General features: G+C 36.6%; 1 protein-coding gene across 1 annotated transcript; it reads right to left on the bottom strand.

The window, feature by feature from the left end:
• Window positions 1-24,088: 24,088 nt before the first annotated feature.
• LOC131047461 (GDSL esterase/lipase WDL1) lies at window positions 24,089-55,343 on the bottom strand. The gene is made up of 6 exons (XM_057981361.2): window positions 54,958-55,343; window positions 50,120-50,197; window positions 48,202-48,342; window positions 47,999-48,075; window positions 47,762-47,911; window positions 24,089-24,536 (listed from the first exon to the last, which is right to left on the bottom strand). The coding sequence occupies exons 1-6, from the start codon at window positions 55,066-55,068 to the stop codon at window positions 24,323-24,325; spliced, it is 771 nt and encodes a 256-aa protein (XP_057837344.1). The 5' UTR covers window positions 55,069-55,343; the 3' UTR covers window positions 24,089-24,322.
• Window positions 55,344-72,089: the final 16,746 nt, after the last annotated feature.

The following is a 72,089-nucleotide window of genomic DNA, read 5'->3' on the forward strand; positions in this document are numbered from 1 at the left end:
GATCAAATACCGAAGAACAAGACCCAACGTGTAAAACAACAAGGTCGGCCTCTGCCAAAGAAATTCCTCCAGAAAATCCAAAGGATGAAGTATAGATCAAAGGAAAAGTCGGCCACACACCAAGGAACGTCGGAATCAACGCTCAGGGCTCTGCAAGCTACAGAAGAAGATCTGATAGATCCCGATAGATTACAACCAAGCAACCTATACCAGAAAACTCTCGCAAACTAGTAGCGATAACTTGCCGAAAAATGATCCAAATGCTCCACAGTTTGGGAATGAGGTAGGTGATCAAGTCCTCAAGCAAAATCCAAATCCTTGAGATCTGGTGAGCCAATGCCAAAAAATGCAGAATGAAATGTTGAAACTGTAAAATAGAAAGCAAAACAGAACGAAATTATTTTTGGTTGATGCAAGATTGCCAAGAACCGGAGATTCTCCTGCATCATAATATAAAAGGAATTTAAACAAGTAGGACAAAACTCCATCCCAACTAAGGTGAGATTAGGAGGATAAGCTAACCACCTAGAAGTGATATGATCCAAATTTCCCTACAAAACGAGGATCGTGTAAATAGTTGAAGGAAAGTGTTGTAGTAGCATCAACGAACTTTCGTCCATAAATTTAATAAAATTACATTGAAAATAAAGAAACGTTATTAAAACACAAAATTTAATATGAATAAAAAGATAATATTTTAGCATTCTAATACATGGATTACATTATGTGTAAATGAGGTAAAATATATAGCCTTATAATGTCCCTCTACAATGAGGATGAGAAGGAGATAAACATTCAAAAAAGGAGAGGATGACATTAAGTTTCCAAATCCTAGTATTTAAATTCCATTAGATGTGTAAATAGAAAAAAGAGCTACAAATATAGCCTCATAGTTTCCAAATCTAATAAATATGATGATGAGACAAAAAATCAAAAAACAAAGATATGACCTCTAAGTTTCTAAATCAAAGATTACAATGAAAAAAATATAATATCATAAAAGAAGAGTATATGAACTCATTGTCATATTTTATTTTAATAATAAAAATAAATTACCTAATTAAAATTATATAATGGGTATAAGGACCTTTGCTTACTCACAACACAATGTGTGAATCGTGACCCAGCCAAACTACAACTCACCTTGAGCCACATTGTCCCACGCAAGCCATATGCCATGAGGTTCTCCATGAAAATCTAATCTGGAAATATTCTCAATATGCCATGAAGTTCTCCATGAAAACCTAATCTCGTTGTCATATTCTATCTTAATAATAAATAATAAATAATAAATTACCTTTATAAAAAAACACTATTTGTTGAAAAACGGATTTTTATTGTTTCATTTCATTATAAAAAAACACTATTTGTTGAAAAATGGATTTTTTATGTCTTTTGCTCATCCTGACATTTAAAAAAAAAGACAAGGCAAATTTTTATTTTAGTTGTTTTTGATAAATAAAGCAACGTTAACTAGGGCGCTGACCCTTTACACAGCCAATAGGCTATCAAAATTAAACAGACCAAGCAGGGGTGCAAACCCCAAACAAACAAAGTTAGACACGCCAAACAAACCCACCTATCAAACCATGAACAACCCAACCCAACTCAAGAGTGGGGAGAATCCACAACTTGACGAATGGGGGATGGGGAAGGGGGGTAGATTTTCCCTTCCACCTGCAACAAACAACCGTTCAGGCAACACTATCATTAGGAATATTCAAAGAAAAATTAGGTTGGGGAGACCCCGTAGAGTCATTGTCAGACTGCTGCAGCAGAACACCAGCAAACTGTTGTTGCAAAACAACAGCAGACTGTTGCTGCAAAAGAATAGAATCACCAGGAGAAGAGTGAAGCTGAGGATCAGGAGCAACAGATCTAGGAGCCAAGGGGACGGAAGAGTCTACAACAGTAGTAACCTCAGCAAAGGCATCATCAGCAATAAGGGGCACCTCATCTCGAGAGGATTCAACCAAGATAGAGTCAGAAGCATTAATTGTCAAGTGATCTTCAATAGCATCCTTCCACCAAGTAGCAGCGCCACTACAGCGAGAGAGGGAGCAGTTTGAAGCTAAGTGGCCCATTGAGAAGCACCTTCGACAGCGAAAGGGTAGGCCCTCATAATCCAGCGGTTGAGCCCATGACCTATCCCCAACCATAAGAACCACATCCCTGGGGAGGGCCAGAGATATGTCAACATCAATTAATAGGTGAGCAAAGGTAGAATGACCCATGGAGATCGTGGCATCGTCAACCTTCAAGAAGTTGCCAATGGAGTTACCGATGGCCTCAAAGCAAGAAGGCTCCCAAAAATGGAGGGGGAGATTGGGGGAGCGGACCCAAACCAGATGAATAGATAGAGATTCAGTAAGGGGGTTGAAAGAAGAAGACCAGGGCTTAATAGAAAGAGAGAGAGAGAATGATCCCCCCAAGACCACAACTTTCCCAGAACCAAATCATGGTCAAGAGTAGAGGTAAAAGAAGCAATGAAAAAACCTTTAGCACAAGGGAAAATCTCAATGCCATAAGCAACTAAAGGCTTCCAAGAATCACTCACCCAATGATGAAGGTCTGGAAAAGAAGGCCAAAACCCAGCAAATCTAAAGACCAAAGCACTGTGTTGGTAGAAATAAATATTCTCCACAGCCTCCTGGCCAAAGACCACAACAGGGGAAGTCTTGGCACAAGGAAGAGGACAAACCCCCTTGGAAAGATGGGTAGCAAATATGGCCACACGAGCAATGCTACAGTTCCCAGCAAAAGAAGGTTTGGGCAAAGCATTAGCACCCGCAGGAGGGTCTTCAAGAGCACCACCAATTTGAGGAAAGTCCCTATTAACCTGAGCATCAGCAGCAGCAGCAAGGGCATCCAAATCCAAAACCGGATCAGAGACACCAGTCGTGGGGGAACCAGCACAACCCACCACCAGGGGAGCATCGCACACATAACGCTCAACAGAAAGGAGAGGGGAGGCAACGGTAAAGGGTGCAGAGCAGCCCCCACCACTACCCACAACATCAACGACATCCCTAGCAGTTGCACCATTCGCAACGGCAGGACCACGGGAGTCGTTTGAAAATGCCTGGGTGGGAGACATGATTTGTAGGAAAATGCAAGTGGGTGGAGAATAAAGGTGATTTAAATAAATGTTAATTTATTTAAATGTGAGAGATGGGACTTTGGGGGTTTTAAATAAATATTAATTTATTTAAATGTGAGAGAAGATTTAATTAAACAAATATGATTTATTTATTTAATTAATGGTCGGAATTTGGGTAAATGAATTAAATCAAATAAATTGAATAGTTTATTTAATTAATAGGAGAAGAGGGTTAAGATGAATTAATTAAATATTAATTTAATTAATTATTGATTGATGGTTAAATAATCAAATAAATACTAAATATTCATTTAATTAAGTGGACAGATTTATGTGACTACATTTGCCCCTCTTTGAGACAGTGCGGTTTTATTGCGTCGTTTCAAAGAAAGAAAAATAGGTGTGAAGAAATGCCCCATAAATGTTAATTTAGTGGGTGGTATGCCCCCTCGAGAGATGGGCCGATTTTTTGATTTTTTTTTGAAGAATAGGGTGATCTCTCAAAAAAGAATGAGAAGTGGAGGGGAGGTAGAAGAAAAGAAATTAGCAATAACGGTGAAAGAATGGAAGAAAACAGAGTGAATACAGAGAAATGGCAAGCCAGTGAGTACCTGTAGGTTATGCAGGAGATACAGTGCAAATGTGGCGTTGTGATTTTGATTGATACTGTACAATTGATCAAAATTGGTTGGAAAATCTGGTGCAATCAATTTAATTGCCCCGGTCGAGTCAAAGCATGACAGTTGATGTCAGTTGTTTGCTTGGACAAGATAAAGTCTGAGTAAGTGAATCAAAGTGACCTGATGGTGACTTAGACAATTGATGTAATTGCCTGATGAAATCAAGGTATTTGAAGCAAAATACTCATTGAGACTTAGACAATTGATGTAATTGTCTGCTATGATTGTGTTTGATCGGTTGATCAATTGATAGTGTGTGCGTGTGATGGATAGTTGTGGTGAATCATAGCAGCCCCGTTGAGACTAGGTCATTATGATAAATGTCTGTTGTAGTCTAGGTTTTCCATAATCGATTACCTGTTGAGACCCGAAGATACTTGATCAGAGTATTTGTTGATAGTCTAGGTGTGTGTGAGTCGATGTGCCTGTGTAGACAGAGTAATTGGCTTGATTGGGTTGATGGGAGATGATGTAGGGTATGTGATGTTGATTATCAAAATGTGGAGGGTGAGGGGGGGTTCGATGTTAGATAGAAGAAATGGAGGACCTATGACACATTCCTATGGAAGAAGAGGAAAATAGAGTATCTATTGTCATTACTATGTATGAATGATATGCAGCTATTATGAATGTATGGATGGATGGAATGCAACGGAATGCAATATATATAGATGAGATGGAATGACGATCCATAGTGCTTTATTTTTCATCATTGATCTTTTGAATTGTTGTAACAAAATACAAGCAACTTGACATAATGATTCAAGATGACCTGAGTATTCCTTTCATGGATTTTGATATAGCAAGTTAATACAAGCAACTTGATATAATGGATCAAGTTGACCTGAGTATTGCTTGTAGAACAGACAAGGATTATCTCCTTTCATGCATGACTTGGAATGTCCTCCTTGATCTTTTCCTGATCATATCCTAAGATAAGTTCATACCGTAGTAAGAGATAAATCATTATCGAGCTTGGATGAGGCAGTAGGAACCAAAGATGGAGTATTGTACCTGTAAGCAAACAGCATATATAAAAAATAAAGAATATGAACCCTCGATAATGGTTCATGCTCATATGGTCGAGGTATACGTTGTAGTTAGCTATTCGTAGTGATCTATGACTGTATTTTGCCTATGATCACGTAGCTTAGTGAACTTCCCACATAGACACCATTAGTACATGCCCCAGTACTTCATCGGAATAATTCGCAGAAGATACACAAACAATGTTGTAGGAACCTGATATATATAAACGAATGAATAACCTACAAATCCAATCAAGTATTTTGATAGCTTAAACAAAATTTTCTTGTCAAAGAAAATGTCATCTTGTCTTTATTTTGGTAAGGAAGGATGCATCCTTGTTTAGATAGTTTGCGTGTTTGATGTTGATTGTTTGGTTGATTGGATAAGTGGTCATTGTTTGATTATTTCACAATGTTTGTTTGGTATCTGCTTTGAAAAAAGTATGTACAAGAGTTGCCATGTTTTTTATTGATTTTTTATGTTTCTGTTGTTTTTGGATTTTGTGAGATAGTTTTTCAATGTTTTTGGTATTTTGATGATTGTTTTGAATGTTTTTGGTATTTTGTGAGATAATTTTCCAATGTTTTTGGTATTTGGAGAGACAGTTTTGAATGTTTTTGGATTTTGTGAGATAGTTTTGAATGAAGAATCAACGAATCACAAGTAATGCAGAATCCACTTCCATCAAATAGGTTAAGGGTATTGCCCCCAGTTTTAGGCATGACTTTGAAAAAGCGGGATTCAAGACACGTGAAGTACTATCCTTAATTGCAGATCAATAACAAGCCATGGTTTGGATGGATGGATGAGTGAATGTAGTGGATGTGATCACAACAAGTCTAAAAGACAATGGAGCCATAGCCATTACGAGTGGCGCCTGTTTGCCAAGTTTTCACCATCGCACTTACCCAAGGTACCACCGGAGTGGTTTGTTCACCGTTTGGATGCATGATTTTTCTCTTTACTATTTTGATTTTTTTTGCTTTTGTTTTTTTTTGTATTTTCTTCAGGACATTTATCTGAATGTTTTTTTATGTTTTTGCCGGTATGTATGGGAGCCTGATGCTCTGTGCAGCTTATGTATAAAACCGTTTGAGGTGCATTTTGTTGATCGGATCTGCTAGCGGTTCTCCTTCTAAAGTAGCCAACTGATATGCCCCGGACCCAAAGATAGCAGTGATAACATATGGACCCAGATAGTTTGATTCAAACTTTCCCTGATGTTCTCGGTTGGGTTCGTTATGAGGATTCTCTCGAAGAACAAGATCACCTACCTCAAATGTACAAGGTCTAACTCGGTGATTGTAGCTTATGTTCATGTGTTGTTGATAGGCTTTGAGGTGATTGTATGCAGCTTGTCGTTTCTCATCAAGTAGCTCTAAGTCTTGGAGACGGGATACTCTATATGCTTCATCATCAATGAGATTGTGCAAGGAAACCCGTAGAGATGGTATCTCAACCTCGATAGGTAAGATAGCTTTTGCACCATAGACTAGTGAGTAGGGAGTTGCGCCTGTAGGGGTTCGAATGCTAGTTTGATACGCCCATAGTGCTGGATTCAATTGAACGTGCCAATCATGACCGGCATCATTGAATGTTTTCTTGAGGATTCTTAATATGTTCTTGTTTGATGCTTCGACCTGACTATTGCCTTGTGGGTAATAGGGAGTGGAAAAGCAGTGTTGGATGTGAAATTTCTCACAGAGTTCACGGACATCCTGATTTTTGAAAGGAAGCTCGTTATCTATGATGATAGATATGGGTACACCATACCGGCAAATCATGTAATTAAGGATGAATGAGACGATCTGTGTGCTGGTGACTTGGGTAAGTGGAATAGCTTCGATCCACTTTGTGAAGTATTCAGTGGCAGTAATAATGAATTTGTGGTCATTCGATGAAGATGGATGGATTTTACCCACAAGGTCAAGTCCCCATTGACAAAAAGGCCATGGTGTTGTGATTGGTTGCAATTCCTGTGCTGGTGCATGTATCAGGTTGCCATGAACTTGGCATTTTTTGCACTTTCTGACAAAGTAGTATGAGTCTTTTTCCATAGATGGCCAATAGTATCCAGCTCGTATGATCTTCTTGGCTAGTGACGGGCCACTTGCATGAGTTCCACAAATTCCTTCATGTACCTCTTCCAAGGCCTTTGTTATATCATCCTGTTCCAAACATCAAAGGAGAGTACCATCAAGACTGCGTTGGTATAGGGTTTCAGCAATAATGGTATATCGAGCGGTTTGGTGAATGAAGGTTTTACGTTGGTTATTTGATTGGTTAGGAGGAAGGGTGTGATTGTGGAGGTAGGTGTAGAACTCATCGTACCATGGGGATTCAGAACCGACAAGGCGACATATCATCTCGGATTTGGGGATATCATAAGCGGGAATCCAAAGTTGTTCGACCAAAAACTCATAGCGTGTTGAATTTTTCGAAAGATCTAGGAGAGATGCAATAGTAGCCATAACATCAGCAGCTCGATTCTAATCTCTTGGTATTTTCTCAAAGGTGATACTAGTAAATGATGCCTTTAGACTATCCACCATTTGCTTGTACGGCATGAGTTTGTCATCCTTGGTTTGATATTCATCTATTGCTTGTCGAATGACCAGTTGGGAGTCGCCATATACTTGTAGTTCTTGTAACTTCCATTGTATGGCTAGCCTGAGTCTTGTGATCAAGGCCTCATATTCAGCTATTTTGTTTGTGCATGGAAATGTAAGCCTGTAAGACTTTGGGATGTTGTCACCTTGAGGTGTGATAAACAGAATGCCTGCCCCCGAGCCATGCCTAGTGTATGAACCATCAAAGTACAGTTTCCATGGTTGTGTTGTCGTGATCATGAATATCTCTTCATCTGGAAAATTGGAAATGAGGGGATGATCGCCTATGAGTGGTGCATCGGCCAACTGATCTGCAATAACTTGTCCTTTGATAGCTTTACGGTCCACATACTCGATGTCAAATTCACTTAGAATCATCACCCATTTGGCCAAGCGGCCTATCAATGCTACTTTACTGAGTAAGTATTTGAGTGGATCGATATTTGCAATTAACTGTACTTTATGTGTCAATAGGTAGTGCCCCAGTTTTGTGGCTGCCAGGATTACTGCTAGGCAAGCTCGCTCAATAGGTGTGTAATTGAGTTCATAGCCAACCAGTGTGCGAGAGATGTAGTAAACAGCACACTCTTTCCCTTATGCATTGTGTTGTGCCAATAGTACACCCAATGTTGTATTTGTTGCTGATATATAGAGTAGTAGAGGCCTACTAGGATCTGGTGGGATCAACAATGGTGTATTCATGAGATAGTCTTTAAGCATCTGGAATGCTTGCTGGCATCTGGTATCCCATTGAAAGCGGATGTTTTTGTGTAGCAGGTGTGTAAATGGGTGACACTTATCTGCCAGTTGTGCAATGAATCTTCGGATGGATTGTAGCCGTCCTTGTAATGTCCTTAGCTGACTGATATTCTTGGGAGGTGGCATGTCCATGATTGCTTTGACCTTTGCAGGATCAACCTCAATGCCTTTGCTTGAGACAATGTACCCTAGAAGCTTCCCTGAGGTTAATCCAAAGACATATTTCTTTGGGTTGAGTCGAACATGATATTGTTCCAGTCTATCAAAGATTTTCTCTAATATTTCCAAATGACCTTCTCTTGTTAATGATTTTACCAATAAGTCATCAACATAATCTTCCATTATGGTATGCATCATATCATGGAAGATAGTGGTCATTTCTCATTGATAGGTCGCTCCTGCATTCTTTAGGCCAAAAGGCATTACATTCCAGCAGTATGTGCCCCATGGACATGTGAAGGCTATCTTATGTTGATCCTCTGGTGTGATCTCTATCTGATTGTATCCTGAAAAGCCATCCATGAGAGAAAGAATGGCATGTTCTACTATTAGCTCTACTATTATGTTGATGTTTGGTAGGGGGAAGTCATCTTTAGGACATACCTTGCTCAGATCTCTAAAGTCAGTACAAATACGGATGCCCCCATTTGGCTTGCCGACAGGCACAATATTGGATATCCAATCTGCATAATCAATTGGTCTAATGAAACCAACATCCAGGAGTTTCTTAAGTTCTGCTTTGACTAGTACTGCAATCTGAGGATGCATCTTGTGAAGCTTCTGCTTGATAGGTTTGGCTCCTTCTGCTATGGTGAGGTGATGCATGACTAAATCAGGATCAAGCCCAGGCATGTCTGCATATGACCATGCAAAGTTGACCTGACGCTTCTGGAAGAACTTTACAAACTTAGGTTGTTCCTCTGGAGTTAAAAGAGATGCCAGATGTATGTGGTGAGGCATTTCAAGAGTCCCCACATTGTATTATTTTGTTTCCTCAATGAGAATTGTTGATCGTTCCTGTTGTGTACTAGAAGGGAGAATGTCAAACCTTTCATCCTCTGGCGCCTCAGAGAGGTTTTCACCATTGGATACGTTCTTTCTTTTTACTTTTGCGAGATCAAACAGTGCCACATTGTGGTTTTCACTGGAAGATCCATGTTTTATTGTTATATTTTTGTAGCTGAAAGGTTTGGCATCTACCCCAAAGTATGTTGCACTATTAAGTTCAATGGTGAATCCAGCTTTGTGATCCCCGCTTGCTATGTTATCCCGTAGTTCCAAAAAGTCAATGATCGCCTCATCGTTTTGGAAATGGTCAAGACATGGGGGATTAGGTTGGTTCCATTCAATGAGTTCAGGATGGATAATGGGCATTACCTCATCGATTAGGTTAAGTTCGTGAGATGTGTCAGTGAGGGTTAAGACATTGTGGTGAAGGTCGTTGATGGTACTCTCCCTGTCAGAATCAGGTGTAGGATGTGACGTAGGGTCTGGGGAAAAAGTTTCCAGCTTAGGAACCCAAGAGGTCTTTATTTGTGCTTCTCCATAAACAAGGATGTCTTTGCGGGGTGGAGGTAGTGATGTGTCTTCCTCATCTGAAGTATTAAGATGGATGGAATCAAATTCCCATTCATGTGAGTCAGTCTCTGAGTCGCTTTCTAGTATCCAATTACTATACCATACTAGGATGTCCTTGGAGTTAAACACTACAGGTGTGATCGGTTTTGTAGATGGAATGATTGGTGTTGCAGGAAGGATTATGGGGATCAATGAATCCGATACGGGGAGTATTGGTAGTGTTGACTCTGTTGCTTCTACTGGAATTGTTGGTGTCGTAGATACTGCTATGGGTTTGGATACAGTTGTTGTTGCTAATGGTGCTATTGATGTTATTTCTGCTATTGATGGGATCGTTGGTTTCATTGGTGGGATGAAGGGTGTTGTAGATGGTTTTGTTGGGATGGTATTTGATGCTGCTTTTATAATCAAAGGTGACCTCTTTGTAATAGGTTGATATAGAGGTTGGCTGATTTTTCCTTTGAATCTGAGCTTAGGAAAGATCTCCTTTTGAAAGCCTAGTCCTGTATTATCCTTGGGTTTTGATTCCAGTTGCAGCAGTTCATGTCTTCCTTGCTTGCAAGGTCCCAAAGCACTCTAACCATCATAACCCATTCTTTACATAATGAGAAGGCCTTTGCCATACTGATCTGTGGGAAGCTTAGCTTGCGGAATATTAGTGGTGATGGGATCTTTATAGATCCCTTCTGCTAAGTCCTCATCTCTTGTTTCTTCTTCTTGACTCTTTCCCAGGATAAAAGGCGTCAAAGTACATGCTGGATTGATCAGTGGTTTTTGAAGTAACCATTGAGGTTTACCGTGAGTTCTAGGAGAAGTAGGCATTTGTCCCACACAAAAGAGTTCACTCAAATTGTATTCCCGAGGACCTTCCTCTGCTATTTTCATCTTGAGCTTCTCTTGCTTGGGTATAGTGGTGTTTGAACTGGCAAAAGAGGCTAGACTTATGTATGACGTGGAGGAGATGGCTTCTCTATTGTTGGGAACGGTAATCTCTAGTTGATGACTTATGTTATGACAGTATGCAAAGGGGTTTGCATCTCCTAGGATTGTGATCTCTACACCATTATGTGGGAACTTGATACACTGATGGTAGGTGGATAGAACGGCTTGCATGGCGTGTATCCAAGGTCTCCCCAACAACAAATTGTATGGCAGAGGAAGGTCCAAAGCCTGACGTATGATGTGTTTCACCACGGGGCCCACTCGGATTGGTAGTACAACAGCTCCTTTGGATGAACGCTCTGCATCATCATAAGCTTTGATTGTGATCTTCTTGTGGGGATCCACTGATTCAATTGCATATCCCAATGCAGTGACTAATTGTAGTGTACAAATATTCAGGCCTGCTCCATTGTCGATCAAGACTCACTTGATCCTATGCTAGTTGATAAACCCTTCAATGTGGAGTGAGGCGTTATGAGGTTGTTGGAAGGATGTGTTGTCACTTTCAAAAAAAGTGAGACAAGGTGATGACCTTAGATTTCCGACCATAGCTTGGAACTGATCTGTATTTAGGTTTGCAGGGACTGACGCCTCTTGGAGAGCTTGATCCAAGATGGATTTATGAGATGGGGATAGGCGTAATAGCTCTAACATAGATATCAATGCGGGCGTTTTGTCTAATTGGTCCACAAGGTTATACTACTTTGGGATAGATGGGGTGCCTTGTGGAGCTGCTTTTATGGTAATCTTGTCGCGACGTGTAACAACATTGCAAGTGGAACTGGGATTTTTAATGGTAATAGTTGGAATTTGTTCATCGGCATCGTATAGGTGATTCACAGTGTAATTATATGCAGCTTGCATATAATCGGTAGTATCTGTGTTTCTCGCTGAAGTGGAAGGACCCCTTTGATCTTGTGATGGAATGGATTTTTGAACATCAGATGATCATTGTTTGTTGTCTTTGGGTCATATCCTTGAATTTCGATTTCACCTCGGTCAATAAGATTCTAAATAAGATCTTTCAATCTGTGACAATTGCTTGTCTTATGTCCTTTCCCTAGATGGAAGTCGCAATGCTCAGTATCCCTCCACCATGAAGGTTTGACTTGAGGTTCATAATTTGATGTTTTGGGTAAGGTTACCATATTTTGAGAAACCAACTGTCGTAACACTGTTTCGATGGGTTCCCCTAAGGGAGTGTATGTTCGCTTTTGTTTTTGTTGACGTTGTTTGGGTTCGTCTTGAGATGTGATGCGACCTTGATTTGGAGGAGCTATTGTGTTATTCTTGGGTGGGGGGTTCTGTCCTGTAAATCGAACCATAGGTTGTGCACTTTTGATAGTTCTTGCATCCACAACCCCGTCGTTGATGACATTTTTGTTTTTGTTCCAGAAGTTTGGTTTGTCACTATTGAAGCGTGCACGAGGGCCATCCTTTGGTTCATTGCAGATCTTGATAAGCCCTTTTTTGATGAGAGCTTGCTCGCATTTTAAGCCTTTGGTGATCATGTCATTGAAAGAGTATGTGTCTTTTACGTTGAGGTGAAATTAAATTTTGTCATTTAAGTTGGAAATAAATATTTCCACTAGTTCTTGTTCAGGTAACTGAAGAGAACGTATGCTAGACATTTGACGCCATTGTTGCGGAAAGACTGAAAATAGCTCACTCGGTTTTTGTTTAGTGTTACATAGATTAGCCATGGTGATATCACGTTCAATGTTGTGTGAGTAATGTGCCAAGAATTTCTGGACGAGTTCTTCAAATGTCCTAATGCCACCGGGTAATCGGGAAAACCATGATGTGGTTGTTCCTCCCAAGCTTTGGGGAAAAATTTGCATTAGGTACGTATCCTCGTATGCTACTTCAAGGCAAGCTGAATGGAATTCTCTGACATGATCACGAGGATCTCCTTTTCCTCTATACTTTTCAAACTTGGGTGTGTCGAACCCTCGTGGAAAAGGTGGCATATGAAGATTCCTATCAAAGGGATATGGACAAATGTCATTAAGTGAAAACTGATTAGTTTTCACACCACTATGAAGTTTTTGGGCGAGATTCTCAACTTGTTGCCGCAACATTTCTATTTCATTTGGAGGAGGAGGAGGTGGGGGATTACCTTGATGAAGGTTGTATCTGATATGTTCTTGACCTCTTTCATCCTCATTACAACTTTGGTGTTCTAATGCTTGTCTTAGTTGTGCAACATCAAAGTCAGAGGGTAGTTTAGCCCCCTCTTGAGCAAGTCTTAAAAAGTGAGCATCGGCGTTGCTCCTGAGTATTTCATCAAAAATTCTATTAAAGAGAGGGTTGTGTTGTGCCCTTTCTATTGCCGCAGGAGTAGGAGTACTTGGATTTTCATCATTTACGTTTCCTCCCAGGGCTTCTTGGAATTCATTGATATTGTCTTCCTCTTCTTCTTCAATTTCTATTTGTCTTGTTCTAGATCTGGTTTGAGCCATTTTGTTTACAAGTTTTTGTTGAAGTTGGGTGAAAATGATGATGAGTTATTGATGAAATGAGAGATTTATGTTTGGTGGAGTGTTTTGCATATGGATCTCTAGCTCTAAAGGTAGATGTTACCAAAGTTCTTTCTTGAATTGCTTGTTGTTTTTGACAAAGTTTGATGTGATAAGGTTTAGAGAAATCTAAGATGTGTTACAAACTTAACTACCTAGTAATGAGAGGATACGCTCATAGACTAGTTTTAACCTGCATAGAAATGCCTCTTAGGATGAATTTATTTTAGATGTAGTGACACTCTAAAAAGTGATGTGTTTATGTTTGATTCAAGCAATATCGAAATAGAACTTAGGACAAAAACCTTTGATGTTTTGAGAGTTGGAATGGAGTGTGATGAGATGTGAATGTGATAATGGATGAGATGTTTAACTTCAATAGAAACTTTGTGTTACAAAAGGAACAAACTCTTCCTCTTCTTATTCAGGGGTTGGTGGTTCTTCCCTAGCTGAGTTATATGTGATACAAATATCTGGAAAGAAGGCAAGATTGATCTTGCCTCCCTTATTTTGATGATAACTCAAAGCTTGATATTGAGTAAAAGCTCTGCGGTTTAATGACTCTTGATCAAAATCGTTTGATTTCCCTTGAAGGTAAAGATGCATGCGATGTAGGAAGGTTCTATGAGAGACAAAGATTTGTCTATTAAGATTGAATAATTTCCTCCTTTTGATAAGAGTCTTTGAGCTCAATGGTCTTTTCTTCAAGTTGATGTGTTGATGAAGATTCTTCCTTCTCAAGATGTGAAGAATGGTCATATAGTTTGATATTTTTGCTGTTTGATTTTGATCCTTTGTTGGTTTTTGAAAAATGTTTGTATTGGATGAATACTTGTTTTGGAATTGATTTTTTATTTTTCTTTGACAAGAAAACAAAGCAAGCACACAAACACAAGAATGACGCTTAAAAAAGGTACAAATAAGTGTGGGTCTAGATCAACCCAATCCTTGGACTTTTATGACCCTTTCCTTCAAATGTATTTTAGGTGTTTTCCAAAGCCTAAAGTCGGCTCAATTTGCATTGGTCTTGACTCAAAACGAAAACACTTCAAACACTCTTTATCCCTAAGGTCAAATGGCCAGTTGTGATAAGTTCAGCCCACATCTTGATATTTCTTCGACTTTGGTACTACATACCTTATGAATCCCGTCGTGGCAGGTAAGGATGTGATATACTAAGTCTTGTACGAGCATAACAAATAGATGATCCCTATGATGGGGGAGTCACCACTTTTATCGGGCTACAAGTAACCTTTCAAAAAGCTATGTTTCTACTCAAGGAAATATGTATGGTGAGTATCTTGGGAGCAAAACCATCTATGCTCTTGCACTGAATTTATCACAAATATCCTCAATCAATAGAACGGGTGGGCTACTACATAAAGGTGTTTACTAATTTTTGATGTTTTTGGACATAAGTTCATTCTGCAGTGACTCACTTAAGAGCCTTGTAACTTGTGGTGGGGCTCATTTGTCCTTTCAGCAAGTTACACTGTAGGAACAGCTATACCCAAGGCTATAGCTTTCGCTCACACCTGATTTCTATAGCGGCTCGAAGGATTTACCGCGTGAGGTCGTTCCCAAGAGTGATGTCTCTTGGCAAGCCTCTCTTAAAAATATAAAATATGAGTGTTACTAACACTTTTCTCTTGCACCTAGGACCACGAAAGCCAAGGGAGAGGATAGTGTGTGTTAGAAGTAGGACCACTCCACAAACTTTGCACAAATGTGTCAATCACGAAAAGCACTTATTCTTTTTAACTGATTTTCATTGCAATGTGATCTAACTATTCGGAGATGTTGCTCCAACAATCATGATGTTCTTAACTTTCAAAGGCAAAATGTGTTGTAAACTAGGAACTTGAAATCCTGGCCAACTGAATTGAAAAACACGTTTTTGCTTGAAGTAAAATCGCTTTTGAACTTTGAAGAAAAAAAATGGCTTGTTCTTTTTAGTTGGCCCCAAAATGAAATGTTGATTGTGAATTTCCTTAAGTTGATGCAAGAAATGAAATTTGTGTTGTTGATTTTAAGCACCAAAATAAAGATTGTTCCTAACTTGCAAATAAACTTTGAAGTTTGTGGTTCTTTCTAATTTGCAAGTGGGGTTCTTTTTACAAACCAAAAGTAAAGATGTGATTCTTTTTATGATCCAAAATGAAAATGTGAGGTTCAATTTTTAAGCCAAAAGAGACAATGAATTTGTTTTAATCCAACTTTGAAAACAAAGTGAAAGAAAGAATTCAATGCTTTCTAATCTAACTCCTCCAATCCTGCATAAACAAACAAACAGTTAGTCCAAAAAATAAAATAAAATGAGGTATTGGTGGGCTTCTACAAGCCTAGGTTTTGATTTTCGATTACAATAAAAAAAAAATTACAACTCTCTGTTACAATAGCACCACTCTGTGTAAACAAAGAAGAGCTATTTAACACGAAAGTGCTAAAGTGCAACCTGTGTGGCAATTTAAACAAAAAAAGTTAGTAGTTTTGTAGAGAAATCTTGTGTTGGATTCACGTCGGGTTCACCAAATGATGCTCTACAAAAAGGATTAGAAAATCTGTTTGATGGCAACACACACAAGAGCACAAGAAACAAACGTTAGTGTTAGCAACAAAAGATTATCCTAAACAGGCATATCAAGAGAGATATTAAGCATGAAATAGAAAACATACAAACATAGAATAGATAAACTATACTCCTCCAAATGCTAATCAAGATGCTCATAGTTGCTCCTCCCTTGTTCCTCTCCTCTCCAAGTTCCACATGAGTGTAGCTCTCAGCTTTTAGCACTAGCCATGGATGCCATATGGAGATTCAAGATGGTTGAATATGATAAACAAATGCTATGCAAGTGTAGATAGTGATGCTATGAAAAAACTCTATGCTAATACCAGTATAACAACAATACTCTAATGCTTCCTTCTTTGTTTGAGGAGAAGGGTTCTATTTATAGAAGAAATGGGCAAATGAAGGGTTAAGATTGAGCAATCTTAGCAAGGGTTAGGATTGAAAGATATTCAATCCATGTGAGACTTTCAACCCAATCCCATGTTAACAAGTGTCACCATGAGGAGGCTTGAGAGGAGAGATAAGGAGCATTAAATGCTTGAGGGGACATGATGGTTACCCTAGGGGGTTGGGTTAGGGTTAGGTTAATGGATATTCTTTTTATCCAAGGGATAAATGAATGTGCAAGGGTTAAATGGTTACCTTAGTCAAAGAAATAAATGCTTTGAAGAGACCCATGAGTCAAAAGGATGGTTAAGTTAGAGGAAAGTCTCTAACCAAAGGTAAAAGGTGAGTTAACCACAAATGGTTATGTAAGAGCCTTTAATGGTTTGGAAGACTTTAGAGGTTAACCATTTGAAGACTTAAAGCCTTAAATGTCTTTCAAAGACTTTGAGGGCTTTGAGAAGTGACTCCAAGTTGCTCAGGAATGTGACAATATTTAGGGGGTGAATTAGGCTAATTAGGAGTTAGAAGAATCTAGAAGGGATTTAGGCATGCAAGTGGATTTTGTAGGAGAATGCAAGTGGGAGGAATTTTGGGATTTTCAATTAAAATAAAATCATTTATTTCAATTAAATGGTGTAATTTGCATTTCAAATAAATATTAATTTATTTAAATGAGAAAAAGGAAGATAAAGCATTAAATGCTTGAAGACTTTAAGGGAAACCTTTAAAGGCTTCGGAAGACTCTAGAAGGAAGCAATTAAGTTTGAAGACTTTAAGGGAAACCATTAAAGGCTTGAAAAGACTCTAGAAGGAAGCCATTAAGTTTGAAGACTTTAAGGGAAACCATTAAAGGTTTCAAGTGGGTGAGGATAAATAGGATTTTAAATAAATTATTTATTTATTTAATAATTGTACAACTTGCATTTGTAGGAAAATGCAAGTGGGTGGAGGATAAAGGTGATTTAAATAAATGTTAATTTATTTAAATGTGAGAGATGGGACTTTGGGGGTTTTAAGATTTAATTAAACAAATATGGTTTATTTATTTAATTAATGGTCTGAATTTGGTTAAGTGAATTAAATCAAATAAATTGAATAATTTATTTAATTAATAGGAGAAGAGGGTTAAGATGAATTAATTAAATATTAATTTAATTAATTATTGATTAATGGTTAAATAATCAAATAAATATTAAATATTCATTTAATTAAGTGGACAGATTTATGTTACTACAGATATTATTACACCTTATTTAAGTTTACTTAGGTACATGCATTTCATAGTAGTTTGGGTATGAGACACTTGGGTGTTTGTTCCACATTGGGATAGTGTGTGTAGGAGAAGATCTTGTTGTTACACTCCACCTTTGGTGGGTGATCCACCTCATGTGGAATATTATATTATTTTTCCTACCTACCCACACCTATTTCCTACCTACCCTTGTTTCTTATTGAGCCACATGTCATGTTTGTGTGCTCACATATCCATATAGCCTTGCCTATATAAGAAGGCCCATATTCATTGTATGTAACAACAACAACGATTGATGATCCAATTGATCACATTTTGCATCTTGATAGAATACAGTTTATTCCTATCATCTATTTTGTTCTCTCTTATTTGTGCTTTCCATTGCCTCTAGATCTTGGCAAATTCTCACAATCGTCATCACCCTTAGTAGTTATGCTCACCAATATGCCCTCTTGTCAAGAACACTCTTATTCTAATTTTGAATTTTAGACTTCTTGTCTTTTAGTGTTAACACAACTTTCTCTAGTGGTTTCCTTTCTAGGAATTGTCCCTTCACTCTATCCATCATCACTTTGTGCATCTAATCTTTAGAAATGTCAACTATAATAGCCTAATCACTTCGTGAAAAAAACTATTGAGTATAACTTTGCTTGGACAAAGCAAGGAGAAAAAATATTGTCAACCAAATCTATTCAATCTGGAGGTACAAGCATTGAAGTGAATGATCTCAAATGCTTTGATCATGTGACTATGCTTCCTTCTCTAAGATACAAAATCATTAGCACAATTTACCCAAAATTTCTCAAGGCATGTGAACATATTTTAATGATTTACCCAAAATTTCTCAAGGTATGTGAACATATTTTTATACAAATTTCTCTACCATAATTCCTTTTGAATTATAATCTCTACTTTTCTAGTGAAACTGTAGATAAAATTAGAAACTTTTGCTTCCATAGTTTTAACATCCTACAAATAGCTGCTACTTGTACTGACTAATTAGTACAAAAAATAATCTCTTATCTTAGACTACTTCCCAGAAGACACTGTTGGCTACATCCAATGCTCCATTAATATAACTTGGTTGCTCGAGCACTCGAGCAGCTTATATGGCTATGATTTAAAACTACAAATCTTGATGTGAGTGAGTAAAAAATAGAATAAACCAATCAACCCATTCTGATATGATCTTCCTAGCCTACTCCAAGATGTAAACATGGTTCTCATTCCCCAAATCTCTCACCATCAACATCAAGATAATATCATTGAACATTTTGAAGCGCTTGTGCCTTATACAAAAATTTTGAATATTCATTAAAATGTGTTACTATATCTTGTCTAGTCCTATGAAAACTTTTTTTCTAAACTAATGTGTGGACTAAATAGGACGTGATATGAAAAAAATTGATTGTAAGAAATTAACTAACTATTTGTGAATGTTATTGTTGGTGTGATAATCCCAATCAAAATAATTCTTTGCCCTAGAAATGATCTTTGATGATATAAAATACCTAATTTTTAAATGGTCAAGCTATCACATTACTTTAGTCAAAAGAGTATTAATTAATCTAAGTTCCATAGTGTACTCACTCCACTATAAGATTTTGGTACTCATTTAGTGATTTCGTAGACTTTAATAAAATGGATACCCTTCAATACTTAACTCTTTATCGTAAAAATTTCAACCTAGACTTATGCTTTTGTATGTGATCTTGTGATTGATACATAATAATAATAAGGATAAAGAAAAGGTGTAACAAACTAGATGATAACTATACGGCTATTTTGTTTACACTATTGCTAATTGTCTCTTGCCAAACTTACTACTCAACTTGGCTTTGCCTCCAATTTTCAGATTGAGAATATTAATCTGATATCCATCAAGATATTCTCAATGAATTGTAACTCGTTGAGTACCAACTCGGGCTCGATCACATTCTCCTAAAGCTTCATCTCTCAACACAAAACAAAAACAAAAACAAAATTAAAAAAATCTCTGTTGTCCTTGAACCATCCTGGTGATGAAAATGGTGAAAACAAAGCAAAATAATCAACTCTTCTGGGTAAAAACGATTTTTAAAACCTACAAACAAAAGGAAAAAAGTTCAAAGGTAGCAATCATCAACTAGTCTCTTGTTGAAAAGTTTTACATAATGTTAATGGTGGCTTTCAATACTGCGGTGATTACAATGATGACTTGCTGAGAGCCTTCAGCACCACCAAAAGTAGAGCTAAGTTCTGCTGGAGTATAACACAGGTGAATTGCTTGTGTGGGATCGCAACTTTAGTTACATATATAGCAACGAAATTGAGCTTTACATTTTAAAACTGTCTTTTGCTTTAAATCGAGTGGACATCTCATGCTGATCGCGATGTTTGAAAATGGATCGTCTTCGCTTGTCATACCTTATCATCCTCCTTGCCTAGCATGATTTGCCTTTCAAACCCAATCACTAAAAGCATTTCCTCCAAATTTAAGTTCATTTGAATCAATTATAATTTTTTAGATTCTAAATATTGGTTCTTTGAGTAATTTGTTTGAAGAAAAAGGGATTACAGAAGTTATAGATTATTTGATCAAGATACACAACAGAAGATCTAAGGTACGAAAAAATGGAGAAATGGAGATCAAATAGACTTGGTGTTGACGGTCTATTTGTTTTGAACTTCCATGCTTATTCATATTAATTCATTCCACCAAATTTGCCTGGGACATGATCCCGACCTCATCCTTAATGATGTTGGAGCCTTGCACTCAGCAAAATTTGATCCTTGATGGACATATTAAGAACCATTCAACTTCACCAAAAGACCAAGGATCCATTAATGACTATCCTTGTTGATCACTATCAGTATATCCCATAGATTGTTTAACCTCCTAGACTTATCAACAACATACATTCCTTCATTCATTTCCACTTGGTGTTCAATTGTGTTTGCATTCCCCCAAACCATGTGATTAGAAGAGTATTTTGAGTTTAAAACCTTTCAATCACACAACTTGAAAATATCCAACCGTTAAATTACACTAAGACATCATTATCCTTTATACATTACAAATACATTATAATAGATATTTGATACATTATAATACGGGATAGCCATTTCCACCAGAACTTTCATTTATCATTGTTGCTCAAATTATGGCTACATATACTTGCAGATTGATGCTGATTAAAATTCAAGATTCTGGCTACATATACTTAGCTTTCTTTGTCTTTCGAATTTTATGTTCCTAAACATGGCACTCTCGAGGAAGAACCATTGTGATGACCAACCATTTTGCTTTGAACCAGGAAAGCAATGTATGAGGCAAAAACACAACGGAAATTCTGGCTTTTGCACTGTTACACATGACAAACATCCTAGTGACAATGAGAAATGAGTCTCAAATAATGAGTTTTGTAGAGCTGTAACAACTAGTCAATTATATTTTTATAGGTTGAAATGCATTTTTACCTGTACATTGATCATATTTTTATTTTGTAGCTCCGACCAAGACTTAAATGACTATTCAAGCAAGCTTTGAATATGCCCAATATAAGAAAAGAGTTCTTCCATCAACTACGCTAATATATGCTTTGGGCTCTTGAAGAAAACCCTTCAAAATGAAACATTTCTAATGAATTGAATTTCAAAGAGGCAATGAACAATGAGTAATTGTAATCTAAAGGGTTAGATAAACGAGATTCCCAATCGACAAACAAGAAAGAGTATAATCACCTACAATGTTTGATCATATTGGTAATGGTAAAGATGTAATAATGTCTTTATTTGTGTTGACATAAATTTCCTATCTTCCATCGTAAATTTCTATACAGAAATCTAATTTTTCTATCGCAGCACTTCAACTCCAAAACAGTAATATATGAGCTCAATATCTGTCGTCCCAAATATTCATTTGATATTTATCTTAGTTGCTCCAATCATCTACAAAGAACTCCATGTTGCTTGTGTATTTTCTGCCAACATGGATGCTTCTTCATGGCCCCCTTAAAAATTCTATGTGGCTTTCGCTAGCTGCATTCACCATTGCCAAATGAATTGTACTAGCATTTATAAAATTCGCACATTTCTTCCCACAAATGTGACTTATTTTCTATGCAGATGAATTTTCTTGTTTGAAATCGGATAAATTCGGCGAACATTTTGATGTTTAAGTTGATTTTCCTTTTGCTGAGATGCAATTGTACTAGCATTTATAAAATTCTCACATTTCATTAAAAAAAAAGGGGGAACTTAATTTTCTATGCAGATGAATTTTCTTGTTTGCAATTGGATAAATTTGGATGAACACTTTGATGTTTAAGTTGATTTCCCTTTCGCTGAGATGCAAGAACTTAATGTAGGAAGGGATTCTAAGGTCATATCATGAATCTCAAAGGATAGCTTGTTGCTCAAAACATGACAAACACTCAAAAGATATGCAACAATGTTTTAAAAGATAATGTGTACAAGAGTAGTCTAACATAATTTCCTCACTTGTTGTGATGTTTTAATTATTAAGTTCTTGTAAAAAAAACTTTTCATCATCATTTGGAAACAATGTAGTTGAGGTTACAGATAATGTTATTGATGTTTGGAATAATATACTATTTTGAGGTTATTCAAGTACCCTTTGACAATCATGATTCCTAGGATTTGAGGTTGAATTTCATTAAAAGCATCAAACAAGAAAATAAGCTTTATTGTTAATTGGCCTTTTCATTCAAGTTTTACTCAACTCTAGCTTATGTGTATCTAGTAATTTTTCCAGAATCCATATCTCAGAAATCTTCAATTCAAATTGAATTTGGATCTTGATATCTTAAGCATAATAATATCATCTCTCAATAATTTGAGTTTAGAATTATTATTTTCATAATATTGAAAGCCAACTTATTGAACAGGGGATCTTTATCTCTCCACAAATAACGTTCACCTTTAATTCTCCTCAACAATTTAGAAGGTCAATACCAACACATCATTTCAACTATTTTAGATATAAGATGGAATAATTCAACATAATAATATCACACTAATAAACATGAATCAAAAACATTGTTTGTTTGATTGTTACAAAATATAACAAATAATTACATACTCATATATTAAATCATTTTTATATTATTATATTATAATTAATATTAAAAATATTATAAAAATATGATTATGTTATTAAATTTTAATATATTCTTGTTTCTATATTCTATTATAATCTTTAAAAAGAAAAAACTTTTAGTACAAAATTAATATAATTATTTTATTATATTTCTATTAAACTCTTCACAAAAACCAAAAAAACCAAAAAAAAACTATTAAAAGTGAAACTATTACGTCCAACAAAAATATCAAATTTAATGCTTCTAGTTAGTTTTTGCATCAATTATATAAGTGTAATATGCTTGGGCGTAATAATTATATATTTATATCCCGCAGGTTGTCTATTCTACAAAACCATCGTGGAGCCATTCACGGATTTTTTTCATATTCACGGATTCCTCATTCCACAGATGTGGAATGTCTTCAGGTACGGCTAGCAGCAATGTCTGCTAACATGGCACCTGATTTTAATTTTATTCGCGTAGCTCTGGGCGCCTCTGAGTCGGCAGAGCTAAAACTCTACTGAAGACGATGATCCCGTGATTTGTGATAGGGTTGAGTCGTGTTTCTGGTAGCAGCGCCGACTATGATTGTTCCAGCGGCTCCTCTGTGCAAGTCTTTTCCTGCGTGAATTCCTTCACGCTTCAGACCGACTTCAAAACACCTCTATAATTTCCCTCCACTTCGTTTAGGGAATTTTTCAACCACAGGCACAGAGTTTTAAATTCTATGATATCAAATTAAGTTTTAATGATTCAATGAGCAATAGTACTATTCTTCTTTTCTTTTATTATTTCATTATGATGAATCATAAAGAGAGAGAAAAAAATGCATACACAGTTAAATCCAGAAATACTCATGATAATTGGTTTCGATAGAATAATCGATTTCAGAAAAGGAAAACGGATCACAACTGCTTTATATTAATATGTTTGATTATTATTACAATGTTATACAATGCCTTCATTAATTATCCTAATGGAAGGATCTGTACACATCTTTGTAAATCACTGTTGCAGAATCTGATAACTACCAACAAATTTCACTAATGCTTTAATTACATAAGGGGGTTTGGAAAGACTCGGAAAATTAAGGAGGGATTATTTGAATTTTAGTTCCCACTGTAATGTCAGCGAGCTATAAATTAGGCTCCGAGATTGTCCAATTAATACACAAAATTTCCAGGATCCAACGCAAACGTATAAGAACAAGAAAGAAACCAGCATACCAAACGATGTAGCCCCATACTGTCAGAAACAGATAATCTAATGATGCGAGAAAGCAAAAGACGTGACAAGTTGAATAAAAGATTTCCTCGCTTGATATGGAATTTTTAACAGTAATAAGAATCGATGTGCATCCAAGATCACAAGAATCAAATCAATGCACAAGCATTCCGTAAATATTCAAGATCATTATAATGAGCTCGTGAAAATTGGCAACCTAAGATCGACATATAAATTTATATGCTAAAAATGTACAATAAAAAGGGGGATTTAAGTACTGAATGCTTAGCGTATTTGTAACCTTAATGTCACTTCTTGTGATGGGAATGAAAAGATGAATATTGGAACTAAAATTTAAAACAAAAAAAAATAATGAACATATATATTAGATGGGCAGATGATTATCTACCCTTCACTAACTCCTTCCAATAATATGATTCTCTGCATATGAAGATGTAATTGATAAACACATAACCTCATTGATACGCTTATATTGCTTATACAAAGGAAGCTTAACAGTTATAATAAAAGTGAATGCATGTTATAAATTCCCTGAGCGAGATGAAACTAGAATATGAAACGAAAACTTAATTCCACTGCTTTTCTCTGTGAAAAGTAAACTCGGAAATATTGACAGTGCTCTTCATTTCGGATGATACTAAATCAAAAGGTGAAGATTCACTAAATTCCGTTGGCATATTCTTCCAGTGCAAAGAAGGCTCCCAATCTGCTTCCTTGAGAACTTTCAAAATTTCCTCGACTACAATAATGCTACCCTCCGAAGATAAATGAATACCATCTCTGTGAGGCAAATGCACAAAACCATTTTATTGAAGATCCTTGAGGCATATCAAATTCGCATACAATTTATGATTCTTTGCTAGTAAAATTGAATTGGCAGTAGTACAGGTATATATCTTCATTATAAATGTAAACGTGCACATAACAATCATTCCAGGCAGGTTTGAACAGTAAATAATGTACATTGAAACTGAGAAAATGTTAATAGTTGTCGAGTTCATCAGATATGCATTTTTTCCACCTGGTTTATATTAGACTCTTCAAGATTTAAATGCATTTAGGATGTGTAACGACTTTGTGAGAAGATCTCAAATATAAGTAAAACCTATGTCAATTTCTTTTTAGCGTCCTGTGCTGGAAATTCAAGAAATCAAAAAAAATTGAAAAAGATACAATGGAAGATAATTTCTGAATGTTGCAAAATATAATAGGCAAGCATTAAAAGATTAAAAGATATTGAGACATCTCATTGACATGTTTAAGACACGGACACTAAACTAAACAAAAACATACTAGGTTAAGACATGAGTGAACAAGAAGCGAGGCATTCATGCATTCATCAGACAGACTGAACTGCGCCACTGAAAAGGTTCTTGAGGATGTACCTGGGGCGTTGGCAAGGAGATACAGGGCAGCAAGGGAGCGTAAAAACTAAAAACACACAAAGCATGCCAAACCTGTGACTGATAGGATCCAATGATAAGTGACAGTTTTAGCCCATGCCAAACCAGTCAAAATGCTAGAGAGGAGAAAAAGAAGGTTTGACCAAGTCAGACACCAATCAACAGAACAGCAGTAGCTGGCAAAGGTTCGAATCCTACCAAGTCCACTTAAGCTCCTTCCAAACTGTCACCAATGATCTTTGGTATTACAGAAGCAAAGCACCAGAGGTATCACTTCATCCACAAATGTTTCAGATTGTCTTCCCATCTAGTGTCGGGTGTGGAAAGCATCTAAAATTACCCTTCAAATCTTCATCAACATGTAATTAAGCTCAATGAAAGTATTTAGAGAGTTTGCTACATTTATATGAATGTTTAATAGTATTGGAGTTCTGTGTAGTCTTCAATTTTGCAATGAAACGTAGGAAGCTGTAGGAGAGTTTCATCGAGTTCACATGATCCAGATTGTTCCATTGAGAAACAATCCTTGTATTTTGTACTGCTGAATTGTAAAAGGTAATGGAAGAGCAGAAGCACAACTCAAAACCATGTTTGAGTCTCCTACGTCAGATTTTTACAAGGAAAACAAGGTGTCAATGTTATATGTTCTTGTGCAGCTTCATTGTGATTCTTTATTCATTTACATTAATGTTCTGATTTCTTGACAACCGTCTTAGCAAGCAACTCAATACATGCAACTTTTCCGTATGGCACTTTAAAGTAGATAATTCTTTCATCCAATTCAATAATCAGTTAAAAAACAATTTGTATCGACTGGTCAATTATCTGTTGGAATATTCAACACAATTGTCGATTTTAGTGGTAGTAGAGCTAACACTCCTTTAATTATGTGTGTTAATTTTCAGACTTGCATCCTTGGCATGGTTAAGTAAGCCAGAGAAAGAGGGTTGCTCGCATTGCACCAAGAAATATCCACAAGAAGATGGAATAAAGAAGCGTAACCATGAAGCACCAAGAGGAGCAGATTGAGCATGGAACAGTGAATAATTGGCATGAAAAAAGGCAAGCACTTAGTAGCAAGACTGGACAGTATATTGCATCTATTAGTAGCAAGTTCAAAGTTCCCTGTACCCCCCAAAGCCACACCAAGAGGGGAAAAAAGTGCAGCCCAGGAAACAAGAGGAGTAACATCCCAAGGACAGATGCTGTTAGTGATTGTATTTACTTAGGTTGTACTTGAGGATAAGTAGCCATCATGTCTCACAGTGTGTATCTATTTTTCTATAGCATTTTTCTTTAACTTTTTTATCCCAAAAGAAATATTCCACATGAATTAGTGTGCTTACACTTGTGTTCTGCATTTTTTGTGCGTGATTGCACTTGTGCATCCTTTTACATTACACATGCGTTTCCCATGCTTTGTGGGATCTTAAATTTGTTTTTTACATGCTCATTGAATCCTCCTCTTGGAGTTGTGTATGCCATATATGCAAATCTATATAACATATACTATTAAAGGATCGTTCAAGTATTTGGACACTACAACTTATTTTTTGATTCCCACTTGTGTATATGTTCTTTCTATTTAGTGTTCTTTTCATTTCATGCTAGTGTACTAGTACTTAGCATTTATGTGGTCTCATACAGACCTCTTTTGAATTTATGATTTTCAATCTTCTCATAGTTTTGTTGGAAGCAAGTTTTGCTCCATTTAGAGAGAAAGAGTTAGTGCAAGCTTGAAGCTGAGCCTGATCTTATTAAAAATCCTTGTCTCTAATTTGACACATAACTTTATCAAAAGGAAGATATTTCTGTGTGTGTCCTCCTGTGCTGGAGCAAGTTCAAATATTTTCTCTACAGCCATTATAATGCACCAAAAGGAAGATATTTCTGTGTGTGTCCTCCTGTGCTGGAGCAAGTTCAAATATTTTCTCTACAGCCATTATAATGCACCTTCGGAATCGTGCAAAATAAATTTCTCCATTCAGCCTCAAATTTTACTAGATAGTATCTCTGAGCATGCAGAATGAGTTTCCTTCTAGATCAGATTCTAATTCTGCTTCCATGCCGCATTTTCAGGCAACCTTAAAATTTGTGCCTAAAATCAACATTTTTTGGAACAGGTTAAAAAATTTCAGGAACATTTATTTGTATTTCTTAACAATCTACTATACTACCAATTTGGGTTTGGGTTCAGGTTTTGACTTGGTGGCTTGCTGATTTCATTCTCCAGTTTTGGCATGGCTGGGTTTGTCGAAACAATATATATGTAAAATAAAAATATTAAAAACATGTAGAAATATAAAGTATTAGGCAAAATGTACAAATTAAATGCAGAACACAACTGATAAATGAGTATTGTCAGTTGTCAAAACTTAAGACAGATCAAATGGCTTTAAATTTGTGCATCTGCAGATATAAAATCAATAGAAATCAGCATATTGGTCCTCATCAAGAAAATATTATCAGCTGGTTTGTTGGAAGAATGAGCAATGCCAGTGCCACTAGCTGCAGGATGTAAATGACACTGTGTAGCAGCATCATGCCCCCTCATCATCAATTGAGACTATGGAAAGATGTCAGGTAAGGATTTTAAATTCTCTTGCTTTTTCGTTAATATTTTTAATAGTTTTTGATACCAATTGAGTAACGCAAGCAGGCTGTGATTCAATCAAAATTCATATCTGTGATTAACATATAGCAAGCTTGGATACAACTGCTCCTAAAGGGTCGGTATTTAATAATTCAGTTATCCATGTAATTGAAATTTGTTGCCTAAATAAAAAAATATAAAGTAAATGGGATATTTTGTTAAATGTTTTTGACAACGACAACAGTTTATCGTATGGTGCTCTTAAATGCATTGCATATCTGATATCCCTAAGTGTGCCTGTATTTCCTTACAAGCTACCTTCCTCCAGAGGCTTCCGTTGTAATCTTTATAATACATTATACACATTAGTTTAATGCATGTACAGTTGCTGCTATTTCTGATTCTCATTGTCACAATTGTGCTCATACCAATTTGTGCTGAAACTTATTCTACAATTACAAAAAAATTAATCAATACAAATAAGCTTAGCTTAGCTTAGTTCTACAATGCAAAAGCACTAAAAATCATGAAAGCAAAATTTCCATCCTAAGGATTCAAGCAGTCAAAAAATAGGAGTTCCAACTGTTGTGGCAAGGCGCAACAATGAGAAGCATGGCTTTAGGAAGAGTTGGCAACCTTATCAAGAAAACAAGAATGTTACCATATAATAATCTTCATGCTTTTACTGCTCAGCTGTTGCTTTGGCTACTCCATGTTTACAAAAATGAATGAATTCTTGATTTCATCACAATGCACTCCATGACCAATGATGCTTCTATGTTTAAAATCTCAATAGCAACAAAAAATGTGGGAGAATTGTACTGATGTCCTGGATATAACAGGCTGCAGATGTTGCGGTAGCAAATAGAGAAATTTCTGATGGCAATCAAGTAACCAAATTTTACAAGATTGACAAGATCCATTTTTCTTCTTCCTCCACTAATTATCATGCTCATATTGCACATGCAAATGATGTTAGCATTTATTAAATGGAAGACATTTTTATCTCAGCTTCTCCTAAGCATGCCATTTGTGAAGCTTGTTTCCTTGGAAAGTACCATAAGGAGAAGGTCAACAGTGCAGAAATCGAAAGAGGGTAATGTGAGCTTTAAAGCTTGTGAACAGCAAATTCATGGAGCCAATGGAAAAAGCATCTCTTATTGGTTCAAGATATATGCTCTCTTTTACTGCTGATTTTTTGAATGCATTTGAATTTATTGCTGCCTGATTTGTGATGGTCTGCAAGATCCAAATTCCATCTACCATGTCTAGCAATTGTGGTGAATGATGGAGAGGTACATAAAAAGAATGGAGCGATGGATGGCAAGATTGATGGCTGAGGTTTACAATCACACATTCCTTTTTCACTGTGGCTAGGAATAAGAATCTAACTACAAAAGAAATAGCTAGCTGTATGCTCCATGTCAAAAAAATTGGAATATAAATTAATGAAATTATGGACAGTCATAGAAGCATGTCTACTTTTTGAATCTGAAGATATTCTAGATATCTTAATTGTGAATTGGATGCCTACTCTGTTTGTTCGAGATGTTATTCCTGAAGAAGAGTTTGGATTTCCATTTCAAGATTTCCAGTTGTGCTGGATTGGAACATATTCTAGATGAAGAAGTGAAGCGAGCACCCAAAATCCTCAAATGTATTTTTGTGGGACATAACAATTATTCCCAGTGCATATTGGTTGTATGATTCAAGGCCTCAACAAGTCAGTCTAAGGGATGTATAGTTCAAAGAGGGCCAATCACCTTATAAGAAGCCTTCATACTCTTTAACCATTGAGTCAACTCCTAATTTTAATGGTGTCGTATTTGATGGTGTATCACATTTAAAGGTGCTGATATCCCTACAAAATTCAGTATTTATGCCTCTTCTTGTCAGTCCATTGTCGGTTAGTCCTCGAGTTTACATCAAGGCCAGGTCACTTGTTGTCTTCCCAATTAGTTTGCAAATGTTATCGTGTCCTAGTCTTTCAACTGACGGTTTTTTGCACAGTTGGATGATAACCTCGGGTCCATAAGGAGTAAACAATGATGATGATTGAGGAAAGATCAGATAAGGAAGAAAAGGTCAGCAGCATGTACAAACAGTGAGCAGGAAAGAGGTCTCAGGAGTATTTTCAGTCATCATCCAAGATGACATAAAATCAAAAGTTGACAAGTGAGTGATGAAACTGCACCTAGAACTTAGAAAGAGTGGCAAATGCACTATAAAACCCCACCTGAGTGATGGGAAACAATCTAAGAAGGTATGCTAATGGTGCACATGTTAGCACGATATGAGTGTGGCTTCATTTGAAAGCGACCGAGCCGGCATGAAAACACACCAAAGGGTGGCAATAAGTGGAGCAAAATGCACATTAGGAGGGAGAATAAATGTGCAAATTTGAATGCCATTTCAAGGTAGTAATGCTATCTAAATGTTCTGCCCAAGGGCCTTAAAATGGGGCAGATGCGTTATGAAATTCCACCAATAAAAAGAGAGAAAAAAGTCAAAGTGAGGCACCATTTGACAATGGCAGAGCCAGCATGAAAACATGCCAAAAGGGTGTCCAATTCCTTATGAAATAGCACCTAAAAGTGGTAAGGCGTTCAGTAAAACAGCCTGGACTGCAATATCCATTTTTTAAGTTTATAAGACATAGGATAAAGTGGCAAAGTGGTTATATAACTCCATCTTAAGCATTTAAAACATAAAAAGAAATACAGGCACACTTTTGTATGGATACAAGCACCCAATAATTTTGCCCAAGCCAGTTTTAAATGGCAAAATTGCAAGAACAACATGCAGGGATAAAGAAATAAAACAAGTCATGTTATAGTGCCATTTTGTGGTGGCATTGCCCACTTAGAATTCCACCCAGCAATCATAAAAAGTGTCAAATTTATCATTAAATCATGCTTAGCATGAAGTATTCAAAGATGACATGGGCTGTTTTCAGTATTATTTGTGAATGTTTTCCTAACAGCTCTTTTTCCTTTCAGTAGTTTGGGTGGATCAATATTAGCATACCACAACCTTGGCATAAATGAACGAATTCATTTGATAAAGGCTTTGTGGTGACATTGCCCTCTCAGAATTCCACAAAGACATCATAAAAAGTAGCACATTTATCATAAAATCATGATTAGCATGAAGAAAGAATTCAACTATGACATGGGCTGTTTTCAGTATTATTTGTGAATGAATTCCAAACAGCTCTTTTTTCCTTTCAGTAGGTTGAGTGGATCGATATTTGCATATCACAACCTTGGCACAAATGAACAAATTCATTTGACAAAGGTTTTGTGGTGGCATTGCCCACTCAGAATCCCACCCAGCAATCATAAAAAGTAGCAAATTTATTACAAAATCATGCTTAGCATGAAGGAATGATTCAAACATAACATGGTCTGTGTTCAGTGTTATTTGTGAATGTTTTCCAAACAGCTCTTTTTCCTTTCAGTAGGTTAAGGGAATCAATATTTGCATACCAAAACCTTGGCACAAATGAACAAATTCCTTTTATACAGGGGAAGCTGTTTACAGATCTTTAGTCAATCATCACAAAAGAATTAATCAAATTGTTGTTAAAGAATGGTTTCAAGGCTGACAAGCACAAAGGATTGCCATACCATCTAATCTAGCAAGTCATCGAGATGCTTGAAAAGATTGAAGCGTCTCCAAGGTTGAGGGTTCCAAATCCAGAAATACTGACACATCAGAACAGGTGTCAATGGTTGCATGATGGTCAAGGTTCCTATTTCAGGTCATCAATGGGTTCACGGCAGAGTAGCAATCGGATTCGTGCATGATGCTCTTACGATTTCAACAATTTTCAGAGGTTCCAAAAAAGTTCACCATATTTCAAAGGACATGACAAGTTTTCAAGACAAAGTTGCTTCAGATTTTCAAAAGATCGCTTATGTGCCAAATTTATATTTTCACGATGGCCATATCTAGCGAATGTCATCATCCGCAGTTACTTCTAGACAATAGATATGAGCCTATTTTAAGATTCTGTATTTAATTAATTGTTTTAGATCCATTTGTTTGAAAGTAATTTTATTTCCACTTTTTCTGCAAATACGGATAGGATTGATTTAAATCTTTTTAGGATATTTAAAGAGCTTATGAGCACATAATTTGTTAATTCAGACATGCTGCAGAAATTGTCATTCAAATTTTCAATTCAAGTTATTGTATTTTTGTGCAGGAGAATGAATGTTAGTGGATGTTAAAGCATATGCTACAAAGATTTTCATTCTGCTAATATGGTTGCATGTTTGTAATTTCCTAAGTAGATAAAAAGTAGATTTCATAGAATCACACTTTGCATTCGCAAAATTTTTATATTTGCATAGCAGCTTGGAATGTAGTTTACATATTTCCTTCATGAAATCATGTGGTGGTTATCTCATTCTTTCCTATTGACATAGATTTACTAGTTTCTAATTTAGCCAGTAATCTACATTCATCTAGGTTATTCCATAAAACATTTGTTTACAACCGAATACTCATCTTTGTTTTATTAAGTAGTTTATCATCCTTTACAGGAAAATCCCATCACAGTCTTGATTATTAACAATCTAATGCTTGCATCCACGGTAAAATTACAGTCAATTATTTATTTTCATTTAATCTAAAAACCCATTGAAATCTTGTATAGTGTACATACTTGCAAATTTGTTGATAGCTTTAAGTTTAGGTTTGGTTAGGTCTCAAGGAGCTTCTCCTTATAATTTGAAGAATGGTTCTATTGTATGTGATATGTTATTTCATGCAATCTCAAAAGAGACAAATTAAAATGCTAGCAAAAGGAAAAGATCAACCTTTCTTCCATTCCATCCTTTGCATCTTCACCTAACATTCATTCTGCTACTTGCGAGGCCTCTCTTCCGCAATGGCCCAAAGCAGTTCTATTGTTATTGATGTAGCTGATCCTAGGAAGATTGAGCACAAAAGTTTGCCTATTTTGTATGCATGCCATGACTTACAGATGATTGTAATCTCCAAACCTAGGAGCAAACTCAACGTAAGAAGGAATTCGAGAATGGTATGAAAGATGAATGCAATTACAATGAAGAAAGAAACCTACAAGTTGACTACAAACCTTCCAAGGAAGAATCTTGAATATGCAACTGACTGTGAGATCAAGAAACACAAAGCTCAGCTTGTCACAGAAAGATATCAATTACAAATTTACAAGGAAGCCTTTGCTTCATTTGCAAAGCTTGACATAATTTGTTTTGTTATTTCTATAACTACTACATTTTATCCATAGGTGTCAGAAGGAAACTTCATTTCAAATAAGAATCATATGTATAAATTAAGTGGTTTTTGCACAATGTCAAAACTACCACGTATAGTAAGGCATGGCTGTGTCATTGTTGGTAGCAGTTACAAGTGTCACATGATAGTTTCATAACTGTCAGCGGTGGTTTTTCCATCTGTTAATTTCACATTTGTCAGATAGTGGTTACAAAATCCCTAGTAGCAATTATTCCCCCAAGTGGTAGATTTGGCCATTTTAATTTGGGAATTTCGTCGCTAGGATCTGAACAAGGAGAGTAACAATAGAAAATGGTAACTCTCCCCATCTTGAGTCAATTGGGATTCCTTTTATTGACAGAATAACAGTTCTAGATGTTCTAGTATGACATGTCCAATCGCTACACAAGAGTGAGACTGAGAAGTTAGTGATCAAATTGGTTTTAGATGAATATTATGGTGTCAAGGGTGGTATTGTAGCATGCTCTAGTTCAGCTCTTTGTAGCTATTTTAACCAAGACAAGGAGATGAACTTGAGCTTTTATCACATATAGATGGATTTCACCACACTAGAATTCCCTAGATAAAATTCTTGTGTCAAGGTTGTCATGGTTTGTGAATTTCCTACCACTTCAATTTGTTTCAATTCATTTTCAGCAACTAGAGTAGCATCGTATTTCCAGCATCTTGAAACACTTATTTTTTTATTGCATAAATTAAAATCTATCATTTGAACTACAAATTCATGTGGAACAACATTCTTAGCTCTCTACTTTCAAGCAGGTAAATAAACTCTACAGCTTACAAATCATACTGGTATCAGAACAAGTTTAATCTTCAGGTATTTTATACAGTGTTTGCATCAAATATTGAGGATAGTGTTTGGTTCTTTTTGTATGACAGCAACAAAATCAAATGAAGAATCGTAGCCTTAAATAAATACACATTTCAACATGAGATGGAACCAAGAAGTGAGAAAAATCACAAGCAAAAATGATGACAACATTGCCAAATGAGTTATCACATTAAAATAAAACATGGAGTATGAAATGAACTCCTACAATAACATCACCAAACATCAAAAGCTCATGGCCAAAAACCAAGCATCCATGGACGTGGTGAACTATGCTCTTGCCAAGAAATTTGGTATAGAACAGAGGCCCCAAGAAGACAAAAATTAATTTAAAAGAAGAACTCATGGATGAAAAGGAATGCTTAAAAAATCCAACTATCACCCTTTCAAAGTTAAAGCAAAGTTGAAATTAAGGATTTTGAATGGCATTTAGATAGAATTCTAGATAAATGGCTGAAACGAATGGGGACTTACTGCGCAAAGTTAGCAAAACAAGATTGTGTTTGGCATGCCTCAAAATCTAAGGGCATGCTATAATTTGGTGGGAAGAATTATATTTTTTCTTCAAAAATGAAGAAACAATAGCAACTAGATGGAATGAATTTCAATAAAAAGATGAGTTTTTTTAAATATCTGATTGGTTATAAAACTGAATAATAGATTAAATGTCAGTATTTTAGATAGATTAACAGTCAAAGTATGCAAGACTATACTAGAGAGTTCAGTTGACAAGCCAGATGATGAACTAAGGCTTGGAATGTGAAGACAACTTGACCATTTAAATTGATGGTCTCCAATTATAAAAAAGGAAACAAGTTGAGGCGTGTGTATAGGCATATTACATTGAGAAAGAAAAGAAGAAAGTTGAGAGACAATCTTCCAAAGAAAATCAGTCAACAAATTGGACGAGTCAGAAAAAAAATCAGTTCGTCCAAATCCTATTATAAGGGTGAGTGGCACGCTTTATATATTTGTAAGAATCCAAAGGAGCATTGTATTCATTGCATTAAGAATAGACACACTAATGCAAAAAGTTGAAAGTTGCATGGAGAATCGCATCCGAAAAATCACATGGAAGACTCCATAAGTCCATGACAGCTCTGCAAGGAAGAGTAGTGATAGAATAAATTTCCTACTTAGATGAGAGAGTAAATGACACTGCAACCAATGGAAATATCACAAAATGAGAGAGAATAAATAAAAAATTTGTTCCAAAATTTAAGAAAACCAGAGTAAATGCATTTCTTGACGCTAGCTCACTGTCTAATTTGATTTTGAATTCAAGTTGCTATGAGACTTGATTTAAAAACTTGAGATTACAGATACCAATGGGTCAAGGATGGGATCAGCTATATAATCAGTGCACTTCAAAGCAAGCCCAAGTTTTCCATGGTAACTACCAATCGAGCCAAAAGACGCTCAAGCAAGTGAGAAGTTTTGTTTACTCCTTATGGATATACAAGATAATGAGTTACAAATTTCTAAGATATATTGTGCTACCAAGGGGTTGAAAGATTTGGAATAATAGTTGCAGTATTTTCAAGAAGTCTTACAAAATACCAATGGTTTCCCTCGTAAGATTCATTAGCTGCTAGAACCTCTTCAACCACACATTGTTTGTCGAGTAATTGCTCTTCTGGATAAACCAAGTAGAGAAAAATATTCAAGAAATGCTAGAAAAATGCCCAAGTTCTTTATCACAAGAGTCATCCATTGCCATCGTACAAAAGGACAGATCTTGTAGGATGGGCAAACATTTAGAGTGTGAAAACCCTCTTGGTTACTAGTTTGGATTGGCAAAAAAAACCTTTTTAATATTTTTTCCATACAAGATGATTCAATTCAAGATCATATGTATGCTTAAAGTTCACAATTTGTTATAGTTTCAATGCCACTACAGCACCCAATCATTGTGATATGTAATTATTTCAATATTTCACTTGGATTTCAATTTTTGTTGGTAATGGAGATTATTATGAGCATTCAGATTTTATATATATCCTATCGGAGGTACCACTGCAACACCTCTACAAGGCTACTACGATGTCCTATCGTTGTGACAAGTATTTATTTCAATATTTATGATAAATAATATTTTGGGTTTTGCTAATAAAATATGTTAAGGGTAATTGTTTCATCTTGCATCAACATCTACTAGTTTTCAGATTGTTGCAATAACAATAATAACATTTGATATTTAAGGGTTTCCAAAATTATTTATAATATTTATTATTGTTGATTATTATTAATGTAATTTGGGATTTTTGCCGAGCATAATATGAAAAAGGTTTTTTACAGTATCTTGCACCAATATCTATGAGTTCAGATCTTTGCCTTAACCATGATATTTCATAATTAATGAGGTTCAATAGCTATTGTTTGGTATTTTTTTCTTTATTAAAGTTTCAGATAAATCAAAAAAATACAAAAAAATTGTAGGGTTTAGGAATTTTGAAAGAAGACATTGCATTGGTATTAGAGCTTTGATCTAGCCCACTTACAAGGTTAGATCTAACTTTTAATGCAGCCCAGTAAAATGGAAATCAAACTATATCAAACAGAAGAAAGAAAATTATAGGATCTAGGTAAAGAAATAGAAGAAGTCATGGGGGACATCGAAAATAGAATACGTACAAATGAAATGAATTCGTTAAATAAAATCATCAATCAAGGTCAAAGAGAAATGACACAGACAATCCAAAGGGAAGTGAGAGAGACCATGACAGAGTTAGTAAATCTAAAGAAGGTTAACTGAGAAGAAAGAAGTTCTTCAGCTAACAACTAGACTTCAATCAAACCCCCTTCAAAAACTTTCCAAGCAATTTTTTTACAAAGAGGAGGATGAGCCCCATCATCAAATAATAGATGACTTTATGGCATATCATAATGAATACAATGATCTACACCAAGCAATACGTAATGACATGACCTTTTGAGATTTCTATGATCTACGGATGAAGAATAGATCAAAAAGGATGAGATTTTAGTAGGATCAGCTATGCAAAGACATGCAGCATTGTTTTCATAACATTGCAATTCCTATATATGATGGTTGAACAAATATTCTAGGTTGCAAAAGCTGAACACCTACCTTGAGTCCTCTGTATAAAGAAGACACGATCAAGTTTGCTATACTCCACTTGGAAGGAGTAGCACATGAGTGTGCTATCATTGTATAATCACCCAAGGACGTAACTCCATTTCCCGGGAGAAGTTGAACAGCTTGGTTAAGAATTTTTTACAATTGTTGGCTTTGAAATGTGGCTCGATTGTGATTATTCAATGTTGAAGAGATTGTTTAGTGGGGCATGAGATTAATGTTTTGCTGATTGATTACTTATTTATATCCTATCATGAGCTTCTATCTTTTGCTTAGCGTCGAAGTTTGTGAATAGTTGTGGTCCCTCCTTCCTAGACATTAACATAGATGTTGGGCACATATGCTTGAGTCGATTTTAAAGTCTGAAGGCAGGTACATCGATATATTGGTGTGAAAAAAAATCATTACCCTCTAATACTGGATGAATTTACCATTATTGGCTGGACATGAGAACTGGACAAATTGCATGGTGTATTCTGGGTGACTTCGTGGTTTGCTTCACATGATTTCTGATGTAGCAGAGTGAAAGATATCAGTGGGAAACGTTCATACATAGCATTGGAATTGTTGGACTAGTCTAAAGTGGAACTGAGTAATTGGATTTTAAGACTTGAGAGAAGAATGAATGGTGGAGTGAATATCATAAGCCGTGATACCTAGATGAATCTTTTCACATTGGCGTGACAAATATCAGCTGTGAGTTCATTCGCTGAAGAGAATTGGTTCTGCTATAGTCCAAACATTCAAGCAAGTACAAATCACTCCAAACAAAGGATAATATAGTTGAAGACTCAGGAAATAGATTATCATCTAATATTGCAGACCTCAGGAAATAGATTATCATCTAATATTGCAGACCTACGCATCAATTGCAAGAGTATTGCTGGACAGTCCAAGACAAATTATTTATTTATTGTATTAAATGCTTGGCCACTGATTTATATCAGACTTGATATGAAGTGCAATCTCAAAACTGTGTATGCATTTAAGAAATTTATCTTTGCTACAATAAGGTAGGTCAGATTGTTGCATATTGCTATTCATATTTCAGTTCTTTGGTTACTTAATTAGAAATCTCTGAGAGTAAACAATTGTTCAAATTTGAATGAGTTGGTCTTTCAAGCTGTATATTTTATTGAATAAACTTCTGCAAATAAAGTATCGTCATTTGCAAGTAAAGTTCTGTTCATGTAAACTCTACAAATCAGACCTGCAATAAACAAGTCACTAAAATATATATATTTGAAACTAGGGAAAAGAACATCATTTGCAAACCTGAAACTATGCATTCATGATACCAACACTCTTTTGGAAGGGCAAAAATTTGGGCCAGATTTGGGGTGGGACATTACGGAGGTATACTAACTTATTTCTCTCCCAGGTGCACCTAGATATCATCCTTCCTGAGTTCAAGGAATACTATTCGGGTAGAGAATCACAACACTCATTAATATTGGAGCTACCCACAACTTCATTGAGGAGGAGTTACTATTCAAGATGGGACTTGAAATTGAAAGATTTGAAGTATTTGATGTCATCATAGTTGATGGATTCACCATCCCTTGTAACAAGAAAATTAGGCAGCTCGACATAATCATGGGAGAACATAAGATATGCAATAATTTTTATGTTGTGGGCTTGGGAAAAATTTGCATAGTTTTGGCTGTACAGTAATTACACTACCTTGGAGAGTTTTCCTCGAACCATCAATCCATGGAGCTTAAGCTCCAATTTGAAGGAAAGGAGATGGTATACAAGGGACTTGCAAATGAGACACCCATCCTTGTCACAACAAAAAGAACAAAAGGTTCCATCCACAAAGAACAAGATGCACAAGCACCTAAGTATCCATTCATATCCATGGGTAAGCAGGACACCTATCATGTTCAAAATATTGATGATGAATATGTTATGGTTTTTTGTGTTTTGCCTCTCAGATTACCGCTAGATAGAGGGACTCCACGCATCATGAAATGGGAATCAAGTTCCCAAACTAACACAGAGTACTCTCTGCGACCCCAGGATGCACAGAGGATATTTGTGAGTATTGAGAGTTATTTTGATGAGAATCTCATGGTTTCTTTGATTGCAAAGAAATTAGAGACCATTCCTGCTAACCTTACACACACTTGGAAGAAGACCAAATGTGAAAATCTAGACATATGTTGGAAAAGGTTTGATGAAAGTTACCATTTCTCATGTCAAATCATCTGATTTTACTATTACAAGCACATATTAGAAAACTTTAGTAAGTACAAAGGCTAGTAGACAATAAGAAATCTATGCAGCTTTCACATTTTTTGGAGCACGGAGTAGAGATTTTGGATGTCAATCAGAGACGAGACTAGTAGCAAGAATGTTGCTACATCTGATCAGTTTCAGCGAAAGAAAAAAAAGTATATTGTAAAAGTCCAAGATATCCTTCTTGTTGAATAAGTGATAGATTCTCTTTAAGGGTTAGAAAACCAACTTGCAGAAATCAAATTTCAGCAGAAAGAATAAGCTTAGAGCCAAGGAAAAAATTAAGTTACGGCCATGTATTGTTCAGTTTTACATTTTCTGCTGAAATTTAAAAATAAGCTAAGCAGAAAATGATAAAGTTTTCAAAGCAAAACTAGATGATCTTCAAAATATTGTTGCACAAGAAATTTTGGCGTAAGTTATGGATGTTCTAATAGCTGTCCAACAACAATGGTGACATTATCTATTTGCTGATAGTATCAAACATTGTTGATATACATAAAAGAAATTACAATAAATCCTTGCTTGTTGCTGGAAAAATTCTAGAAGATTATTTGAAGATCTTAGAAATTTTTCTTCCCATGTGTCTCTATTAAATATAAAAGCCAAGGCTTTCAAGTGAATCTGAGCTTTATAAAAGAACAAGCATGACAATAAAAATAATAGTTGCAGGAGTATCATCTGGTGCAAAAAAAGCTTGGTGGTGAATTTATTTTTCAAGAAACTATCACAATGTGCAAGGAATTGAAGACATTGATTTGCCAAGTCTCATGAATGATTTGGGATCTTTATATTACAGAGATCGTCATTTGTTAAGAGTCAGCGTTGTTGAACACAAATTGCTTGAAGACAAGTAATTTTGGGGAGGGTGAACTGTCATGTCCCCTCTTCTATTTAAATTAATAGGGGATCTGTTTCTTCATGTCTCGTACGCTAAGGGATAAGTTAAGGAAATGATTAGTAATATTTTAATTGGACCCAAAAACTTGATTTAATAAAGACTACTTATATATAATTATTTTAATAAAGTGGCCATCTAAATGGAACATCATAAGGCCTCAGGTAAAAAAAAGGAAATTAATCAAAGGAATGATGCATTTTGTCATTGCAATCAAATAATTTTCTGAGGCTTACACACTTGCGTTTATCTACCCATCCAAAGATGAAAACCCTTGGTGTGAAAAGTTGGAAGACAACCACCTTCTTGGTTTTAAGTTTGGATCAAAGGACAAAAAACCTCTTGATTTATAGTTTGTATTGACACTAAAAAACCTCTTATCCATTTGACGCGATTCCATCCAAGGATTTGTGTTAAAAGTTCACAATTTATTTTTTAGTTTCAGAGTGCTATAGTGCCTATTCACTGTGATAAGTATTTATTTCAATACTCGTGATATAATATTTTGGGTTTACTAATAATATACGTTAAGGGTGATTATCCTACCATGCATCAATATATATTGATATTCAGATTGCTGCAATAACAATAATAACATTTGATGTTTAAGGGTTTCCAAAATAATTTATGGCATTTACTCTTGCTGATTATTATTAATGTAATTTAGGTAATGAAAAAGTTTTTCTGTAATACCTTGCATCGGCATCTACGAGATTCAGATCTTTGCCTTAACCATGGTATTTGATAACCAATGAAGTTCAATAGCTGTTGTTTTGTATTTCTTATTTATTACAACTTTGCATGAATCAGAAAAGTACAAAAACATTGTAGGGTCTAGGAATATTTTGAAAAGGTACATTATAAAACTTTTTACAAAAATGAGGCAAATCCATCTCCAAATGTAAGAGAAACTCAAGGAATATCATTAACGTATAAAACACACCATGACTAGCATAGAATTGGGGATAATTTATGGCTTCAGTGAAGAAAGATAAATTCTGAGGAAAGCAAGTAAATTAAAACCATTTGGTATGGTCATTGAGATCAGAAATTAGATTGGCGACAGTAATTTCAAGCTCACCCTACATTTTCATATGAATATTTAATTGTAAATCTCGAGAACTTGTGCCTCTGTGTCTTCCATGCAAGATAAAGAGTGACAAGTGGTACCTTCAGTTGAGGACATAATACTACTTAAAAAAGTTTTAGGAAGAGAGAGTAGGAACATTGGCAGGTAGGTCTGTAAGGACAGCTACTATGCCAGGAAATTTTTCATTCTAAGGGGGATGGCGCAAAAAGTTATACCTTAATGTTTAAAGTAATAAGATTTTCAGAATGAAAAGGCTCCAAAATTTCATAGGTCCAATCTGAAATGGATCAAAAGAAAAAAGTTTAGAAGATACAATGACATTTAACTAAGGCCTGTGAAACAATCAGACACTACAGAGCGTCAAAAGCACATGATCTGAGTCACAAAACAAGATGAAGCATAGACAACTATCTTGACAAAACAGACTGAACTATGCCTATGCAAATCAAAAGATTCTTGAGAATGTCCAGACCCTCAGGAATCAAGGAGGTGGTGCAGAGTAGTAAACATATCATAAAAACATTCGAATTAGAAAGGTTTTATCCATGTCATATTATGACAAAATTCAGCCTCAAGTGATGGGATTGGTCCATGCCACATTCAAATGTGACAGGTAAAAAAGAGATAGGGTTGTGGATGTCAAGTCCATCGCCAATTGATAGAGAAGTCAGAATAGATAGTTATCAGTTATTCAAACACATTGAGTCCACTCATAGGCCTTTGGCACCAAGCTCAACACAGCAGAGATGTTTGGGGTAGGAGCAGGCCCAAGCCCTGAGCAAGATAATGGCACCAAGCAACCTGCAACCACTCGACTACATATTGGCCGGGTGAGAACCACAACCATCCAAAAACACAGGACTAGCTCCAGGATCTCGAAGCTAGGGTTTCTACTACCAAGGCCCTCAAGCTAGATGAGTGCACCACAAAACATGAAGCAGCTTATCAAGATTTGCTAACCAAGAACCAGATCATGAAGGATGCTCTTGATGCACTCAAGGATGAGAGCAAGTTCTTGAGGGAAGGCCAGCTCTCCATAACACTTTGCTAACCCATGGCAAATTGCAAGCATCCCTAAAGCCAAATACCCTTGTTGAGTTGTATGATAAGAAGCAAGATGGCAAATTGCTGGAAAAATTCTTCTGGGACATGGAAGAGTTATTCTCTAATCTACCTGGCTTATCCAATGAGGTGTAGGTCAAAAAGGTTGTCTTGTTCCTCACTCGAAGTGCCAAGCTTTAGTGGAGATCGCGACAAGCTAATAAAAGAGCCAAGTGACTCGTCGACGATATTGACACCCAAGCGGATCTAAGGGATGTCTTGCGCAACCAATTCCGACCTTGCAACTCGGAGTGGGTTGTGCGAGCGCAGTTTGATGAACTCAAGCATACTGGAAAAGTCTGTGACTACGTCAAATCTTTCCAAATGCTTGTGTTGGAAGCTCCGAAGGGAATGACCACTTTCAAGAAGCTCTACTATTTTATGAAAAGTGCAACAATGGGTGCAAGCAGACCTGCCCCAATAGAAAGTACAGACCCTACTTTTTATGAAAAGTGCAACAATGGGCGCAAGCAGACCTTCCCCAATAGAAAGTACAGACCCTACCTCAAGCCATAGCTATGGTTGAGTGCCTCTTGGACTTCCAAGGCGATGTGGCCAAAGGCTATGGAAGAGGAAAATCCGACCCTAGTGAGAAAGAGAGACCTTTCGATCCAAGAACTATGAGCACAAGGGAGTGCCATATCCAATACAAAACAATAGTAACAAGAAGCTAAACGCCGCAGCACAAAAATCAGATCGCCCCACTGCACCAAAGAAAAAGAAGTAAAAGATCTGCTTCATTTGTGGTCACCTTGATCATTGGGCAAAGGAGTGCCCAGAAAGACAAAGGCTCAATGTGGCCTTTGCCCAAGGCAAAACAATGCCCGAAATGGGAGTCCTACAACTCCTCAACCCAGTTTGTGAAGCTCCAAGAGAAAGTGTGGCCCTCCAAGACACTTCGGCTTGTCACAAGCTCTACTATGTGGAGGCCTTCTTTGGCAACAAAGTGATCGAAATGGTGGATTCCAGTGCAACCCACAATTATATTTCAGCAAACAAGGCAAAAGGCCCTAGTCGAAGACATTAAAACTACTACATCTTAGATGCTCCAATCTACCTTCCCCCATTTTATCAAGTGCAAAATCGCATTTGAAACAACCCTTCCATGTCGTTTATAAGCCCCAAATATAGCATCTACAGAGTTTGTAGAAAATATCCAGGAGTTCAGCAATATAGGAGGTCTTGGAAGCCTAATTTTACAGGGTTAATGGCAATAGGAAGTTGTAGGAAAGTTCAGTTGAGTGCATAGTAATACAGATAGTTCCATTGAAATCCATTGGTTCTGTTTTATATTTCTGCTTTGAGTAAAATAAGAAGAGCAGAAGCATTCCTTTCCATGCTGAGATTTTCTCACACTGGGTTTCTCTAAAGTAAAGGTGTGAATGTAATGTTTTCTTGCTGCACCTTTATTATTTCAATTATTTTGTTTTCATTCACATCATTGTTCTAATTTCCTGACAATTGTATTAGCAAGAACTTAGAAGCTTCATGTATGCAACTCTTGAGAGTACAACTTTGAAGTAGTGCACACTTATATTAAATTTGAGTTTTAGTTAGAAAAAATCTGTATTGTGAATTGTCCATTGAAATATCCTAGACAATTGTAGATCACTACCAATCCAAACTATGGAATGCAACCCTGCCTTTTAACACATGTACAAAGCCTCTCATTTGAAAATCATTATTTATATGTTCATTATTTGTGTATATGTGAAAAATTAATTGAATAAACAATCAGATAACTATTCAACAATATACAAGCATATATATAGAGATTACAAGACGATGTTCTAAATTAAGAACAAGTCGCTTAAAGTGAACTACTAAAAAGCTAAACGCTAAATAAAGCTTAAAACCTAATTAACTCAAAAGCTAAATGACCATTAAACAAGGAACTAAATATAGGTGACTAAAATATAATATTCTAATACCCTCCCTTAATGGTCATTCTATCAACTAACTACCCTACAAAAGACACTGCAGGCCTTTTCATCACAAACAAAAAGAACACTCTACTGCGGTGGAGACCCTCCCTGGATCTAAAAAGTGTTAATGACCAAGAATACCAGAATCCATCCAACCTGATGTTGGGTAACCAAATTGAAACCTGAAACCATGATTTTGAGGAAAAATCAGCAAACCCTCCAAAACTGAAGATACAAATCATCATTTTTTGTGGAAAAAATGGTAAAAAAACTTTGAAGCGTTGCGCAGTAAAACCCCCAACATCACGCGGTAAAACAATAGTCATCATGCAGCAAGACTCCAGACATCACATGGCAAAAGAGCAGACATAATGTGGTAAAACAACAAACCTCAAGCAGTGAAATAGCAAACATCATGTGGTAAAACAACACTCCCTGATTTTTGAGGAAAAAATCAAGCAAAATCCTCCCATGATTTTTTGTGGAGAAAAATCAGAAAACCCATCCAATGACAAAATCAAAAAGCATAGAAGGCTGACTCCTCCTCTTCAGAACGCTCTGCAACATGAGCCTGCACTTGCTCCTTAGACACTCCCTGGTTGGACTTCTGATCAGCCAACCTCTTTCTGCAAAACTTCTGGATATGCCCAGATCTACAACAATAGTGACATGTGAATCGTTGTGTGAACCCCTCCTCAGAGTAGCATTGCCCTTTCTGCTGAGTGTACTCACCTTTGCCCTTGTCCTTGGCAGTAAACGCTTGTTCTGCATTGACACTGTTACTACCAAACTACTGCTTCCATCTATCTTGTTGTAGAAGCTTGGTGCAAAGATTAGGAAACTTCAGATCAACACTGGTAAATGAGATATTGAGCGTGTCAATGAAATGCTCATAGGATCTGGGTAGGATCTGGGTAGGCTTTTCAGTGTGATCACTACCATATCTTCTTCCTCCATGGTTCAACCAATAGCTTCCAACTAGTCACAGATCTCCTTGATCTTCGTAAGATGTGCTTAGATAGATATCTTTTCATCCATCATGATAGAAAACATGTTTTTCAGAAAGAAAGTCTGACCCTTGTCAAACGTTTCATGAAGACCCTTCAAAAGATCCCAAATCTCGTTAGTTGTTTTCCCTGAAGCCACCTGAGGGAGTTGATCATCTGTAACTGATAACTTGATAAGCATGACAACCTCTCAATTCTTCGCATCATGTTTGTCTTGATCGTCACCTACTGCTTTAGGACGAGATTCCTTACCCAAAACAATCTAATCAAGGCAACGATACTCAAAAATTGAGAGCATCCTCTGCTTCCAGGTATTATAGTTTTGCCCATTGAAATTCTGATTGCTTTCCAACATGATGTTGGTCAAAGACACCATTCTGGAAAATGAGGTCAACTTTGGTCAACCTTGTGAAGGCACAACAATCGAGGTAGAAGTTGTTGATGATCCAAGCCAGACAAGCAAATCTCAAGGTGCTGAAATGTAAAAAACCAGAATGTTTCTGAAACCCAAAAAAAACTGTTGAACAGTTCGCAGGAAAGCTCTAATTTTCCAATTAAAAATCTGTAAAAGCCCTTTTTCTGAATGGTTGATTTTTTTATTTTTTTTTGAAACCCTAGTCGGATTTAGAACAAGAAAATCCCGCCAAAAATCGTGAAACCCAGAACAATTCTGAATATTAACAGAATACCAGGGCGCAGAGAGCCAAAAATTTGTGATTTACTGAAAATTGCCAAAAAAATACCTTCAAACCTGCAAGAAAATTGCGATCAAAAAATAATACTGCCACTGGAAAAGCCCGAAAACCCAGAAAACTGCAGACGTCGTCACGAAAATCGCATTGAAAAAATCCTGCAAAAAAAGGCAGAAGAAAGGGAGTCAACGCAGGAGAAAATCCCGATGCAATTCGGGCGCCAAACAAGAACATGGAATCGCAAATAAACCAGGAGCCGCCCAAAAATCGCACAGAGCAAGGAGGAACAAAAAACGCCACGAAACCACAGACGCATGAGCTCACAGCCAAAAGACACAATCTGAAGAAAGAGTGCGTCCAACAAAACCCTCAAAATTCTCAGAACAAGAAGACCATCCGCAAAATAGCACCCACAAAATCTGACCAGAAAACACGATGCAGACCCAAACAAACCCTCGGAAAACACCAAATTGTTTAGTCAGAAAACCCATGAAAATCGTGGACAAAAATCTACAGGTCGTGCCAAGAAAGTCGCGGCCACATTCCACGAAAATCTGCAGACCAAAAACCCTAGCACACTGTCGCGAAAATCGCGATTTTTACACTCGCGAAAACCTCTATTAAAAAAAATGCAAACCCTGCAAATAAAAAACTGCGAATTTCTTTCAGAAAAACCCTTAAAAAAAATTCCCTCCAGCAAACCCTAATCGCAAATTAGGAACCCTCGATCAGCAGAAAAAAAAAACTAAGAATTTTTTTATCACTCGGAAAAATTTCTGGAAATAATATCCAGGGAGCACGAGAAATTTTCCAAGGCTCGTCACCCGCTCTGATACCATGAAAAATTAATTGAATAAACAATCAGATAATCTATTCAACAATATACAAGCGTATATATAGAGATTACAAGATGACGTTCTTAATTAAGAACAAATTGTTTAAAGTGAACTACTAAAAAGCTAAACGCTAAATAAAGCTTGAAAGCTAATTAACTCAAAAGCTAAATGACCATTAAACAAGGAACTAAATATTGGTGACTAAAATATAATATTCTAATAATATGTAGATAGATTTGGGGATTTCTTTCAAGCAACTCTTAGCTTGATGAGTAATATTTACGCTTCATGTAAGAAAAATATTTTGAGACCTTCTATTAGGCTTTATATGCACTAGAAAAAAATTCTTTAGAGAAGAATGTTAATTTGGACCCACTCCTTAATAGGAATACTATTGCAAATTATGCCTTTTCATTATTTTTTCTAGCTTGTTATAAAGCTTTTAGATGAATCTTATAGATTTATTAAGTGGTCATGGAGATAATGTCACAGGTATTGAGAAGAGCCATGATTGCATAAAAACCCATGATTGCCAAGATAGGTTGAGGAAGCATATTATCTGTACAAGTGCCTAAAATCAAAAGGAATCATCAGAAAGTTATTCTAGGATAACAAGTATTTATTCCAAAACTTAGCTTTCAAAGAAGGAAATGTGAACCTAACAAAACCTAACATTGGACAAAGATGACAAAAGCAGACAAAGGGTGCTGAGGATAAACTTTTTAAATGACGACTTGAAATATGCCATTTGGCACATTCAACATGACAGAAAATCTCACAGAAAATAGAATACATTAAGTTAAGAAAATATGCTTGACATTGGAAGAAGAGAAATGATGACTACGAGTTTCATATCAGGGTGCTCAGCTACTCCAACTGTATGCAAAATAAATTCCATACAAGTTTCTAGTAGGAAATGTCTACAGTTCATCAATTTCATACAGAAATCTCCTTGAGATAATTGAAAACATAGTTAGAGAGTTAGATTCATGTCAACTCACGTGAAGCAAGCAGTACGCCAATCTGGCCTTATTTGTATGGCTGACCAGAGATCTATAACCTTGATATCCATCTCTTTGCAGACTTGCACACAGGCTTCAGAATACTGATGACACAATTCATTTGTTCGTACTAATGGACAAAAAATGCCACTGTAGAATCCAAAAAGTTAGGCCAAAAGGGTAGATTACTGAATTATGAAATTGTGCTCCATTACACACACACAAGAAGAACAGTACCTTGAAGTACCACTAATCATATCTTCATTAACAGGTGGGCAACTTAAAAAAATCAAGCGTGTCGATTCTGAGAGGTCCTGATTTGTTTACCGCAAAAGTGCAAACTCAAATTAGAATATCATTGTCATCAAAAGATTACAGAAATCATATCTTTGAAACAAAAATGAAGAAATCTGAATACAGAATTCTGACGAAAATTTCACCTGGAGATAGGTTGCCATTCTCTTGATGTTCTCAATGTATTCAGGAAGTGGTACATGAGGACCTAATCCTGAGGGGTGAGGACCCATAGAATCATTTCCACCAAAATATACAATGATTAATGAGGGCTGCTGAATTGCATCCTGTGTAAGCCAATGCAATAAATATATTAAACAGAGAAAATCCATCATTTGTATGAAGTGCAGCTCCAACATCAACTTCCATATCGGACACATGAATAGAATATTAAAACGTTAAAAAGGATATGGCCTTGTCATCTCTAAAGTAAAAAATATATGACGACCTCATCTCTATGGTATTCATATGCTGCAATATAAACAAGCAAGCCATGAAATTGAGATAATGATAACAGTTATCTGAGTAAAAGAAGCAGGTTGAACAGAAAAGACAGAAGAATGTAAACTTCTAAACATAAATATTCAATTTAACTAGGACTTCCTGCACCAAAATCACTGGAAACAGTATCTATTAGAGGATATATGGCATACAATACATAATTACATTAAAAACTGACTAAACATAGCAAAATTGCATACAAGACAAAAATACAATAGATGTGGATCTAAACATAAGCAATCATCTTTGATATAGATGTTGTGGGTACCTGTTTCTAGAGGGATTCCTCTCATATCTTGATGACCCCAAGCAAAAGTATCACTATAGTATGCTGTTACAACATGGCAATAACTTGCTGCTTTTGAGCATCCTACAATTGAGTATTTATATTCAAGGCTTTCCCTGGAGAAAGTTTTCTTGGCTAAATTTGAGGTGCAAGCAATTCAGAAACTAAATCATTAAACAAATACCTGGACATGCGAGAAATACCTTCCAGGGTTCAAATATACCTCAGCTATCATAACTTAGCTAAATGGGCACTCAACATGTAGATCCTCATCAAATTGGAAGAGTCTAAGTACACATGGTGTATGGGCATTTTGTATTGAAGAAATCAATGTCTTAATAAGTTGACTTCAAAGAAAGACTCATATCTATGGTTACGATGAGTTGGTATAAGACTATCATCACTCTCCTTGTGTTCCAACCAAAATAGGTCCACAAATGAGGACTGCAAAAGAGGATAGAGAGTTGTTTTATTTGTCATTTCCGTTGCAAATAATCATGTATAGCAAGCCAAGGTCTTCACAAGATGAGGGAATATCCGCCCAAGTTAGCTTTAGTCTTTTAGATTGTAACACCACAAAGTCAATTAGGCACTCCCATGAATCCAAAAAAATAACCACATCATCTAGTAGTCCTTTTGGCTTAACAATAGATTTGTCAGCCAGTTGAACCATACAGATGGGTCAAAGGCCTTGAAGCTGAAGTTGGCTTGTTTTCCATGACATTTATGTCAGTTCTAAGATCTTGTTGGTTTTCAAAGAGCAAAACACTAATAATATTGTTTGTTGTTATAAGATTTCCATATCCCATATTATTGGAAACATCTATAACAAAATTATTAGCTTGTACAGCAAGGAGTCAGCTTGCATGGCAAGGCAAAATATCATAGTTGAATGTCTGTCATGTGAAGCAAAACAGACTGTCATAGCTAAATATCTGTCTTGTGTAGAAAAATAAATGGTTTTCAACATTTAGAAGCACACAAAAGCAACTGTACAAAACAACTTAAACAAACCAGGTCCAATATCATACAGTTAATCTATTTTAACTTTTTCTACTTCAAAAAGCAATCAATTCATCTACAATAAATGATTGAAATCACTTCATAGGTATAAAGCTGGGAATGAGTTTAACAGGAGGGTTTGCATGAAAAAAAAACATGATCCAAGGATATAAATCAAGGCCAAAAATAAAGCCTACTGTTATTTTGGTTTTTGAGATGTTGAGGACCTTCAAAATGGCTAGGAGATATAGAATACAGTTCTTATGAATTTATACCTTTGGAAATACTTGATTTATAACTTGTAGTGCCCGCCGAGAGTTCCATCCAGAGTATCCTCGAACCAGAATATCTGCCTATGACATGATGAACAAACACCTTAGTAAACTCAAAAGGATTTTTAGCCTACTAAAAATTTTGAGAGATTTTTAAATCTTCTTATATTTGACAAGAACAGGTACTAATTAAACTGCTACCTAAATCACAAGCAACAATATGTACACCAAATGAAAGGCATATGCACATTATACTTCATCATTTTCAATCGGACGGGCATGACCATTTTTTTCCAGCCTAAACTACCATATTTAAGCTACAATTGTTTCATCTACATCTTCCACGATCCTGTCTGAGCAGAATTGTTCATGTAAAAGGGGAAAAGGAACTACCTTGGAGCATACATTCTCCTTTACCAAAGATAGTCACGGCCCTTCATATATTACTATAGATGTACCTAATTGTCACCATGTTTCACTAACCAAAAAAAATCTGCTTACTTAACAGAAGGTAAATATAATTTTGACATTCTGACAGACATATGTTTCTTGATATAGGGATTGTGGCAAATCCCCATAAACTAAACTAATTAAGGTAAGAATGACATGATTTATTGACTACAAAATTGATTAAGAACAAAGTTTCATTTGGGTACCAACAGAAATGAAGTTTAAACCTATTGAGAAGATATTCCTTATTGCCTTGCCTTGTTAAGGAAATAATAAAGATGTTTTGCTTGGTCTTATAATGAGTTGAAAATCTATAGAGGGGACTTGTTCCAACATATGATTTCGTTGCAGCCTACTGCAAAGCCTTTCAGCCAAAAGCAATGACCTGTTAACCCTACCCTTACCCCTCAAATGCAAAAGGAGGTCATAAAATTGAGAGATGGGACCATTATTAAACCAATCAAGCATCCATAATAAGTCTCTAACTTGGTCCCTCAGAAGAAAATGGAAATATTCGATTATGTGTAGATTTTAGAACTCTAAATATCCCATCACTCAAAAATAACTATCCATTGCCCAATATGGAAAACCTTTTACAAAAGGTGAACGGATTTGAGTTAATCTCCATGATGGATGGTTTCTCAAGATATAATCAAGTGGTCATCAAAGAATCAGAACAACACATAATAGCTTTTACTATGTCGTCAGGAACAAGTAAGTGAAAATGCCATTTGGATTGACAAACGTTGGGGAACTTTTCAGAGAACTATGGTGGATGTTGGGGATTGACGAATGTTTGGGGCACTTTTCAAAAAACTGTAAGTGTTTCTTTTGTTGGACTGACTAATGAAATCGTTGTTGTCTACCAAGATGACCTCACAGCTTTTACAAAAGACAGGAATGATAACTACAACCATCTTAAGATCATCTTCAAATAGGTGTTCAGAATATGGAATTTCCCTCAATCCTTTAAAAAAACTATATTTGGGGTAGATTAAGGGAATTTGCTTGAGCACATTGCATCTCAAAAGGCAGTCAAGATAGACCCTAAAAGAGCAAAAGCTATAGATGTTTTCCTTCAGCCCAAAGCTATGAAAGGAATCCAAATATTCTTCAGCCAAATCAACTTTATCCGAAGATTTATGTCTGATTTTTCTAAGAAAAAAAAAAGGCTATTTCCAGGATGCTGAAAAAGGGATGAGTTACATAGTGGTAAGGAGAATTTACAAAATATTTCTCAGGAATTAAGGAGGCACTTAAGCAAGCACCTATATTGGCTAACCCAGACTATTTTAAGCCTTATTAAAGTAATATTGTTAATATTTAGTGTATAATGGTCATTTATGTATTTTAGTGAGTTTTAGTAACTCTTTATTCTTGTTTTCATTCGCAATCGTTTCTGGTTTAGAAACATTGTTTGTAATTGCATATTTAAGGAGCTTTCATCTCCTTTGCAATTTATTCAACCAATTACCATTTCACGGTATTAGAGCTAATTAATTTTTTTAACAAGAAAATTCATGAGTAGCCAAAATTCATGAGTAGCCTGAATGTCATTTTTAGAAGTTTTTGTTCGATTTTTTAAAGTAAAAATCTAAGGATCTTTTTGCTTTGAAATCACACTCTTGAGTTTTTCATCATGTGGGATTCTTCTGCGTAATCGCAACCCCGTTTGAGGTGGAAAATCATGAGCTTCTGAAGATAAAAATCGCGGGTTATTTTTTTGCAGGTTGTTTGCATGTTTGTGGGTTTTTTCCCCCATTTTTTGCACAATTTTTTAAAGAAAATGCGATCATTTCACAATTTTTCTCTGCGACAGAACATTTTTTTTGTAGATCAAGGGTTTTTGGACATTGACTTCACATTTTTCTCCACGATCTAAGGTTTCTCTTACAACGCAGACAAGGTATTTGCAGCTGAGACAAATTGCGGTTTCCTTTTTCTACAACGTGAAAAGGGTTTCCAGATGTGGCAACAAACATTTTCAGAAAAAAAAAATCTGATAAAAATCATGGGCTTTTTTGCGACGGCTCGAGAGTTTCAATTTTTCAGGAATTGTTTTAAAATTGTTGGTTCTGATTTTTGACCAAATTTTTAATGAAATCAAGAGTATTAATTTTCTAAGCAAAGCCTAGGGATTTGTGACAAGTGATCACTGAAGGGTTTGACTAATTTTGACCCAAAAAATCTCTTTTTTTTGAAAAATCAAAAGTTCATTGTTGTAGTTGCTTTTGACCTCGTTTTTCATGTCATTGGAAAACAAGAGGGATAAATTCTTTGACCAACATCATGTTGGAAGCGAATCAGCAATTTAACGGCAGGATCTACAACACCTAGAAATAGCAAATGCTCACCATTTTCGAGTACCAATGCCTTGACCAAATTGTCCTTGGTGCATACACTCGTCCAACTGTTGCACATAAAGACCACGGCAAATTGATACTGTAGAGTCTCAAGAGCATGCAATGGCTGCGAAGAGTTCATCCTTCAATACTCTTTGGCATCACCAGTATAAGCATCTCAACCTATCATAGCTCTCTCAGTTGGCTTGGGAGAATCTGGCATACACCTAAGATTTTGTAGCAGACACACAATGTGAGCGGAGCTTGCTAAGCAGGGAAACAGCATTGAACTCCATTCTCAGATGGACAAGCTTGGGGAGCATTCAAGGTCATGCAATTGGTTCAGGGATACGTTTGTGGAACAATGAATACTGCATCGATCACTGATGCCAAGTATTTTCTCTTGTTTGTTGATGATTTCAATAGAAAAATGTGGGTGTTATTCCTAAAGCCAAAACCAGATGTGTTTAATGAATTCCAGAAGTTTAAAGCATTAGTTGAAAAAGAGTCACGATGTTAGATCATAACTCTTAGGTCATATATTGGGGGTGAATTTTGTTCCAACAAATTCACCAACCTCTATGCTAAACATGGTATTAAGCGTCAACTTACCACACCATATACCACTCAACAAAATGTTGTTGTTGAGTGGAGGAACCAACCATTATGAAGATGGCCCGTTGTATGTTGGAGAACAAAAATGTTCCTAAAAATTTTGGGTTGAGGCTGTGTATAGTGCAGTATACCTTCTTGACCAGTCTCCCACACAAGCCATCAAGAAGATGACCCCAAAGGAAGGTTGGTCTAGGAGGAAACCGAAAATAGAGTTTTTGGTTCGACAACATATGTTTGGATTTCAGATGCCAAGAGAAGCAAACTGGATCCCAATAGTCAGAAGTTGATGCATGGAGGCTATAGTGACAATCATAAAACCTATCGACTGATTGGTACACTGATAGTCTGATTGTCTCACTTTCAGCAGAGACGTTGTTTTTTATGAAGAAGGTGGGCCCCTTCAACTCTCTTCTCCCATCACGAGTCCTGAAAATCAGCCTATGCAGACTAAAGATTTGGGTATTAGGCTTCCAATAGCTCCACCTGAAGGGAGGGATTCTGATGATTCTAAACTTGTGAAATCTCCTAGGCACTATCCTATACCAGCAGACTTCCCTCAGGACAACCTGGTTCAGCATGGAATGGACTTGGGCATCTATTTTTACACTGGGATAGTCCTCAATTCAAATGAATAGAAAAAAAAAAAGCACCTACAGAGTTAAAATGATTTTTTTTCTATAAAATAGGAGCCCTTCATAAGTATCTGCAAGTTTAAGTTTACATTGGGAAAGGGGGCCAGAAGCTTCCCCTACCACCTCAGGGGCTTTTACATGCTTGCATAACAATTTTACATAAGCTTCCATTCGCATGTATTTTCATCATAGAATCCTCACGAAATAATTTAAAAATCCAAAGAAAATCTTCATTTCAATCCTGTAGCCGCATTTTTCCAATTCAATAAAATTGTCCTCGAAGTAAAAATAAGAACCCAAGCCCCTTCCATGGGACCACGTCCTTAGACCAAAACAATTCTGAGAATAGTTTTACTGAACTTTTCAGCGTGAAAATGCAATTTTGGATAATATTCTTAATATAGAATCGACAACGATGTATACTTTTCCGGAAAGGTTTCTATCCTGATTCAGAAATGAGTTGGAAACAAGCTAGCTGGGATCATTAGGTATTCTATATGGCTGTCATATGAACCAAAATGTAAGCGTTTATTTAGGTAACAAAGCGCATGTCAACCTTGGCCCTTGAGGACTGCACAGTGGAGTTTACTGCTGTTCAAAGAATGTACATCCATTTCAATTCCATTCGGTTTCAAAAGAAAATAACAACAATCATGATTAAGTGTCTGCAGGTAAGTAGTGGAAAGAATCGACACAAGCACAACGGAACATATACAATTGGAATTCAAAGGTAATCCTACCAATGCCCTTCCTTGAAAAGATAGCATCTACTAGTGTAACGTTAAGTGAAGTGGAGTGGTACCTTGCGTGAGTAGATATCAGCAAGAGCAGCTCCCCAGCCCTCATTGGCAAAGCTAAACTGGACAATGGACGATCCGAACAGAACAAAAAGAGGCCTCGCCGGACCAACCATCCTTCCAAGTTACGCCCTCTTCCATTGTTCCCCTCGGCTAATAAAGTTGCATTTGCAATTAATGACCCACCAAATCAAGCTTGACAGCGGTGCTTGAAACCCAAGGGCGAAAGGAGGAGGTAGATGCAGCTGCATTTAAGGTTTTTGACATTGTCAGTGTCATGTAGAGTCTGCGAATTGTCGTTGTGATTTATGGTCTACTACATTATTACTGTTCCCGGCTATCTAGATTTTGGTTTTCGAAAAGCATTTCAAACCAACCCTGAAAAAGCAATTCAAACCCTTTCGGCTAATTAATTAGCAGGCCCGTCCTCTCGATATCAATCCTTTTATTTCCTATAAAGATTCCCTTTAATGGTTTTGTTGTATTTTATTTTTTTATAATGGTGAAATTTGAATGGAGCTCTTAGTTTGATTCATGGTAATAAAGATTAGCATAGGGGGAGAATCAAATAGTTGAGTGCAAAGAAACAATAGTCAGAAAAAAAAAATCTGATTATTTATTATTATTCGGCAATCGATGATGTTTTCATTAATTCTTCTTAAAAATCGGGAAAATCGTTAATTTTTTTTTGGTCAATTTTTAACGATTTTTTTTTTGTTTTAATCGAAAAAAATGCGATTAATTGCGTTGTGCAAAAGCCCGCGAAAAAAATAAACATCGTGAAAACCCTACAATGTCTCAAAAAAATGATAAATAGTTGTCAGCTTACTCACTCAGCTTGAATTCGTGCGACAAAGGCGAAGTTGAAGTCGAAGGGAAGCGAATAAGTGGTGTTTTTTGGTTACGCGACAGAGGGCATTACTGGCGACTTCATTTTCTGAGGTATTTTTTCGGATATTTTATGGTTTTTGCGATAGTTTTTTTTCGATAAAGAAATACTAAATCATGATTATTTTCAGAATATACAGTTTATTTTTTGTATTTTCTTAAAATAATCATGATTTAGTACTTTGTGTATTTTTTGTATGAGTTAGTATTTCTGATATTAGTATTTAAATAAACTGTATATTAGTATTTTTCTGATATTTAGTGTATATTTATGATTTAGTATTTTTTGTATGAGTTAGTATGAAATAACACCTCAGAAAATACACTATATATACACTAAATTTATAGTGTATTTTTGTATATATATTATATACTAATCAGAAATACAGTTTTGTTTTTTTTATTAGTATATATACAGAAATTTACACTAAAATCATGCTAATATATATTATGTTAAATATACTGTAATTATATTATGCTAAGTATATTTCTTATTTCTTATTAGTTCATGCTAAATGATTAGTATATATTTCTGAGTATATTTCTGATTATTCTACTAATCATTTAGCATCATTCTCTATATATACTATCATGATTATTCTACTGTATATATGCTAATTAACATGATTTAGTATGAAATAGTATATAATAATCAGAAATGCAGTATTATATTGTTATTTAGCATCATTTAGTAGTAAACACGTGATTTAGTATATTATTATTATGTAAATGAAGCTTATTGTATACATAGCAACATAAGGGATAGTAAACATAGCAACATGTCGTTTTACTACCATGAATACACATAACATCATACAGTTTTAATAAATGATAGTAAAACATGAATTCTGTAAGCTTAATAAATGATAGTAAAACTGTAGTTACTATACTTTTGAAATCAAGGAACAATTAGGATTCATAATACATTTGACAGTTACATTTGACAGGAACAATTAGTATTCATAATACATTTGATAGTTCTACAAATACAAGTGAAATTTCTATTCTGCTAGGTTTCTACCATATATTCAGTTGTTGTAAACTTGATATTCAATTACATTAGCACTTCCAATTTCCCATGTCAATGAAATTCAAATGCAGTTATTGTACACAAGCCCAACCCTAGATCCCTCAAAAGTTAAAGACAGTGTAATGTTATTGCAGATTTGATTATCAATCACAATGCCACGTAAAAAAGACTTTGTGTGGACACACTGCACAACAGTTCCAGGTAGCACGAAAGTCAAGTTTGATTGGTGTCTAGAGGACATCAATTGTGGAATTTTCTCGTTTCAAATGGCATTTGTCAAAAGAACGAGAAATAACACCGAGATATGCAAAATATGCCCTGTAGATGTCTCGTATTAGGCAAAGCAATCTCTTGAAGGGATTGCTGAGAGTAAGCCCAAAAAGGCAAGAATTGGGGTTGAACTAGGGTCTAGTTCTTCAAATCCTACGATGAACCATTTGGGCGAGGATGGTGAAGATTGGGATTTCAGGGAATTTGGGTTGACACATAATTCTATAGCATGTGCACCAAACACGGGTGGAGGAAACATTAATACTTTCTTCCAACCTCGTACTACACCAAGATCACAAACCACTTTGGAGAGTACAAGATGGAGGAAAACTGACATTGAACATGCAAAGAAGGTAATTGTTAATTATTAGTACTCCTCTCACACAACATTCCATGCTTCCAGAAATCCATATTGGCAACCCATGGTAGATACTATTGCAGTTGTAGGTCTTGGGTTTCAAGCCCCATCTTATGAGTCATTGAGGGTTGGTATGCTAAAAGATGTAGTAGAGGATGATCAAGATGTTGTTAAAGAGAATCGGTTACAGTGGACTATTACTGGTTGTAGCATCATGTCAGATGGTTGGACAGATAGAAGGAACCGAACTCTCATTAACTTCCTTGTCTCTTGTGAGATTGGCACAATTTTTTTGAAATCTGTGGATGTAGTTAATATAATGAAATTCACAAATGCGTTGTTTGAGATGTATGACGTGGTAGTTAGGGATGTAGGGCCACAAAATGAGGTTCAATTTATCACAGACAATGTTGTTGCTTGTGTTGCTGCAAGGAGACTTCTGACAAATAAATATCCTTCTATGTTTTTTACGCCATGTGCAGCACATTGCCTTGACCTAACCCTAGAGGACATTGAAAAAATTGAATGGGTTAAGTATGCATTTCAGAAGGCTCACAAGGTTACCAAATTTCTTTATAATCACACAAGGATTTTGGCTATAATGCACTCTTTCATAGGAGGCGAGGAGCTAGTTCGACCAGGGGTGACAAGATTTGCAACATATTTCCTTGCATTACAGAAACTATGTGAACAAAAAGGTAATTTGAGGTGAATGTTTGTTTCAGCTAAGTGGATGGAGTCTAGATTCACAACTCAAGCAAATGGCATAGCAGTGGTAGAGTACAGAGCCTTTAGTAAAAGTCTTGAGACTAGTGGATGGGGAAAAACCCTCCATGGGATATGTGTATGAGGTCATGGATAGGGCCAAGGAGGTGATAAGGAGTAAGCTAGGAAATAACAGAGATAGGTATATGTCGTTGTGGGACATAATTGATAGGAGATGGGATAGATAGATGCACACTCCTCTCCATGTTGCGGGATACTTGCTCAATCCTTTGTTATTCTATAAAAATTTATACATGGATATTGATGTTGAGATCAAACAAGGCTTCTTAAAGTGCATGGAAAAAATGTTTCTTAACATGAAAAAATTTGATGCGACTCCGATAGAGTTGGAAGTGTACAAGCAGGCTAAGGGTTTTCTCTCTTCTAGGGCTGCCCTACAAAGCAAGAAAACCATCCAACCAGGTAAACTCTATAAACTTTTGACAATCTCTTTATTTTTCCAACATGCTCATTAAGTTTGTTAAGATTATAAGATATTCTTAGTCTTACAATATCATCTCCATATAATGTGTTTTTCAGCTGCATGGTGGACTTCTTTTGTAAATGAAATACCAAATTTAAGGTGGATGTCAGTGCGCATTTTGAGCCAACCATGCAGCTTGTCGGCTTGTGATGCAAGAGCATCCCTGGTTCTTGACAATCTTGCATCAACCAAAAACATTTCTTTTCAGTTTGTTTTCTGTTTTGTAGTTTCAACATTTCTTTTTGCATTTTCTTGCATTGGCTTAGCGGACCTTGTGGAGCTGGATTTTGCTTGTGGACATGATCATCTTCCTTATTACTAAACTGCGGGACGTTTCGATCATTTTCCGACAAGTTATCACTTCATTGATTTCGAGACAGTTTTCTAGCTTAGAACACCGAAACTGCCTGGACCTAATTTTCTATTGGTGAATCTTGTGGATCCTTTTCATAACTTGTAGAACCCCATTTCATTGATTCCAATGTTCCTTGGCGTGTGGCCAACCTTCCCTTTGATCCGTACTTCATCCTTTGGATTTTTTGGAGGAATCTCTTCAGTGGAGACCGACTTGGTGGTTTTACACATTTGATCTTGTTCTTCGGCATTTGATCCCTCTTGGGCCGACCCGAATACCTCTTGACCATATAAATCAATATAATTTAGCATCATAATTAATTAGAGAGAACATAGAAGACATATCTTGAGAATTAGAGGTTCGGAGTTGACCAATTTTGTAATTGAGTATGTATGTAGTAGACCAGTGAGTCAAATCTTGTATCCCGGATGTTACCGGTTATCTGTAATCAGTTTTCATGATCTAATTCATTCAGTTATGCATTGCCTCCATCATATCCTCTTGTTTCTGTTGTGTTTACTCTTGTTGCCTAATTTGGATTGATCTCTTTGAGGTCCCTCCTAACCAGTGACTGCACCAAGTGGTATTAGAGTGAGATTTCATTCTGGAGATTGTGTTGTCCTAAAATTTTGTTGTGGGTGGCAGATTGTGGATCCGACCTGCACCTATAGAGGACTGGCGTGAAGATGGCGCAAAGAGGAAATAAGAATGGTAGAGCGCGTGGGAATGCAGACCCTATTGTGATGAAAATGTTGAGAGGATTTGCAACCTGGTTGGAAGCCGTTGAAACAACCCAGAGAAGAGGTTGACATATTGAAGATGTGAGTGAATATGAAGAAGAAGAAGCACCGACAGAACAAGTAGCAAATCCACCGACAGTTGATCCGGATGAAGAAAGGTTCTTGAGGGTTTTGAGTAGGGTGAACACTAAACCCCATTTTACCTCACCAAAGTATGATGGAAAATTGGATTCAGATGAATTAATGGATTGAATCTCAAAGATGGAGAAATATTTTGATTTTGAGAACACCGCAGAAGAAAGAAAGCTGAAATATGTTTGTGTAGACACCTAAAATTGTCTTTTCTAATTAAATAAATATCTTTATTTATTTAATTATTTTAGCCTAATTCTTCTATTAATTAAATAAATCTTTATTTATTTAATTCATTCATTTATCCTCTTTTAGCCTTATTTCTCATTTAAATAAATACATTTATTTATTTAAATTATCCTTTTCCTAAATTAAATAAATAAAGTATTTATTTAATTAATCACACTTCTTCTATTAATTAAATAAATCTTTATGTATTTAATTAATTCATTAGCCTTTTCTATCCATGACACATGTCACTCATTTCTTAATTCCTACACTACCTACCCTTTCATTATTTTCTTATTTCTTCTACCTACCCTCTAATCTTAGCCGACCATTTATCTTCTACACCTCTCAATCTTATCCCTCCATTTCTTATAGTGTCTTCTATATAAGGAGATACTTCCTTCATTATCAACCCTAATCAATCCTTCAAGCATTCTATCATTTGAACTTTCATATGCGATCAAACCTACTTGCAACCACATTTCTGTTATTTGTTGAGCTCTTGTGCACACATAAAATTTGAGAGCAAATATATCAAGCAAGATCAATGGAGATAGGAAGAATGGAGATCCAAACCCTATTGGCCATATGATGGTATAATCTTTGTGATTTCATTTGATTTGCATTGTCTCGGGTAATCTTCATATGTTATGGCGGATCTTTGTTGTTGTTAGGTTAGGGTTTTGTGGTTGAATTCATTTAGTCTTTCAATATTGTTGTTTCCATTTTTACCATAAATATTTTGGCATGCTCAGTGGGACATGGATTTTTGTTAGATGTGTATTTTTTGCAGGTTTTTCTAACCCTATATTGTTGTTTTGTAAAACAATTTGGAGAATAACCTTGTGCAGCTAGGGTTTTGGACATAAAATCAAGATCTTGGAGAGATTTGATCCGATCTCACAAACGGCTACAAATTTTTGCATCAAATTTTATTTGTAGGTTTGGGACAGTATCAAGAGCTCGCAATCCAAAATTTAGATTTTTTGGGGCATATTTGATTTTCTATGAATTTTTTATGCATTTTCATAAAAAATTAATTTTGAGAGAAAATTAGCGAATTTTTCGGATTTTTTTACATTTTTTGAAATCTCTCAAAATTACACACAAGATCTATTATTTGTGATTTTAATTTTGATGCAAAATATTTCCTCAAAAATTGGATCTTTAAAAATTAGGGTTTTGCATTATTTTGCTCATATCTCACAAACTGCTTGGATTTTTTGTAGAAATTTTTTTATGCAGGTTGGGAATGGTATCAGGAGTTTCCACTAAAAAAATTAGATTTTTTGGATCAATGTTGCATTTGCTATGAATTTTTTATGATTTTTCATAAAAAAACAATTAATGGAGCAAATTATAAACTTTTTAGATTTTCTTACATTTATGGAAATGTCTTGAAATTTTACATGTGGTATGTTTTTTATGATATAAAATAATGCATGGAAAATCAAATCTTTGAATCTATCAAAAAAACGTCTTGTCGAAGGCCCCTATTTCACAAAGTCTTTTGGATCTAAAATTTACCTAACTTGTGTGCTTGCAGGAAGGGTATTATTGAAAACTGCTAACAAATTTTTGTTGCAGAATTTTGGCAAGGGTTTCTTTTGATTTTCATTGTGTGCCTTGTTTTCATAGATTAACAAACACTTCAATTGGTGCACTTAAATTGAACCAGTGTCTTTTGTGTCTTGGGCAATAGGCTCTTTTGTGTTAATCATTTGAGGGTCTATCTCCCCGTGTGGTCATTAGGACTACTAGTAAGGAGAGAATGACCCAAGTGGTAGTGAGGAAAACCCACCTTTTCCGAACCACTATAAATAATTGTATCCATGGTGAAAACCATGGGTAACATGTGCTAATTAGTTCATACCGACACTATGTCTCCCCATAAACCCGTTTGATCAAATTTATTTGATCAGTTGTAGAGCTTAACCCCTACCGGCTGGGAGCCTTTTATATTTACAGAGCTGAAAGTGTCGCATGTATGGCCACATGAGGGGATGCCCTTACTAGCACCTTTTTTGTTTTAGAAAGCCAAAATCCTTCTAGTTGTTGGGGCAAGAGGTCGGACCTCTGGAGCGACCCACACACATACGGTTCTTAGTAGAGATACAAAGTTCGCCATAGGGAGTTTTCGTGGGGACTGATGCTTGGCTACCCCGGAGAAGCGAGTGTCGAGGGTGGACCCAGTGGGGTCAAGCATCTAAGTATCCGCTCTGAATAGCGTAGCCTTGGGGGAAACCCCATGTGGGATCAACAACTATTGTCCTGGTTAGCCATAAGAATTGTGTTTGTCTTCTTTTGAACATTCAAACATTCAAAACCAAACATCATAACATTGTGTCTTTTGTGTCTTCAAGTGTATGCAAAACATTTTTACATCAAACAACACACTTTTCTTTGAGTCATTTTGAGTCTAAACACTTGCAAACATTGAGTCATCATCAACATTGTGTCATCTTGTCACGAAAAACAGTCAAAAAATTATGATTTGGTCACAACAAACAACTTCACAAATTGGAAAAATTTACAGTCCAACAAACAAGAGCAATTAGTTTTAGAATTCTTGAGCTTCCTAAATTATTTCTCTAGATTTTCATCTAGTATTCAACCTACCTTTGGGTCTCACAAAGTTCATCATTGCTTTACACCTTGCATTACATTCACATTTGTCTAAACTCGAGTCAAAAGGTCACTTGCTTGTTCTCATCTTGCTTTGTCAACACACTACACACTTCAAACTTGGCCCTTGATTAAACCATTCAATCTTAACCCTTCATTTCCCCATTTCTTCTATAAATAGAACCCTTCTCCTCAAGCAAAAGGAAGCATTAGAGTATTGTTGTTATACTGGCATTAGCATAGAGCTTTTTCATAGCATCACTATCTACTCTTGCATAGTATTTGCTTATCATATTCAACCATCTTGAATCTCCATGTGGCATCCATGGCTAGTGCTAAAAGCTGAGAGCTACACTCATTTGGGACTTGGAGAGGAGAGGAACAAGGGAGGAGCAACTATGAGCATCTTGATTAGCTATTTTATTCTATGTTTATATGCTTTCTATTTCATGCTTAATATCTCTCTTGATATGTCTGTTTAGGATAATCTTTTGTTGCTAACACTAACGTTTGTTTCTTGTGCTCTTGTGTGTGTTGCCATCAAACAAATTTTCTAATCCTTTTTGCACACCATCATTTGGTGAACCCGACGTGAATCCAAACACCAAAAAGATCAACTTTTTTTTTTCTTTTAACCAATAACATGTTTGAATGTTGAAAATGTCACACAGGTTGTGTTTTTGACACTGTTTTGGTGCGTTTGACATTATTTTGGCGCTATTCACCCTGTTTCAGTGCTTTTGCCTTCTCTGTCTTTCCCTTTCTTTTAGTGCGTTTGTGTTAAATAGTGCCTTTGTTCAAACGCAGACTAGCGCTATTGTAACAAAACGTTGTACAAATCACCTTGTAACCAAAAAAAAAAAAAAAAAAAAAAAAAAAAATTAGGCTTGTAGAAGCCCACCAAATAGGCGGATTTTACTAACTATTTTTCTCTTTTGTGCAGATTTAAATTAGATTAAAAAGTAGATTTATATTTTTTACTAACTTGTTTTTGAAATTGGTTTTAAAAATGAATTCACTTTTTATTTTGGTTTAAAATTAACTTCACATTTCAAATTTGGGCTTTTAAAAAAGAATCACACATTTGTTTGGGGCTCTTAAAAAGAATTTCATTGTTCCAAGGTAAAAAGAACCACAAACTTATACAAAGACAACTTTATTTTTTTGCAAATTAGGAAACAAACTTCGTTTTGGTGCTTAAAATCAACAAGGCAAATTTTATTTCTTGCATCAAGATAAAACTCACAATCCACACTTCCATTTTTTGTGCAAATAAAATTTACAATCAACTTGTCTCATTTTTAAAGCAATTTTACTTCATGCAAACGTGTTTTTCATTAAGTTGACCAGGATTTTCAAATTCTAGTTTACTCAAACAATTGCCTTTGAAAATTAAAAAGAACACCATGATTGTTGGAGCAACATCTTCAAATAGTTAGATCACATTGCAATGATAGATTAAAAAGAACAAGTGTTTTTCGTGCTTGGCACACTTGTGCAAAGAGTTGGTCGAGTGGTCCTACTTCTAACACACACTATCCTCTCCCTTGGCTTTCGTGGTCCTAGGTGCAAGAGAAAAGTGTTAGTAACACTCAAAATTTTATCTTTTTAAGAGAGGCCTGCCAAGAGACACATCACTCTTGGGAACGACCTTGAGCGGTAAATCCTTCGAGTCGCTATAGAAATAAGGTGTGAGCGAAAGTTGTAGCCTTGGGCATAGCTGTTCCTACAGTGTAATTGGCCGAAAGGACAAATGGGCCCCACCACAAGTTACAAGGCTCTTAAGTGAGTCACTGCAGAATGAACTTATGTTCAAAAACATCGAACATGACTAAACACCTTTAAGTAGTAGCCCACCCATTCTATTGATTGAGGATATTTGCGATATAATTTAGTGCAAGAGTATAGATGGTTTTGCTCCCAAGATACTCACCATACATATTTCCTTGAGTAGAAACATAGCTTTTTGAAAAGTCACTTGTGGCTTGATAAAAGTGGTGACTCCCCCATCATAGGGATCGTCTATTTGTTATGCTCATGCAAGACTTAGTATATCACATCCTTACCTGCCAAGGCGGGATTCATAAGGTATGTAGTACCAAAGTCGAAGAAATATCAAGATGTGGGCTAAATTTATCACAACTGGCCATTTGACCTTAGGGATAAAAAGTGTTTGAAGTGTGTTCATTTTAGTCAAGACCAAGTGCAAATTGAGTCGACTTCAGGCTTTGGAAATACACCTTAAAATACATCTAAAGGAAGGGTTATATAAAAGTCCAAGGATTGGGTTGATCTAGACCCATACTCATTTGTGCCTTTGAGGCAACATTCTTGTATTTGTGTGCTTGCTTTGTTTTCTTGTCACAGAAAAATCAGAAAATCACTTCCCAAAAACAAAGTATTCATCCAACCAAACATTTGTCAAAACAACCAAAAACATCAAAAACAAGGTACAAACAACAAAGAGTCAAATTTTATGACCATTCTTCACATTTTGCAAAAGAAGAAGCGTCATCAGAATATCAACTTGAAAAGAAGACCATTGAGCTCAAAGGCTTTGATCAAAAGGAGGAAATTCTTCTATATAAATAGACAAATCTTTGTCTCACATAGAGTCTTTCTGCGTCACATGCCTCTCTACCTTCAAGGAAAAACAAACAAATTTGATTCTGAATCATTGAACCGCAGAGCTTTTATGCAATATAGAGCTCTGAGTTATCACAAAAACCAAGGAGGAAAGATTAATCCCAACTTCTTCCCAAACGTCTGTATCACATACAACACAGCTCGAGAAATACCACCAACACCTGAAAGGGAAGAGATAGAGTTTGTCCCATTTGTAACACAAAGTTTTTATTGAAGTTGAAAACATTTTCATCCATCATCTCACTCGTACATCATCACTTCATCATCAATCCGTCCCAACTCTCAAAACATTAAGAGGTTCTTGTCCCAAGTTCTCTTTTAGATATTGCTTGAAATCAAACACATCACATCACTTTTTAGATTGTTTCTACATCTAGGATAAGCTCATCCTAAGAGACACATCTACGTAGGTTAAAACTAGTTCATGAGTGAATCCTCTCATTACTAGGTAGTTAAATCTGTAACACATCTCAGATTTCTCTACACCTTATCACATCAAAACTTATCAAACAAACAAGCAATTCAAAGAAGGAATTTCGGTTACATCCACCTTAAAGGTGTTAGAGATCCACGTGCAACACAATTCACCAACCATCAATCTCTCATTTCAACAAAAACTCATCATCATTTTCACACAACTTCAACAAAAAGCTTATAAATAAAATGGCCCAAACCCGATCACAGTCCAGACAACGAGAAATAGAAAGGGAAGAAGAGGAAGAGGAAAATCTCAATGAATTTCAAGAAGCACTTGGACGAAATGCAGATGACGAAAACCCAAGTACTCCCACTCCTGCAACAATAGAAAGGGCTCAGCATAACCCTCTCTTTAACAGACTTTTTGACGAAATACTCAGGAGCAATGCAAATGCTCACTTCTTAAGACTTGCTCAAGAAGGAGCAAAACTCCCCTCTGACTTTGATCTTGCCCAATTAAGATAAGCATCAGAAAGACAAAGTCGCCATGAAGAGGAAAGAGGTAGAGATCCCATCAGATATAACATTCCTCGAGGTAACCCACCACCTCCTCCTCCAAATGAAATGGAGATGTTGCGGCAACAAGTCGAGAAACTCGCCCAACAGCTTCATAGTGGTGTCAAGACTAACCAATTCTCACTCAATGACATTTGTCCCTATCCTTTTGATAGGAATCTTTACATGCCACCATTTCCACGAGGATTCGAAACACCCAAATTTGAAAAATATAGAGGAAAGGGGGATCCCCGCGATCATGTCCAAGAATTTCATTCCGCTTGTCTCGAAGTAGCATATGAAGACACATACCTAATGCGCCTTATTCCCCAAAGCTTGGGAGGAACAACCACATCATGGTTTTCCCGACTACCAGGTGGCATTAGAACATTTGAGGAACTTATCCAAAAATTCCTCGCTCATTACTCTCATAACATTGAACGCGACATCACCATGGCTGATCTGTGCAACACCAAACAAAAACCAGGTGAACTATTCCCAGTATTCCTGCAACGATGGCGCCAAATGTCTAGCAGACGTTCTCTTCAGTTACCTTAACGAGAACTAGTGGAAATATTCATTTCCAACTTAAACAAAAAAATGGAATTTCACCTGGATGTCAAAGACACAGACTCTTTTAATGATATGATCACCAAGGGTTTAAAATGTGAACGGGCACTCATCAAGAAAGGACTCATCAAAATCTTTAATGAACCAAAAGATGGTCCTCGCCTGCGCTTCAATAATGATAAACCAAGCTTCTGGAATAAAAACAAGAATATCATCAATGATGGGGTTGTGGATGCCCGGACTATCCAAAATACACAACCCGTGGTTCGGTTTGCAGGACAGAATCCTCCACCTCAGAACAACACAAATGTTCCTTCAAATCAAGGTCGCATCACCTCTCATGATGAACCAAGACCTCGTCAGCAAAAACAGAAACGAACATACACTCCCTTAGGGGAACCCATTGAAACAGTATTGCGACAACTCATTTCTCAAAATTTGGTCACTCTACCTAAACTATCAAACTATGAGCCTCAGGTCAAACCGACATGGTGGAGAGATACTGAACACTGTGAATTCCATCAAGGAAGAGGACATAAGACAAGTAATTGTCACCGCTTGAAAGATCTTATTCAGGATCTTATTGATCGAGGAGAAATTGAAATTGAAGGACATGACCCAAAAACAACAAATAATGATCATCTGATGTTCAAAAATCCACTTCCATCCCGAGATCAAAGGGGTCCTTCTACTTCTAGGCAAGGCACTGATACCACTGATTATACACAGGCTGCGTATAATTACACTGTAAATCACCTATATGATGCCAATGAACAAGTTGCAACAATAACCTTCAAAAATCCCAACTCAAATTGCAATGTTGTTACACGTCGTGGCAAGGTCATCATAAAGGCAGCTCCACAAGGCACCACCTCCATCCCAAAGCAGTACAACCGTGTGGAACAATTAGACAAAACCCCTGCGCTTATATCCATTTTAGAGCTTTTGCGCCTCTCGCCATCTCATAAAACTATCTTGGATCAAGCACTCCAAGAGGCGTCAGTCCCTGCAAATCTGAATACAGACCAATTTCAAGCCATGGTTGGAAGTCTGAAGTCATCACCTTGTCTCACTTTTTCCGAAAGTGATAACTCTTCCTTCCAGCAACCTCATAACGCCTCACTCCACATCGAAGGATTTATTAACCAGCATAGGATCAAGCGAGTCTTGATCGATAATGGAGCAGGCCTGAATATTTGTACATTACAGTTGGTCACAGCATTGGGATATGCAGTAGAATCAGTGGATCCTCGCAAGAAGATCACAATCAAAGCCTATGACGACGCAGAGCGTTCATCCAAAGGAGCTGTGGTACTACCAATTCGAGTAGGCCCCGTGATAAAATACATCATTTGTCAGGTTCTGGACCTTCCTCTGCCATACAATTTATTATTAGGGAGACCTTGGATACATGCCATGCAAGCCGTTCCATCTACCTACCATCAATGTATCAAGTTCCCACATAACGGTGTAGAGATCACAATTTTGGGCGATGCAAACCCCTTTGCATTTTGCCATAATATCAGCCATCAACCAGAGATTACTGTTCCTAATAATAGAGAAGCCATTTTCTCCACGTCATATATAAGTCCAGCCTCTCTTGCCAGTTCAAACACCACTATACCAAAGCAAGAAAATCTTAAGATGAAACTAGCAAAGGAAGGTCCCAGGGAATACAACTTGAGTCAACTCTTTTGTGTGGGACAAATGCCCACTTCTCTTCGAACACATGGTAAACCACAGCAGTTACTCCAGCAACCACTAAACATGTCTGCATGTGCTTTGACGCCTTTCATCCTTGGAAAGAGTCAAGAAGAAGAAACCCAAGATGAGGACTTAGCGGACTGGATCTATAAAGATCCCATCACCACTAATATACCGCAAGTTAGACTTCCTACAGATCAATATGGCAAAGGTCTCCTCATTATGCAAAGAATGGGATATGATGGTCAAAGTGCTTTAGGATATTGCAAACAAGGACGACATGAACCTCTGCTGCCAGAATTAAAGCCCAAAGGTAATACAGGCCTAGGCTTTGAAAAAGAGATCTTTCCTAAGCTCAAATTCAAAGGAAAACCCAGCAAACTATTATGTCAACCTACTGCAAAAAGAACACCTTTCATTATCAAAGCAGCATCAAGTACCATCCCAACTGCCCCACCGAGGCTCAGAATCCCAACACAACTATCACCAATGCCAATCATCCTACCAATCGAACCAGTAATCCCATCAGCAACACCATTAGCAGCAACAATTGTATCAGAACCCGCAACAACATCTATGGCACCAGCAGTTCCAGCAGAAGTCACTGAGTCAATCTTACCAGTACTCCTCGTATCAGATTCCTTGATCCCCATCAAACTTCCTGTAGCACCGATCACTACAAAGGTACATAAACCAATCACACCTGCAGTGTTTAACTCAAAAGATATTCCAGTATGGTATAGCAATCGGATGCTGGAAAGTGATTCAGAGACCGACTCACATGAATGGGAATTTGATTCGGTACAGCTTAATACTTCAAATGAGGAAGACACATCACCACCTCCGCCACACAAAGACATCCCTGTTTACGGAGAAGCACAAATAAAGACCACTTGGGTTCCTGAACTGGAAACATCTTCTACAGACCCTACGTCTCATCCTACGCCTGATTCTGACAGGGAGAGTACCATTAACGACCTTCACCATAACGTCTTAACCCTCACTGATACATCTCCCGCACTTAACATAATCGATGAAGTAATGCCCATTATCCACCCTGAACTCATCGAATGGAACCAACCAAATCCTCCATGTCTTGACCTCTTCCAAAACGATGAGGCCATCATTGACTTTTTGGAATTAAGGGATAACCTACCAAGCGGGGATCACAAAGCTGGATTCGCCATTGAACTTAATAGCACAGCATACTTCGGGGCGGATGCCAAACCTTTCAGCTGCAAAAATATAACAATAAAACATGGATCTTCCAGTGAAAACCACATTGTGGCGCTGTTTGATCTGACAAAAGTAAAAAGAAAGAGCGTATCCAACGGTGAAAACCTCTCTGAGGCGCCTGAGGATGAAGGGTTTGACATTCTCCCTGCTAATGTACAACAGGAACGATCAACGATTCTCGTCGAGGAAACCAAAGAATACAATGTGGGGACTCCTGAAAATCCTCATATCATACATCTGGCATCTCTTCTCACTCCAAAGGAACAACCTCAATTTATAGAGTTCTTCCAGAAGCGTCAGATCAACTTTGCATGGTCATATGCAGACATGCCTGGGCTTGATCCTGATTTAGTCATGCATCACCTCACCGTAGTAGAAGGAGCCAAACCTGTCAAGCAGAAGCTTCGTAAGATGCATCCCCAGATTGCAGTGCTAGTCAAAACAGAACTCAAGAAACTCCTAGATGTTGGTTTCATTAGGCCAATTGATTATGCAGAATGGATCTCCAACATTGTGCCTGTCGGCAAACCAAAAGGGGGCATCCGCATTTGTACTGACTTCAGAGATCTGAATAAGGCATGTCCTAAGGATGACTTCCCCCTACCAAATATCGACATCATAGTGGATCTGACAGCAGGACATGCCATGCTTTCACTCATGGATGGCTTTTCAGAATACAATCAAATAAAGATCACACCAGAGGACCAACATAAGACAGCCGTCACATGTCCATGGGGCACATATTGCTGGAATGTAATGCCCTTCGGTCTAAAGAATGCAGGAGCCACCTATCAAAGAGCAATGACCACCATCTTCCATGACATGATGCATACCATGATGGAAGATTATGTTGATGACTTACTAGCAAAATCACTCACTAGAGAAGGGCATCTCCACATCTTAGATAAAATCTTTGATAGACTGAAACAATACCATGTTCGACTCAACCCAAAGAAATGTGTCTTTGGAGTGACCTCCGGGAAGCTTCTAGGATACATTGTCTCAAGCAAAGGTATTGAGGTCGACCCAGCAAAGGTAAAAGCAATCATGGACATGCCACCACCAAAGAATATCAGTCAGCTAAGGACATTACAAGGGCGACTTCAATCCATCCGAAGATTCATTGCACAATTGGTTGATAAGTGTCACCCATTTACACATCTGTTACACAAGAACATCCGCTTTCAGTGGGATGCCCGATGCCAGCAAGCATTTCAGACGCTTAAAGATTATCTCATGAATCCACCATTGCTGATCCCACCAGATCCAAGTAGACCGTTGTTACTCTATATCTCAACAACAAGTACAACATTGGGTGTACTACTAGCACAACATAATACAAAAGGAAAAGAGTGTGTTGTTTACTACATCTCTCGCACACTGGTGGGCTATGAACTCAATTACACACCTATTGAGCGAGCTTGTTTAGCAGTAATCTTAGCAGCCACTAAATTGCGGCACTATCTGTTGACACACAAGGTACAACTCATTGCAAAGATTGATCCACTCGAGTATTTACTCAGCAAAGCAGCATTGACGGGCCGCTTGGCCAAATGGGTGATGATTCTAAGTGAATTTGACATTGAGTATGTGGACCGTAAGGCTATCAAAGGGCAAGTTATTGCAGATCAATTGGCCGATGCACCACTCATAGGCGATCATCCCCTCATTTCTAATTTTCCAGATGAAGAGATATTCATGATCACAGAAGTACAACCATGGAAACTATATTTTGATGGCTCGTACACTAGGCATGGCTCGGGGGCAGGCATTTTGTTTATCACACCTCAGGGTGATAGCATCTCGAAGTCTTACAGGCTCACATTCCCATGCACAAACAATATAGCAGAATATGAGGCCTTGATCACAGAACTCAGGTTAGCCGTACAATGGAAGCTACACGAACTACAAGTATATGGTGACTCACAACTGGTCATTCGACAAGCAACTGATGAATATCAGACTAAAGATGATAAACTCATGCCATATAAGCAAATGGTGGACAGTCTAAAGATATTATTTACTACCATCACTTTTGAGCAGATACCAAGAGATCAGAATCGCGCTGCTGATGCTATGGCTACCATCGCATCTCTCCTAGATCTTCCACAACATTCAACACGCTACGAGTTCT

This window comes from Cryptomeria japonica, chromosome 4 (assembly GCF_030272615.1).
Source record: "Cryptomeria japonica chromosome 4, Sugi_1.0, whole genome shotgun sequence".
In the NCBI taxonomy this organism is placed as follows: Eukaryota; Viridiplantae; Streptophyta; class Pinopsida; order Cupressales; family Cupressaceae; genus Cryptomeria; species Cryptomeria japonica.

Bases quoted from the DNA above. Each gene is read 5' to 3' on its own strand.
- LOC131047461 (XM_057981361.2), bottom strand. From the start codon at position 55,068: ATGGTTGGTCCGGCGAGGCCTCTTTTTGTTCTGTTCGGATCGTCCATT. The intron at 48,076-48,201 runs GTGAAATTTTCG...TAAACAAATCAG, and splicing joins GAATGGCAACCTATCTCCAG to GACCTCTCAGAATCGACACG. The intron at 24,537-47,761 runs GTGAGTTGACAT...TTTGCCTCACAG, and splicing joins TGGCGTACTGCTTGCTTCAC to AGATGGTATTCATTTATCTT.